Raw genomic sequence first — 72,089 nt, forward strand, 5'->3', positions numbered from 1 at the left:
TATAAATATTGGAATATATAAAACAGAGCCTCCTTGTGCCCAGACCATGTGAATTGAGTCTTCATATCAAATGTTAAACTCTAGTAGGTCGACAGAATAACGGATGAGACCTGTAAAGCTGCAAGTGAAACTAAGAGCTTTTTTTGGCAAATTAACAGAAAAAATTAATACAAAGGTTTAATGTTTACAGAGCTGGTTGAATTGTGTTTCATGCTTGACATTCTGCAATGCTGATGAACTTGCCAATGTATTGCACTGTTGTTTTTATCAAGTCAAAGCACTGAGTGAGGATTTTCTATTCCATGCCCCATTCATACCTTGCTACACAGATTGCACGATGTGTGCTACGCCCAAGTGTCTCTTGGTTTTCCCTTTGGAAAGTTTTCTCAGAAGCTGGCAGCAAGATAATAATGGGTAGATCTTTACTTCTGTAACTTCAGCATCCGCCTATTGCAGCTCGGATGCCTTTCGTATCATTATCCCCAACCAAACAAGACCCGAATCTGGCTTGAATGGTGAGAATAATGATCTCTTGGCTATCTCTGCAAGTTTAAGCAAAAATCCTGTAGCACTCAGCCGATGTGCCGGGGACTTGTAAAAGGAATCTCAGTTCAATTCAGTGTATCAGGAATTATCCACTAAGTCTTGGCATTTTAATTGTATACATTTTACACATCTTGAGCAAGCTTTAACTTAATGGCAAAATGATGTTTTCTCTGTTCAGAGCCCGTTCCCGAGCAGGGAATAATTTGCACACCTGCAGCACAGTGAGATCTCTGTGTAATGAACTGCATGAAACAGACTGTATCCTACTGGAAACTTTTAATTTAGTTTCAGCCTCTTAGGAGAGCAATGTCAAAATTCTGTTTAGCAGATGAGTACAGAGTGTAGTCTAATGTTGTAGATGAAATCATATACCTTGTGAAGATGGGAGAGAGTAATGTGTGAGGATTTTATTCCACCTACTGGATGCGATGCGACTAGTGGTGCAGAGTAGTTCTACCGAAGTCAATGGAATTTTAGTACTATAAAATAAAACTAGGGCTTTAAAAAAAATCCATAGTAGAGTTAAATAGAAAGTACATTAAAGTACATTAAACAGGAAGAATTTGCTGCACACAACAAAATCTGAGAACGAACCAGCATTTCACTGACTGGTTCGCAACCTCATGCTTCTCTTGGTTTCAGTATATTTCTGCTGTGTTTGACTGGATTTTGTTATCCTTTTCTAGTCTAATCATATTTTTTATTAAATATGGCACTTTTGATATTTTTCACAATAAAGAACTTGAGAGATAAAAGGGACCTGGTGTAGTTTAGCTGGCTGAATATTTCAAAATTTCAACCTTGCAGACTTACAGGCTACATTTTCCTGAATGGAAGTTGGAGAGCATATTTTGGTTAAAGGAGGAAGGTTATGCCAATTTAGTGGTATTTGTAATAACTTTTGGAACTGTTGTTTATCAATAATGCAGTCACATTAGGGCTTATGGTTTTGTAATACTCCATGTGGTTTATTAATGAAAAGAACTTGTTAACTTTTATTCTTCTCAAAAAACATGATAACACACAGATGTACAAACCCACATTCATGTGTTGTTTTATTGGTGCGTTACAACATTACATTTCCTTCACATTGAGAAAGCATGAGATTAAAATACATTGATCCACAAAAATGCCTTCCCTACACTAACTTTGCAGTGGTAATTACAGCGTCTACAGATCCCTCCACGAATTTCACTTCATTAACTCTTTCATAATTTTAATTACATTTTAATCAAAGCTTTACATTGTCTATTTTATGACTTTCAATTTAATTATTCCCATTAAAATATGTTATTCTTTACTGCTTTGCAAATTCATCAATTACTCTTGCAATGGAAGTATTTATGCTTCATTACACTTCATATTCCAATCTTTTAACAGTCACTACTCATTTGAGGGCCATATAAGCTTCCCCATCCCAAATAAGATCACTTGTTTGTATCAAAAGCCATTAAAATACTGGGAATGTGTACAGCACAGTTAGGAGGCCCCACTCATTTTTGAGAATAAGCCAGATCTATATAAAAACATGCAAAATGCTCTATGCATCAGTATTAAACTTCTAATTTTGATTTAAGATTTTTTTTTTTTTAACATTTGCATATAACCTGGAAGACTAGGGTTCCTGCTGAAAGAAAAAGCTAATGGCTAAGCCCTATACAATGTAAAGACATGATACCCTTACTCTAGGGCTTTCATTAATCCTCCCATATGAAGAAATAGAAAATTATACTCGGTTACTGAATTTTGTAGGATGGTTTAAAAACTTCACAGAAAGATTAAACCTCCACTAAACTGCGTGGATTTTTAGCATAAGACCTCAATTGCACTAGAGAAGTGTTCTGCCAAATCCAGTGCAAATGCAATGCCAGAATAATTTTGCTTTGCTGATGCTAGTTTTGTGAACTAGCATATATGCATCATCAAAACCACAGTTGTGTTTGGGTAACTGTCTCTATTCTAGAGCTCAGAATACTCTTAACTGTCAGTAAAAACTCTCTCTGATGCAGTCAAACTGGTATCAGTTTTACAAGCAGATCAGGCCTAATTTCTACAGAACCCTCCTGGGTTTATGCCTATTACATCCTGTTCCTTAGTGTCATTTCCTATTTTAAATTATTTCCAAATATCATATCACTTCATACATAGTATGGTTGCATCATCTTGTACACAATTTATTTTTAAAGGGATTCTAATTTAGTTGTTTTCTATAAAAAATTGAGTGTTGCCAATCAGGAAGCAGCTCTTCTCAAAAAATCTACAAAGCTTACCTTTGAGAAAAGTAAATGACAAGCCTTACGTAAAGACACTGAGCTGTTTGAATCACAAAATGCCTAAAAGGCCAATACATATTCCAACAGGAACACATAAATTATAATTATGGCAGCAGTCTCCTCCAGTCTAAAGCACCGTAATAATGGTCATTGATCAACACTATCTTGATCGCTTTAACCAGCAGCTGCGGCTAAGAAATGTTCAGCTGCCAAGATGTGGTCTGGAACATTTGCCTGCATTTTCACAGGATATCTAAGAAAAGAAAATCTGGAATCTGACATTCTGCCATCCAAAGGTACATCATTTCACTGGAATGTGATGTATACTGCATAGTGCATATATAACAAAACAGGATCCTACCAATAATAAATTGAGTCATACACTTAGTCATCTTCTCCATACCAACAGTGTTTTGACTCAGGTGAGTTTCAATTCAGGTACCAAGTCAACCTTTGCAAACAGCACGCTCAAGAACATGAGCTGAAAATGAGAAATGCATCTAGTGGAGAATTGTCTCCAGTAATTCCTCTGGAAATGTTACAGTGCTGGAGATCACCATGAGCATTCATGGCTGTGAGCCCAAAGTCACAAATGAAAATCTTTGCACTTCTTTAGATCACCAGCGCTGCAGTGAGTCACTACACAAGAATGAACACGGCACACCAAGATTCACAGAAAACATTGTGTTTCTTTATCCTCACAGTTTTAGGATTTAAAAAAAATCATTTTAAAGACATCAGCTTATTGAATATCACAGGTGTTCTTTCTTCTTATTTAGATGGTAATTACCATGAGAGCTCTCAAAAATTGCTAATGATGTAATCCCAAGTTTCTAATCCATCCTATAAACATATTGGTTATTGCAAGCTGCTAATTTTAACAGTGTAGAATTTCTTGAACGCCAGCATCATCCTGTAGAACTACTAATGCGTGAGGCTTTGCTCTTACAAACACTGAGCCATTCCTACCCTTCAGTTGCTTGATCACTAGTAGCTCAGAATGACCTTGTCAAAACTTTGCCGTTAATACAAAGTTTTACCAGCATGTGGAGATTTTTATGTTAGAAGGTAACAAGATAAACATATGGATGATGCCCAACTTATCAAATCTATAAAGAAATGGCTGGCCGCAACAGATGGTGAACGTCTGATGAAAAGTGCTGTGTACTCATCACCCATCAAAATCAACGAGTGCTGAAGATGACCAGAACTTTCTAGGAGACACTCAGTACTTCAGAAAATCTGTTTCCAGACCTACCATATACTCAACCACATCTTCTCAAAATCACTCTCTTAACCATTCTCCCCATGGGATTGTTTTTATTAAGGTTCTTTCCCCTTCCCTCAAGTAGTCTGTCTGTTTGCAGTAGACTGAAAACAGATAATTCAGTAAGTCACTATGAACTGAAAATTTGAAAGTATGATGACACTATGGCATTAAAAAGAAAATATTTCATTTTTCTTTATAAAAAGGAAAGAAACAAAATAAAAAGCACATACAGTAAGAACCACTGTGTTAAGAGACCAGTTTGGAGGAAATGTAAGAAGGCTAAAAGTTCATTCTGCACATTTCTCAAAGTCATACAGGACCTTCAGTAATTCCCTCCAGAGGCAGGCCAGTAGCATTATCTGCTGTAGGTATCTCTTCTTTCTTCACAGAGTTCTGATCTAGCAGGCTGACGTAAGATTTATGACAAGCTGTATTACCCAAAGGAGGGTAGTGTTGTCTGTAGCAAATATAAGCAAAAATGAGGCCGATGATCCCTCCAACAAAAGCATCTAGATAAGAAAAGCAACAAAACCAGAAGTATGTTATCATGGAAAGAACAGCCAGTAGTGACAACTGTAATAAATAAAAGACCTTTGGCTAATCTGGAAGTCATTAATCCAGAAAATGTAAACCTCAAATTTTCATAATGAGTTTGGAGCTGAACAACACAATCATGCAGAACACATAGAATCAGTACTTTTTGGGGATGTCTCCAACATTTTGAATACCCCAAATGTAGATGGTTGGCTACGTTTCAAGAGGTGAACATGGGAAATAGAAGGGTTTCCATGGGGTGTTCAACATTCATGATGTTCCAGCTCACCATTGACCAGCCTTTAAGGGTAGACGACCCACACATTTCAGTCACCATGATCTACAATGACCACCACCAGGTTTTTGATTTACAAACAATAAAGAGAACTATGGTGTTTACAGCAGCCAGAGCTCTCCTGCTGACAGGTGCACCTCGGACTATTGCAGCGACTACAGTCTGCTCCTTGTCTCTGCCTGCGTACCCCCAGGAAAGCTGGTAGCTAGAGTACCAGATCTACTTTTGACAGTTTTGTGTTCCAGAAGGCATTCTCCAATGCCAACAGGGAGCAGATAGGATGTAGGATGGAGAATTATCTTCCTTCAGGATCTGGGCCACTGTAGACACAACGATTCATTTCACTTGCAGCTCCTGAAAGGCCCCTGAGAAAGACGGCTGCCAAGAACAATTCCATGCTGGGTGAATTCTTCCTAAAAGCACCTGAAAGGTCAAAGACTAAGCACGCCTGTTAACTGACTTAACATCTTTTGAATATCTTTCTTTGATGTTATTTACTATCCCATACTCCTACCAGAAAATAAGACAAAAATAAAATGAGACCATTGAATGAGATATTTGCAGCTCTCATACATGGGCAATTTCAAGTTTTCCATGGGAACTGCACAGTACCTGAAGGGTAAGAGGATTTGTTCTGTTTTCAGGTTCTCCCTGCTTCTTGCTAATATATTTGCCTGATCTTATATTTCATTTTCAAGCAACCAGAGCAAAACTCCACTGAAAAAACACACGGACTTTGAAAGCATCAGATTTGAACACAGTAATGAAAGTGAGGCAGAATGCACTCGCTAGAATATGACTTTACACCATGTTTTATTTTAACAAGGCTTACTAAGCACCATATCGTCTGTCTATACCTGTGTTTCTGTATTTTACTTTCAATTACAAAGAAACCACAGTGTAATAAAAATAATTAATCATTGAGTTTAACGACAAATAAGGGTTAATCAATGCAAATGTCTAAAATAATTAACTATAGAGTAAATGCCCTAATTTGTCACTGTAGTATATATTAGGACAAAGGCATGTTGTTCACTTTTAAGTGGATAATAAATGGCTTGTAATCATCAGAGCAATGAGATTCTGAAGAGCATTTTCATAGGAAGAGCCAGAGCAAGAAAGCCTGAAAAATTTAAGATTGAGATGGATAAAATTAAGGGATGTGATTATAAGTCACAGTTGTCTGTTGAGGAAGAAGACCAGACTGAATGACCTGGGAGATTCCTTCTAATCTTATGTTCTCTTCTACACACAAAAGGACATAACAAACGTATCACAAACGAATGTAACAGAGACCCAAGTGAGATTTTTAAAAGGTGATTATACCTACACAGTATTTGCAAGCAGATGGAAGCTTATCCTACCTATACTGATATCCCACCCAGCTGACTGATTTTGTACCATTCGGACTGTCTGTCAAACTCTCATGGTACAAAAGGTACCAAGGGCATGAATTTTCACTATAGTGTACTACTACAGTATCAACTTGTAAAATATTTAGTTATTGTGATGTGATTAGTTTTCTATAAATCTGTGTTGGTTGCAATTCTCTGATTACTCTAACAGTGGTTGATTGAATGCTCTTCCAGCTACTTTTTTATTTTGCTTAAAAATGGGGTCAAGCCTATGCTTACTATTTTTAATTATGGAGAAACACCAGATTTCTGCCAGTCCTCTAAAAGTTCTCCAGTATTTCGAGACTTCCTGAAAACCTGCCTATGCAATTTCTTTCTTGCTCACATGCAAATTATGCAACTCTGGGCCTCAGTTTGGGCACCACAGTAATACAAATCACTACATGACTTATGCCAAAGATTTCCTGCTTACTGACCTTGACTGGGAGTACTAAGCAAACACACACGGCTCATGGTAGCCACAACATTATTTTTTTCCCCTTTGCCCATAAAAGAAAAAGAATATTCTTTCAGTCTCAGTATTTGTCTACTTTTTCATACAAAATTTCCGCTTATTTCATGAGTAAATTAACATTTTCAGAGATCTTGGGACTTAAAAGAAGCTAATACGTTCACAATTCATAATGAAATATCTTAAAATTCACCAATACCACCACTAAGATCTTCTAGCCAAACTGGAGCTCATAAAGTGCTCATAATATTAACATTCTGAGCCTACTCAATGGCTTTTTAATGCAAGGATACTCCACCCCATCTTTCAACTACAGTGTGCTAAGTCTTGGACATTATATTGACGGTCCTTGTTCATTCCCCACAGCATAGTTAAGACTCTATCATGAAGGCACCATAAGTAATTTAACACAATCGGTTGCTTCTGCTGAGCATAAAAGATGAGGCCTGAGCTTCTGTGCTGTATATTACAGAGTGAGCTAGTCTCTCCCTTGAGAATGTGGTTCTTTCAAGTAAAAGCATAGGTCATAGGCAGAATAATGTCTGCCAACTCTCTTCTTAGCTTGGGAAGAACCCATTTTTCAGCTCCATCTCCTTTAACTTCAAAGACAAAAACACAGGCAGCTGTAATGGACACAGTCACAACCCCTTGTGTGTAGTTTTCTTCTATCATATATAATATATGCCATAATAATCTGCTTCATAGCACATGTTTCAGTACATAAATAATTTTTGCTCTTGGCAAGAGACAATACACAATGTAAACATGCATTCAAAGCTCCAGAGTAAACCTGTACACTCCCATTCACACTCCTCCTTCTCTCTCTTTAACAGAGAGTTAAAAGCAGCCAAGTATCACACGTTGAACGGGGGGTTTGTAACTGCAGCCCGAAACTAGAGAAAATAATTTTTAATAGGATGTAACAAGATTATGAAATATTTCTCTTCCTTAAGTAGGACCTGACTTTGCAAAGCACAGAAGTGACACCTTGAAAGCAATTACAGTCTTAGCCAAAAAAATTAAGAGAGCAGAAAACACCAAGCTTCGCACCAAGGTTTTCAGAGCTATGTAGCTCGGTATGCAATGTTTCTATACTTCTCAAGGAGGGGCCATGAACCCACCTCATGCCCAATATACTTTTATTTGAATGAAAAACAGCGTATTACATCATGTGCATCAAATGACAAGAAAGTAGACAAATAACTGAGTGCATTCTTGCAACTACTAGCTACAAACAGATGCTTCAGTTTAGTCTAATACACATACAAACGCATTTTAGCACTCACATACCCAACAGGTACCCAGAAAAGCAGTAGGCAAGGACTAAGCCACATGACAGAACTGATGGGCAAGATCCAGCCTACAGCTGGATCCATCAAAAACGGCTATGATGTTGATGTACATTTGCAAAAAATGATGACGTAAAAAACCCACCGATGTAGATTTGTATATAAATATGATGTAGTATTTCGTATATATAAGAACATAAAATGGTAAAAGGCCCCTGCAGCATTTTCAGACATTGAAATGCTCATCATCAATCCAGGAGCAAGGAAAGTCTATAGCACGCTATCATGTTGTATCTCATGTGATCTAATGAAGAAAAAAAAAAAAATAGAAAAAAAAGGTATCTCCGTGGCTCACCTTGCCAGTGATGTTTGTAATCACACATCCGTGACAGGGCAATCATCATGGCACAGTAGAGTGGGAGAATTGCTGCACAAAGCCGCCAGCTCTTCCCCCGGCCGTTCTCCGTGAAGCAGTGTAACTTTCCAGCTAAGTAGAAGGTGGTAAAGCCAAGGCCTGAAAATGCAACTGATAGAGAAAAATACAGAATTACAGTATTTTGTCATTAGCACTGGATGGTATGATCCCTTAAGATCCTCTAAGACCTGGTAGCAGGATCCTTCTGCTGCAGAGAAGTCTTGGACTTTCTAGGGTGATATTAAGAGCTAAGGTAAGTTGAGAAGACCCACCTGCCAAACACTGAGGAAGTTTCATAATTTGAATGGTGATTCGTATGTAACCAAATAAATAATGTTGTTATAACTTAGCATTTTAAAGGGATGTAGCAAACTGCCTCGGTAGAGAGTTTTCTTGGTTTGGTTTTTTAATAAAGCAATCATGGTCTTTAATAAAACACAGTTCTTTGGTGTACATGTGTTCTCTACAGCACTGATGTTGCCTATGGAGCAATGCGAGCAATCAGGCAAGAGAGCAAATCAACTTTCTTCTCATAGATACTCAGCTTTCACACAATCTGCCATGTCTGCAAATACTGTGGTACCTCTAGACATTCATCTACCCCAAAGCAATTGATTTTTTTTCCCTTTAGCAATTTATCTTTTTCCTCCAGGAGAAACATCAGCCATGGAAAGAATCTCACATTTTATTTGCACATTAAGTTAAACATTTAGGCAGTTTTTTAACTTGAGTCACAAAAGCTATTTCATGCTTAACCTTCAGGACATCTCTCCTAATTTTAGAACCTCTTCTAAAAAGTTCAGTTTCAAAGCAGAAAAGGATTCAGTTAGTTTGCACTGCTATTGAATTACATTTAAATGAGATTTTTAGGTTCCATTAACCTGCTTTTATAGAACATGCACTACTGGCAGTGATGACAGAACTCAGGCATCACGTTTCTGTACTGAACTTCTTTTACTCTTGCAGCTGGTCACCTTTCAGAGAGATACCAGATGGTCGTTTGGTTAGTTTGTTTGTTTGTTCAGGTTTGTGTGTTGTTGCTGGTTTTAATATGCTTTTTTTGTTGTTGTTTGAACTTATTTTTTTCCCATAGAAAAATTAGTGTTGTGGCTGAACAGGTAGCTCTGTGAAACACATCTTCTATTTTCTCCACAAACACCATACTCCATTTTGCTACTCGACTGCAGAGATCAAAATAGCACATAAACCACAGGTAGCAAAATTATAAATCTTTATCCAGGCATTTGAAATCCATTTTCTGACTATCCTTATGCTTTTTATCTTTGCGATATCTAAGAACCTGTATAAGAGATAATAGGTCACATTGATAATACAAAATTCTGTTCTAATTCTGCTGTCAGTCAATTTAATGGTAAAATCACCATCAGCGCTGGGTGAGACGCATCTTTTCTCTAATCTCCTGCTAGGGCTTTTCAAACCCCATCTCCTCACATTCCCAAAACCTAGATGTGACAAAGCAATTACTTCGTGTTCTGCTGATGAATCTATGGGATGGTCAATTTTAGCTGACAGTACAATGGAGAGGTTTCATAAGTTTATACCACACAGCCATTTGAATGCAATTACTGAAGATTTGCATTTCATCTTCAAACACACAAGTAAATCATTCCTTTAGACTGGCTGTTGCAGAGCAAGACAGAATGATGATTAGTCTTCAAAACACTGTACCAAATATATTGTTTCCTATAAATTTTTCAACCAGTGCTGATGCCATACTTGTCAGAAGACAGTGGGAGGCAAACTTTAAAAATATAACAAACAATCCTGAATTAATATTTCTTGCAGACTGCGTTACCTTCTTGTGTTCAGACCTTTGAAAGTCATATAAACTTGTTTTGCCTTTCAGACTATATATTGGACAGGAAGAAATAATTTCTTCCGACACTTCTGTGTCACGGTATTCTTGAAATGAATGTGTTTTCCTAAAAGTAGCATGTCTTACACAAACAGGGTGTCAGATGCATAGTCAGAGCACCAGGCTACAGCCACTATGGAAAAAAAAAAAATGCTATGATCCTGACAACATTTCTCAGAAAATTGGAATATCCCCCCTCCCCTCTTCAACCATCCTCTCCAACTCTAAGCACTCAGTATAGACTGACACAGTTAAAACAAAAATAAACATTCCTCCTTCTTCAAGTGTACACTTTCTCTTGTGCCTCTCGCATTTCCTAGGTTAGCAACTGGAATATGAGAAAAGACAACATCGCCATCGCTCTCTTGTGCTCTTCCTGTTGCACTAGATAATTTTTGTAGCGTTGTCTCTTGTATCAAAGATCTGCAGGTCTTTATAGTTGTTTTTGGTTTTGTTTTCTTAATGACTAATAACACATATCAGCACCTGAGTGACAGGGTTGTCCATTCTGCAAGGACAGGATCATCTGCATCATTCCATCTTCCAGTTGAGTAACCAGAGTGAGCAGAACTAAATCTGTTGTGGATATGCAATATCAAGCGCAAGCCTGGAATGAATACTTTCAAATACTTCCTCTCAAAATCTAGTTTCGTTTTTATATTTCCATTTGCCACCCTGGGTTATTATTTTTTAGATCTTTAGAAGAAAATGAACTGAAATCTGAAGACAGGATTTCCAGGCAGAAGACATCAAGTGCTTTGTGGCTTCATTTTCAGGCAATCTACAATGCCTAGCAATTTAGAGGGCTTAAAGAAATATTGCCCAAACTATAGCGTAGGTGTTCAGTTCTCACCAACTCATATTCAGAATTACTAGCATTTCTCAGGCAATTTTACTAGCAATTGTCAGTGTGGTGGACAGTAGCAGCAGATTTAGCTAAATGGGCTCTAGAGCAAACTGTGTGATTTTTTTTTTTTTTTTAATATTTCCCCAGAATGAGTTTTTTTCAGGATCTGCCACATTTCCAGAAGGAGGTGATCACGAATGAATATGGAAATTCAGCAGGATCTATACTTGCACTAGACACTAAGGCACGTTGGATGTGTTCCTCTAAACTAAAGGCCATGAAGAAAAGAGATTCAAAACCACTCCTCCAGGGGAACTTATGCCTCATGTAAGATGAAAAACTAATATAATGATGCTCTAGCTTGTGGCTATGAAACTAATATTCTGCAGAGCAGCTTTACTTTGCAATATGGTAAGATTGACTTCCCTTACCCTGGAGTGTGCGCATCCAGAAAGAGCCGCTTGACCCAATAGTCTCAGCATGTGCAGAGTCAGCAGCAAAGAAAACTGAATTAACAGCGAAATGCTCTGGGATTTGGGAGTACCCATTATAAAAGCCACTATAGATACTAAGACAACTCAATTGCTGTGTACTCTGTGTACGCAACTCTGCTTGATTACTGTATTTTGAAGATGTTGTCTGTCAACAACATGAAGAAAAACAATTCACTCCTCAAGAATCCTGGGCCTATAGGTGACATTTACACCGAAGAATGGGTCAATCAATAGAATACATTTGATCTTTTTTTTCTGCACCAGTTAGAGTCAATACCTGACCTTATCACAAAGAAAATGTAAACACACACATACACACATCTAACATATTTCCTACTGGCTGGTATTATTATTATAAAAATTATCATTCTGCATAAGAAGACAGATTGCAAAGAATCTGCAAAGCAACACTCATCTATGCAAATACTTCTGCTAAGCTGGTTTCCTCCCAGATCACGAGAAATTAATACATTGTTTATATAAAGAAGGCAAGAGCAACATAAAATACCAACCAGCCCTCTTTGGAGACATTGACACAAATGAAAATAAGAAAATCAGTCTGATTTAGTTAAAACAAAGTTAACTCAAGATATATGTTGATGCAAATTCCAGACAGAAATATTTATTTGATTTTAAGTGTTGGAAGAGGAGAAAGGAATTAATCAAAGACATAGTATGAAGAAACGAGGTATTTTAAACAATCTACGTAGCTAACTCAAATTAAAGTCCTGACACTACAAGTTGCCGAACACACGAAAATCCCTCCTGAGACAAGCCACATGTTCTGTCAGGGGTTGATAAAATGCTATAGAAATGTATTGAAAGACAGAAAATGGAATATTTGCGTTGTAGCAGCTCTGTAAGATCTCAGCTGCGGCAAGGTTACCATTATTCCAAGAGCAAGGCAAACACACTGAGGGCACCGTCCCGAAGCTCAGCACCTAAAGATACAAAGGCAAAGGATTTGCAAATCTTTGTGCATTTCCAAGCAGATCTTGAAGGGAGTTGAGATTAATAGTGCATGTTACTCATGTTTTGAGTTCCTTTAAAGGAATCACTGGACTTCACGTGTATTATGGTTTTGCTATATTTATATGGTTTTATTTCAAACTACTATCTACAGAGAATCTTTAATAATGCAGATGCACTCCCCAGATAATATTAATGGTACCTACATAATCTTTCATTCATGGATAAACATTTGTTTGTGAAAAATTAAATCAATTTCAATTCCTTTTTACACTTGTTCTAGCTGTTTTGCCTTTTCATAATGCAGAGCTACTGGTTGTGTAGACCTGCCAGTCAAAGGATTTGTTCGCAGCATGACTATAAACCATCCAGAAACTTACTGCACGTTCTGTCATAGAACCCAAGGCAGCGAGTGGCAGAGTGCAAGCGCGTTGTCTCCCACTGCTCATCGAAGTTAATCCCCTATTCCCATTCTCAGCATGAGACTTTTGAAAGCCAGTTACAGACAGGATCAATCAACTTGAAGTCACCACTTGAAGTTGGTCGTGTTCACAAGGTGTCCTGGGGTTTTCCTCTGCAGATAACACTGCTGATTTTGTTTGCTGAATATGGATTGTTCAGAAGTTCACAGAGCTGGCAGCCAGAAGGGACCAGCCGATCTTTTCATCTGACCTCCTATACATCACACCACTAGATATGATCCAGTGAGCACCAAAATGTCAGTTTGAATAAAGTATTGTTTTCACAGAAATAATCTGAGGATAGAGGAGGAGAATTATCTCACATGCAAGATTTGTAACACCAGCACCTGGTAAAGTTCTTACTGATAAAATCACGATCGATTGTAAACCACCATTGTCATGGGCCGTCCTCAGCTGAGGATCTGATTCAGGAAAACACAATAGGAAGAGAAATATAAACACTGCTACGTAGGCAAAAAATGAGTAATGTTCTCCAACAGCCTTTGTACAAGACGTGCTGCTCCCATTTCAAAATAATCAAGTACATGCAGAATTGATGCAAACACTCTGTTACGAGCATGTATTGAGGTAGAAGCAAAAGGAAGTATTTAAGTATGTTTATTTACTGTTACAGCAATGACATGAGCAAAATACTTCATAGAAAAAAACCAAAAGCCCGGCATATCTTCTGCCCAAGTATTTCATGTATTAAGACCTCATCCTACAATTGGATTGAACCTTGACACCACAGAAAACCTTAAAAGAGATAATTCCCTGTTTCTCCAAAAATAAGACCTACCCTGAAAACAAGCTCCCTAGCATGGTTTTCCAGGATTTTTGAGGATGCTTGAAATATAAGCCCTACTCCAAAAATAAGCCCCAGTTACAGTTCAGGCAGTGATACCTGTAAAAAAGTAAAATCTTTTGGAGCAAAAATTAATATAAGACCCTGTCTTATTTTCGGGGAAACAGGGTTGCAGTCTGTAAAGGTATCAGGTCCAGGCCTTGCAGAGCTGACAAATGAGCAACCAGCAGAGCATAAAAAAAAAAAAAAAAGGAAGAGTCAACAAAACCCAACTGAATAGGTTTTCAGAACTAACTAGATAGCTGTAGACTTCTGTGTGAGGACAAGAAACTGTTGTTTTGACCTTTACAACCTAATGGTTTAGGAATTATCAAGTGTGCCTTTCACCTTGTGACTGCTATTGGAAGGCATGTTTTAAAACTATACAATAATGGTACTTGAAGCTTGTCAAAAACCAGCTTCCTCTTGGGCATTATCATTATTGGAATAAATAGAACTACAATAAAACTACATTAGACTCGATCTTCCAGTTTGTTTCTATCATCCTCTTTAAAAAAAAAAAAAAAAAAAAAAAAAAAAAGCTCACAGAAGAAATAAAGATGGTAACAGCATCTGGAGACACTGCAGACTCCATCCTGACTTACAATTCTCTCCAAACCGGGGATCCAGATGAGTTTGAAAACCCATCTGTACAGACTCAACCGATTACCAAGTTGAAATGCATAAACTGAGAACAAGAATCTGATCTAAAGCACCCCAAATAAATTATTCATTAAAGATGTAATTGCTTCTGTGGGTGCTTTCTGGAAATTAAACTTCCCCAATGAGGATCTTCAGCTTCTCAAGTTTGAATGGAGGTTTTGCGAAGCACACAATACATGTCTTCTTTACACTAAGAAGATTTTGAACTGAAGTAAAAATCCTCAACTTATTTAAGTGGCAACGAATTATGAAACTGCAAAACAACCATTCAAATAGTCTATGTAGCAATCAGAGAAAATAATCCATCTCTTTGTCTGTAATGCTTTATACTTGCAGTGATTACTGTATATTTTCCAAATGCAAACACATATTATTCATCACTGGAATTGCACAGCAGCCTACTGCAATTTTAGCTGGGGCTACTGGTGAATGTTTTCAGTTTCACACTGTTCGAAGACTGAAATATTTATCTTTCCTGAAGGAAAAAGTATGATACCAAATGGCTGAATAAATTTTAATGCTGAAATTCAAATAGGATTTTATAGCAGTACAATTCCCAGAGAATGTTTTGAGCTTATTGTCACAGACAACTTTTTTTTTTTTCCAAGTGGGACAGTCAATCACTTTCCCTTTGGCTTAGCTTTATTAATTTCTTTTCACAAACAAATACAGTTCAGCACAAGCAACATGAAAAGCACATCACAAAATATAAATGTATGCAGGGACTTGGGAAACAAAGGAGATATCGGAGACAGAGACACATTAGAACAAAACCAGACCTACATTATCTGAAAAGCAAGTAACTAGAGTATGAGTCATTAAGTTGTTTTTGCAGGACTGTCGCATTGAATTCTCATGAACCTTTTTTGTTTTTTCTGACATATCTTCTTTTCATGCACCTTTCAAGTTACCTCTTTACACCTGAAATATCTGAAGAGGTCTCGGGGTGCACCTCACTGCTACCAAAAAACGAGAACTAAGCTCTGATTCGTCCAATTAATGACGCCATTTACAAAAAGCCCTAAAAGCGAACCTATTCCATAGCTTGCTTTTCCATTTCTGTTGATGGAAACCTTGAACAAACCCCCTTTCTCTGAGAACACAGTAAAGACAAGCCTAAAAGGGCTCAGATTCTTGAATTATCTTGAAGAGAGGGGGTCAGCACCCATGCACTAATTAAAGTGGCCTTGGCATTAATATGAGCTACAAGAGACTGTCTTGTAAACTCAGCCCCAATCATACAACTGTATCGGACTAGAAAAACATCTTTCTCCGCAAGGTATGGTTTTTAGTCTCCGTGCTTCTCAATTACACATGGTGAAATTAGGTCCAACTGATGAACTTGTACCAGATTTAAACCTAGGAGAGAATGATATCGGGATGCAACTGGTCCTTGAACGTCCTCATGATGGTGCTGCTCTAGTGTGGTCCCTGGCTCATGCCAAGTGTTTACTTGGTTGGTTTGTTTTGTGGAGGGGTTTTTGTGTTTTGCTTGTTTTGGTTTTATTTTGTTAGATCAGATATGCATCCCTTTATGAAATAAAGTCCTGATACTATACCTCTACTTTCCTGAGGAAAAAAAAAATTAAAACTGAGATAAGAGTTGCGAGGTTAATTCAAACAGGCCAGTACTAATTAAACAGCTAGTACCCTGCCAATTATGTATAACCAGAGAATAAATTTCTCTTTCTGCTAGACCTAGCATAAATACAGTATCTAGCCACAAGCTTTAGATCGTCAGGTCGCCAACTCCAATACAAATTATTGTCACTGTGGGATTTATAAGGTATCTAACTTCAAATAATCCCTGTTAAGAGTAATTTTCGTTGACAGTTCAACACTGGAATATACCAAGTCCCACACATTGCATCAGGGTAACTTCTTCCTTCCTGCTTTGCCATACACATGCCATCAGTAGTATCCTTGATAATGCATCCCATCTCACTCAGCTAATTGTCCTTCCATTCGCCACGTCATGTATTTGTATCAATCCTTCGGGGTTGTGCATTTAATTTAAAATTTGTTTGAAGCGAATTGGCACAAGCATACAGATTAGCATGTGAAATACAGTTCAAAGATGTGTTGAAGATAACCTGGATGGATAGAAACTTTTTACAGTGCAGAGTCAGAATGCTTCTGTCAAACACAAAATGTTGCATGGTAGGCAGTGTCAGGGAGTTTGCTGGATTATACCAGTGTTAGTATCGCCTACAAATAATCCCCTTAAATACTAGGGGGAAATACTAGAAACTAGGGAAAGCTCAAGACTCTGCACAGCCAGCCAGAGCAGTAAGGGTTATTATAGAAGATCTCTGCTTCTCTTTTCATGCTGTGAGACCCAGCAGAAAGAAATAGAAAAATGTTATTTACTCCTGCTACTCTGCAAAGTGATGAAGCCTGATCTATCCACCATTTGCAGGAGGAACTTATCATTGGGAATTTTATGTAAAGAAGAGGAGTTTGGGGGGGAAAAGAGGCAAGCGATGTGAAGCTTTTTTCAACCACACATTAAATAGCAAAGTTAACCAGGACATCAAGAGGAGAGGCTGCACAACTACATTACACCATCACTGAAGTCAATGCTGGGCTGCAAACTTGTAAATAACTCTTGAAATAAACTTTTAAATGACTCTCTTGAGAGAATCAGGGACTGGAAAGTGGGTATCTTGATTTCCAGTTCTCTCTAGTCCTCTGAAGATAGCAAAAAAACTTGCTGTCCATTCTGGAGTACACAGTAGAACTGGGATTAATGTCTTTAACCATGCATAGAAAAGGAGAAAATATATTACCATATACTATCTTTAAAAAAAAAAAAAAAAAAACAAAAAAAAAACAAAATGCACAAAACCCCTGTTATTAAATGCTGCCATGTAAAAGACAATGTGGAGAACATATTTGCCAGGGAGGATAAACACCAGTCAGGACCCACTCTTTTACACTGACATGATATCATGGATTAAAAAGTCACTTCTTTTTTTTAAATACAGGAAAAACAGAAAGTCTTTTGGAGGTATGTTTGAGACCTATACATAATCTGAACCTCAAACAGACTAGCAGGAGTTGATTTATTATTAGAGCTGGAAAAGTAAACTATAGAAGTTCATCTCACAAGCCCCTCATGAATTCAAACAGCCTTTGTTATTGAGCACTATGAGGTAAATATGTCAGAGAAGAGGTAAAAGCATTAAACACAACTATTCCTGACTATACTTACAGTTTGAATTAAGAAGTCAATAAACCCCGCAGGAGTTTTTATTTTCATTGCATATCTAAGAAATCCATTCCGTATTTCCCTGGATTCTTCTTTAAGAGGATGAAATATTTCAGAGAAACACTGCCATACAGCTGTTAATTAAGAGATTTATCTTTAAAATAAGGGAGTACAGCAATTACTGCCAAAAACCTGTGGCTTGTAGCTCATCTGTTACTTAAAACATTCACTTTCAACTGAAGGAAATATGATTATCCTCCATGAAATTGCTAGCTAAAGATAACTAACAGTTCAAATTTAGATACCCAAGTATAATTACGTGTCCTGCAGTAATATTTTATATAAATTATTACAGGACAGCAAACAACTCTACTGAAATTCAGTAATTTTTCTTACTTCGAAGCACATAAATAATTTGAATTTTTCAAGCGGATGGCTTTTAAAATGTAAAAATATTCTCATTTTTACAACTGACTAATTACAATTATTTAGCGAAAAGGGGGAAGAGGCATTAGCTGTCTTTTCACTCTAAAGACGTAACATTTTCCAGCCGCCTTTTTTCTTTTTAGTGACTCAGCAAGACACACCACAAATACTACATTCATTTAATTAGTGCTTCATCAAGCAAATCTGGTGGAAGCATGAACTACATAATCAGCTCTGATATCATCAGAAAAGGCAATTCCTCGGGGGTCACAGAACAGTAATGCAGAATACAGTAACACTGAGTGGAACAGTTAATTGTGGAGATAAAAGATAAAATAAAATATTAACTAATCCGCCAGTCAACAGCAAAGGTGCTGCCCAAATAAGCAGTTTAGCCAGGAGGAATGGGACACATCCAAACAAATGCAGACACTGGTATGTGAACCCGTTATCGAGACTATAATTTCTGGACATAAACAGGCATTCCCAGTGTAGGCACATCCAAATTATAGTGCTGGTCCTCAGATTTAACTCCTACCATTACCCACCCAACTGCAGGAGGAATTCTATGGATACAGTGACACTCTGTTCTTCATCCAGACTCCAGTCTCCTTGCCATCCTAAACAATATCAGAAAGTTATACCCTATTCTATTGCTTGATAACATAAATATAATGAATTCTTGCCTTTAGATTTTTTTTGTTATTTATAGCAATGGGTAGTTTCCATTTTTCTAGACAGGATCTTGCTATGTTTATCCACACAAACTGATTTCAAGGGAAACGAGGGAAAGACAGCCAGAGCAGGGAAGACAGAGAAGACAGGCTAATGCAATGAAGGATAAAATCACTAATTGTATGATGGAGAACTTCTGGCATCACTAAGCACCACTCACCAACTCAAATCATAGTTCATCTTAAGTATCTGTGGAAATGCTATGATGTATCTGGTCAACCATTCAGATTTCTGTTTTCTGATTCATTCCCTCAGTAAAATCATCCACGGATTTTTCTTTCCCCACTCCTTGCCCACGAGAAAAATATTTTTAAAAGACATCCTATGCTATTATTGACTGGTTTCATTCATGAGTCCAGCTTACACTGCCTTCCAACGTAACAATTTTCCAAAAGTTTCTGTTTGTTTAAACAGAACGCAGGAATCCCAGTCAGAGAGTTCCAAAAACACTTGGTTCAGATTGAAGTAAGCAAAAACTAAAACTCTCAAGAGAAAAATCACCAGAGAAATAATTTGATCGCAACAAAGCAGTATTAGTTTTGCATAAACATTTTTTTGTGTAGGTTTCGTTAGATGAAACATTGACTTCATTATTTCCTCAGTCCTCTGCAGAAGGGAGGGGAAAAAAAATTACCTACTCATCCGTAATAGCTGATGCTTTCTAGGTAGAACTGACAGTACCAGCAAAATCCAAATGAGGCTTTCTGCAGACATTCTGTGCTTTTCTTTTTGTGGTATAAATAATATGCTTCATTTCCTGCATTTATCTCACCGCTTTCCTCAAGAGACTTTTAATATCTCCTTCTTTTCCAGAAACCTAAATTAATGGTTTCAGAAATCTTTATGACTGATATTCCTGCAATTTGATAAATCAGACAGCCACCTTTGAAGAAAGGTGCCTTACATTTTAACTTTATAATTCAATTTCAAGGTTTTTATTGATTTATTTTTCTTTTGCTTACAGCAGAACTGCAGTTGATACTCTTGTTTTTATTGAAAAAATTCTGGATTGACTCATGGTGACCTCATTAATGTTTATAAATATATAAAGGGTGGGTGTCACGAGGATGGAGCTAGGCTCTTCTCAGTGACAACCAACAGTAAGACAAGGGGTAATGGGTTCAAGCTGGAACACAAGAGGTTCCACTTAAATGTGAGAAGAAACTTCTTCTCAGTGAGGGTGACAGAGCACTGGAACAGGCTGCCCAGGGGGGTTGTGGATTCTCCTTCTCTGGAGACATTCAAAACCCGCCTGGACGCCTTCCTGTGTAACCTCACCTAAGTTTTCCTGCTCTGGCAGGGGGATTGGACTAGATGATCTTTTGAGGTCCCTTCCAATCCCTAACATTCTGTGATTCTGTGATTCTGTGATTCTGTGTTTGTTTGTATTATAAGAACATGCACTTACGAGTCAGTTCTATCACTCTTCCTGCTCAAAAGGGTTCTGAGTCAACCAGCATAATTTGGAGACTGATCACAACCAGCTCTTCTAGAGTGGAAAACACACACCCCAATTCATGAAGGTGACTACTCTGTAGACAGATTTAAAGTCCCCATGGAAACAGAATGGTTGGTTTTAATTCCAAGTAGCTTTAGTCTAGGCAGAACACTCTCATACATATTCTGGTTTACTTTTATTCTGTGCTCCAAGACCACACATAATGTGAAACGCAGTGTACAAGGAGGGACTTCAACAGCGTACGCCTGATCAAAACGAAAATGCAGCCACAGAAAGTCTCACCCTTAGTCTCTACAGACATAGGAAATTACCCTATCAAGATTAGGAGCAACGACTGCTTCTAGCAGTGGTTCCTGATCGAACCTGATAAAAATGCTTCACAGCTGATGGGCCTGGGGGCATATTCACATATAAATATCACCTTCTAGGTCTCAAAACAGAATTTCTGATTACGTTTGATTCTCTATTTTCCTCTTTGCAAAGGAGGATGAAGGGATATCCCTCACGAGGCCAGTGTTTGACCTGAAATTAAAGGGAGAAGAGAGCAAAGAAACATGTTTATGCAGTGAACACAACAGACATGCAGCCAAGCCATGGTTTTGCTTGGGCTATTCGCCTGCTGCTCATACACAGTGCAGTAGCCAAGCTTCTCTTACCTCCCAAGTGCTGCCTAAAACCGCCCACTGTTGAGCTCACCTACGTTAAAGAAAGCTCCACACTGAAGGATTTATTACTAAGGAAGAGACAACACCATGTCTACATTTGGTTTGCTCTTACACAGAAGTGCTATACAAAACCATACTGGATTAATTTCAGAGCGTAACGTCAGAACGAGGCTTCAATGGCAATTTCAAGGGATCTCAATATTTGCCAGTGCCATAATGAGATCTCTGTCTTAAAGATGGTTGGAAATTGATGTGCCCACCTCCTCTGCCTGAGGTGACTACTTAGCCATCCATTTTCAAATTAGTCTGGAGCTTTCTGACCCATTCTGTTCCAGAGAAGAGCTCTCACTGAGGTTCACAGATTAAAATTGATCTTTAGATTTCTGGTGTAACTCAAAATCCTTTTAACTGAAAAGGTCAGTCAGAAGAACAATGGTCTTAGTTTTACATACAGCTAAAGTCTACAACACCACAACAAAGTCTTTTGCAAGCTGTGACATTAAGCATACACCTTAACCTCAGCTTTTTAACCTGAAAAGTTAAAGTTAGGCAAGAGAAAAGGGACAATCAGACTGAAAGATAATTAAGCTTCTTCCCTACACAGAAGAAAGCAAATTGAACAACTATAATAATCAAGAAGCAGCAATAGCTTTGAATAAACAAGTTTTCCCAGTAGCTAAGCTCAGAGGTGTACTCCACTTCTGGAAAATATGCTGGAGGGAAAGGCATGCCTATTCCTAATATCTGTAGGATGCGGGGGCTGACATTGCTCGCAAAGGAAGAAATGGTATTGCCATGACAAAAGCCAGCTGGGATTCCTCTCTCTTTATTAGATGATAGGGCTGAGGCACCTCTGCAGAAGAATTTTTCTTATATATTCTTAAACTTGTCACAACTGAGTGAGCAATTACTGGTGTCATTCATAATGGAATCTGGCTACTTAAAATAGGCAATTACTATTCAGGACTGGTCTGAAGATGTAATTTCATTTATTATGCCAGTAGAAAAGGAAAACCAATTACTTTTTTCCTATTGCTGCTTGTACTTCCTTTTTTGGAGACACTGTTCTTTCTCCAACAAATAAACACAGATTACCTCATATCCAGTACTCTATGTGCATACCCTGCTTTTAATATAAACAGAATCTACCATGTGTAACATCCTCCACTGGCAATGTTTTCTTAAAGCTGTATTAATGTGCACAGTAGGTATTAAGATCCTAATTCCTTGGTCACTGCTCCCATTAACCCCGCTTGCTGATTACTCCTTCAACGCAGTAATGATGACTGTTAATAGATAAGAATTCTCCAGGCAACTCAGTTCTGGCATCGATTTTAACCTGAATAAGATTATGCCCTGGATTGCAAATGGATGTTTACCCTGATTTGCGATGAGTTTATACCTGCAAAGGCTTATCCTGAATAACAAAACTGTGAAAAAAAAAATCAATCCTTCATGATGTTGCAAATGGTTACAAATTTGCAAGTCTGGCCCCTGCTAATGTTAACTACTTTAATAGTGACATATTACTACCTAGGTCATATTTTTATAAAAAGTGCAGTTAATTAAAAATAGAGAGTGAAAGGAACTGTTTCTTTTAAAAGCATTAATTCCTTATAAAGATGGGGTCAACCAATACATAAAAGTTGAGTGTTTAAATATAATTTGTCATCTTGTCTGTGAATACTGTGAGGTAAGTGTATGCTATAGCGTGAAAGGCAAAAAACTTTCTTTTTCACTTCTCTGAAACATATCGAGACCCCTTCATTCATCAAGGAGGTAATTAAAAAACATATGACAAAACAATCACTGTTATTGTCCCCACAACCAAATACTCCAATTACATGCTTCATTTCAGATTTCTGATTAAATGCTCTGATTTCTTCAGCTGTATTCAACAGTAATCGCTACAACTCTCTTTCAGCCAATATAATACAAAGAAACAAAACAAAAGAAAAACACAAACCCACACAACAACACCACCAGCACACACACAAGAAATAAGAGCTTTTGTACAGCACTGTGTTAACATTCACTCCGGAAGCTATTGAAATCAAATTGAGATATTACCACAAAATCATTTCCTCAAATCTTGATTTTTTTCCCTGCAAAAAAGAACCTCTGGAATCAATAAAAAATTCTATTAAAAAAAATAAAAATCAATGGCACAATTTAGCTCAAAGTCAACTTTTCAAATTAATTTAAGCAACTAAATTGCAGATACAAAAATACCTTAAGTATTTTATTCATTTTGCTGCTAGGACAGCACTTTTCTACAGAAAATGTTGGGTTTTATTGATTTTATTCTCATTAATCTATTTCAACATGAAATTGAAAGTTTAATTATCTTTGCAGCCACTGTGTTATTGAATTGACTAATTTTTGTCAAGTTTGGTTTTCAGTCAGTTGATGTGAAGTCCGCAAGCACAAATTGAAGTACAGGCAATTGCATTTAAACATAAGAAACAACATTTTCACTGTGAGGGTGATCAATTGACCAAGAGAAAGGTTGTGGAATCTTCACATTCAGTTGCATGCAAAACTCAACTGGACACCACCCTGAGGAACCTCACCCCCCTGACCCAGCTTTGAGCAGCAGGTTGGGACTTGGTGATTTCCAGAGGTGCCTTCAACCCAGTAACTCTGTGAATCAAAACAGAAGTTGGTACGAACCAAATTAGCAAGTGATTATTCATTTATTCATAGCAGACACGTCAACTTCAAGATGCATATGTGGGTATTCATGACAATCATGGGATCGATCTGCCACTACCTACCAGTACTAAGTACAGCTGTAAGGAGATTAAATTAACCTCTCACCAAGCCATTCTTTTTTTCCTTCAGCACAAAAGTACCAAAAACAGCTTCATGCAACTTCCTCAAAACTCTGACAGCAGTCCTTGCCTGAAAAACACAGCTTAAATAGTTCTGATCAATTCAGAAATAACACATTTAAAAATAGTCGCTAAATAAAGCTGAGGCCAAAACTCTGGCAACTGCAATTTGCTTGCAGATGATTTGAGTAGAATAAGAGCCTAAAGGGAGTTCTATCATGATGAATTAATCACTTCCTCTAAGAAAGCAAACGGGGTCAAAAATTTGGCATTTCATTCACATAGGATTTTTGCTGTTTCTAAATAAAATGTGTTGTGCTACTATTATTTACCCATACTTGCTTCAAAAAGGACTTTATTACTACAATCATGTCAGCATGTAAGATATCTGACTGTCTAGGATTTTTTTTTTTAACCTAAACAACCTATTTTACTGAACAATAGTTGAAGCAAGTCTGCATTGCTGAGTTGCTACTTTTTTCTAAGAAAGCTTCAGTAGATAATTCATTCAGAAATCATTTACATGGTAAGCAGATCAAAATACAATACAATGGGTTTTGCTGCTGTTGCAAAGCTGTATTTACATCAGAACGATCTATCGCTTGTTGAGCTGAGATATGAAATAGGTCTCTGGACACAGCGTCTCTGTACACAATATGGCTTTGGACATTCCTTTAGTAGTTTAATAATAATAAATATATATATATATTTTCTTATGACAGTCTGGATTCATACTTTTAAGCCAAAATCTTCACAGCTAAAAGCTTAGGGAAATTAATTTCAGACAGTAACTGGAACGAGACTTGGATTTTCCATGAGTTTGTGTTTCTAAAACATGCTTTTCTTGATAGCTGTTTTTCCTATCTTTGGAATATCCCTCAGTCTCTACCTCTTCATTCCCTAAACTGCCTGTTAGTCTTCCTTCATCACACACACAAACTATGTTCAACTCTTTCTCCACCTGCAGAAATCTATCTGCAGTCCTGGCAAATCGTGCTTTAAATCAATTACCAGTCAGCATACAAACAGTCTAAAAATATCCAGTAAAGTAGACAGGTGTTCATTCTTTGACTGTAACCTGATTTGGTCAAAGACTCTGTCCATGCACTGCACAATTGTAGCTTCTTCCATAAAGATCCTTCAAAGGATCTGACCTAAAATAATTTCTTGGCAGTAGAAATTAAACTATTTGTAAGCGACAGTCTCTTTTGTTAAATAAATAAGAAAAAGTAAAACTCTACCAGATACCAAGGCCAGCCTTTCAAAGATTTCAGACCTAAGGCATGGAAATCCGCTTCAGTTCCTTTGTTCCACTTCTAAAATTGCCAGATTTTAAATGCATCCTTAAAATTAATTTCCTTGCTTCACATCATAGAGCTCCTTATGGGATTTTCAGAAGACTAGAGCATATATTGTGATAGCATCTATTTTACAGGGAATCTATTTGTCTTCAAACACTTGTTCTACATAGACTGTTCCACAAGTGATACTATCTGACGGGAATCCCACATCTAAGCTTACCCTTATACGGGCAACCTACAGCCTGTACAACATGCACTAATGATTACTCTATATCCCTTGCCAAGAAACGTATAAACAGGCTTTAAAAGAGAATATCAGTGATACTCCGACAGCTCCTAAAGCATCATCTTGGTCTTTGTATCAGCTGACGGTCAGCTCTCTTTGCACCAGTCCCCACAAATAGTGTAAGGACCAAGGGAGACTCTAACTTCTCACCTGCTGCTGCTCATTCCAGCACATCATGCATCCCTCCCTCCTCCTCCTCGTCTTACCTAGTTTTACCATGTAATTCTTTCAGATATGACCAGATGTTTTCCAATGTTTTCAATATTTGGAGAGTTCCACAGTGCAGTAGCCCAAAGAATGATCTCCTGAACTGCTTATTAGCACATTTGGTGAGAAAAACAAGCAAATGCGCTACCAATGATATAAACAAGTACAGAAAATAAGGTTAGCTTGGCAGGAAAAAAAAATATGCAGCAAATTAATAGAACACATAATAAACTATAATATTAAACTATAGCTTAATAGAGGAGAATCACATTGACATGATGAATTCAGAGCAATTTGAAATGAGGCACAAAGCTCAAAAAAGAAATGTCCAATTATGTGTCTCAAGATTAGATCACAGAGAGGTATTTATTCTAGAGGGAACTCTCAAACCATGTAATAATCAGACTAATTTTAAGCTGCAGGAAAATCCTACTACGTATGATGCTTAAAATTAATATAAGAACTTTTTTTAACTTGTCAGGAATCATCTGTATATAGTAATGAACTGATTTACTGTAACTGATACAAGGCTTTTCCATCTTCAGCATCTATGAATCTATGTGTGGACCTGAAAGATGAGGTCTGTTTCCAGACTGAGCTCTGTAAGATTCCGGTATACATGGCTTCCAAAACAGAGAGAGGATAGCAGATATTCCCAAACTTCATATACAAAGTGAAGATTTTTTGCATTTTAAGGGTTCAAGAGTTTAACTGGGCTCCACTGTTCAAAATGGTGAGTGAGAGAGGGGGGAAAACCTGCAGTATTTGATAGAACTAGTTTATATTTCTGACATTACCAGGAGCATAAACTGAAAAGAGAATTTGACCCTTTAGTTCTCCCTCTACTTACAGTCACCTGACTGGTAATACAGCAACATCACAACTACCTTACTGGTCATATTCTTTTCTTCTCCTCTGCCTCTGTGTCATGACCACCACTTCTAGCAGCAGAATTGTAGTGTATCAGCTACAGATTGCTGCAGTTCATTTGTTCTGCTTGTAAAACTGCTGGATTTGAACATGCATTTTTCGCTGCTTCAATTAATGGAGTAAGAACAGGGGGTTTTAAAACCAAAGTCGGCATCAGCTGATAAAGCACTAGTGTGGTTCAAACAAGTCATCATTCTTTGTGAACGGAAGTCCTAACCCACTGTGATGGGTGGCTTGCTGTGCATCTTCCATCCACTCCAGCATCCTTGTGATAGACATCCACCAAGGATCTGGAAGACAGTTTACTATCTTACCAGAGACAGCCAACAAATAAAATTAACTTTTTGTATCTCCCACTCCTGGAAAGTAAAGGTTTAATCTCATATATAATGAAGGAATGGGCATGTTAATCACTTCATGTATTTTAAAACATTTCCCTGTGCTTAGGAAAAGAACTAAATTTTGACCGGTGTGCAACTGAAATCTGGACTTATCACCTCTGAAAGGTATAATGTATGACTGATTTAGGGAGAACACCTACATCTGGTATTGTCACTCTGTGCACCTCTCCCAGAACTCTTTAGAGGTCCCAGGACATTATTCTCCCTTCTTCCTTTGCAACAAATGTAAGCTGCAAGTCATGAACTCTACTCCTACTTCTGCTGCACATCAGGAGGTTGTGTGGAAACTGTGCCCCCAAAAAATTAAAAAAATACAGTTCCCATCATATTTCAAACACAAGAAAAAGTTTCTTCAGAAGCTCACCACAAGGATGGCTGAATTCCTCCGCTCCTTCCTGTGGTCAGCACTTTCAGATGGTGTAACTGGCTTTCAGATGTTTAGAAACTCCCACTCTTCTCAGGGCCACATTTGAGAGAGGCTTGCTTATTATTTGGATAACACGCTGGCAAAGTACATCCAGAACAAACCCTGAAGAGCATGTGTGCTTACTCCACATATCTTGAGAGGTAAGGATGCCATGAGGTATCTCCAAGGCAGGCTGCCTGAAGGCTCTCTGCAAGGTAAGTCCACAGAAGACACACGAAGGACCCAGGCATGAGGAAGAAATGTTCTGTTTATGATCTTCATGAACGACATTCTTCCAGTGAAGTATGTGCGTAGAGAAGCTGCATGGTATCTTCACAGGTAGTAGGTTTAAACAGCATAAAACTGCCAATTGATTTCAAAGCCATGGAAAAATAGACTTACATTTTGGTCAGAACAGCTGCATATAAACCTGGGACTCAGGAACATCTCTGAACTAGCGGAGCCAGGCAGGAGTCTCGATTCCCTACCCCCAAATGTTGGTTCTCTCAAACAAGACATACTGGCAGTTCTACTGGAAAGGAGGCAAAACATGCTCCAAACAACACAGATGGTCCAGGGACTTCTTTAATACTTACTGTGTGAATTCAATGGAGTCATTGAATGTTGGGTTGTGCTCACGTAGATCCTAAACTCAAGTTGCTGTTATCAAAAGTTATCAAGAGGAGTCACTTAACTTCAACAGCCCTTCCAGAAAAGGATGGCACAAGATAGAGCTGGGAGACAGCAGCCTTGCATGGGGTATGCCAGCTCAAAGTACATTTTCAGCAGCCGCTGCAGGTAGAGTTCTGCTCCTCATTCAGAGAAGGCAGTAACACCACCACTGTCTTCATGTGGGTCAACCTCCTGTTCCGATTTGGTACAAAATGCCTCACTTGTTTCAGGCAACTATAGTCTGCATCTATCAGCAAGTCACTCTTTGGTTTTACAAAACAGTTTGTGCTCCATACAATGTTCTTATTTGTATTACATGCACTCCTTTGCACAGGGAGATGAAAGACATGGTAATTTAAGCCAAGAAAAATCATCTGTTCTCTAATAAAGAGAATGCACGCTCCTTCAGGGCAGAAGTTGACTCTAAAAGTGGAAGATAGGTAGTTCGCATAATTTTTATTGAGTACATAAGGTCAGGTCAGACCATCTCGGGGTGTCACTACTGTCACTCGTTATACAGCCCTGCACTACATTCTTACAGCACAACATTCACAGCACCGCAGACTTTCTCGTTAAAGGCCTCGTTTTGCATGGATGAGGTTTTAGGTCCTGCTATAACAAAGCTTTTGATTGACAGCCAGTCCAAGGAATGCTCTAGGAAAAACTGGTTTGAAGATGAAAATGGCTCTTGACTGAAGCTTCTAACCTCTCTTTATGAGCTGTCTGGCAGCTTTTACTTGCGTTTTATTTTCTTCATGTGTTCAAGTGAAGCAGAAAATACCAAACTGTAGTGGGCTACTTGTAACTATCATTCCAAGAGAGGCACTGCAGTTTATGTCAACTCCCATCCTCCCCATTTCCACAGCCACGAAAACAGAAAAAACACACCCCACAAACAGTAACAGAAACAAATAACCTTTTTTATGGTGCAGCTTCATGAATGCCACAACAGAGAAAGGATGACAGAAATCTGAAGAATTGAACTCCTTCATTTTACCTATTAGCAATTTTATGTTGAAAGGATGGAGAAAGGAGCCAAGAAAATATCTTGGACTGAGTTTATGGAAGGAAAGTTTGCAATTACCTACATATTAAGAAGTCGTGAAGGACAGCTTTTAAAAACTGAGATAAGTGAATAATTTTTCACGGGGAGCGGGAGGTCAAGGAGTTATAGTTCATACACGACACAAAACAAAATACTGAAAATGTAGAATTATAGCAAATTTTCCAAACGCAAATTATTATATCAACATCCTTATTGCTTCCTATGTCTGGGAAGGTAGTATAATGTTGTGTTTCCCATAATATTTTTTGCTTTTCACTCCTCAGTCAAGTGGGGGATGAAGTAATAGCAAGAAACTAAATTTATTATCACAACTATAAACTATTCTTGATAAAATAATATTGACAATCCTGGTTACCTAAATAATTTTGCTACACAGAAGGAGCAGAGGTTAGCATTGCAAGACTATCAAATTAAAATTATTTTCTTCTCCATTATAAGACTAAAATATGTACGGATTTTAAGGCTACAAAACATACAGTCTTGTCAGACACTTAGAAAGTTAAGTACTTCAAGCAGCTTTAGAATTGCCTCACTGTAGCATACACTTACCAACAGATAAAAATTTCCACATGTACAATATCTTTTCATTCTTATCACATTGCAATAAAAGGCTTTGTAGTGGGAAATACAGTTAACTCAGCCACATGCACACAGTGTTTCTAATCTGTGCAAACCCAAAAGCACATTGGGTGTCTTCTGCAAGCCACACTTTGCAGCCTTGGAGTAAACTGTTTCCTTTCAGTAAAGGAAAGTGACCAAATACAACACTTGCTGAGGGCTGATCTGTAAAAATTTTTAAGCCTTTGTTGTGATACATTGACAAAATACTTAACCAAGAGGATTGCAATTAAGTGTGACAACCAGATATGAAGACAGACTAGAAATAGCAATAAATACCATTTGTTCTAAACAGCATACAATGTATTCTGCTATTGTCTCTTTAATGTAATTGAAGCTTATAAACAAAACTTGAGACACCCAAGTTGGTTTGTTGTTTTGGACTAGGAAGCTTATATCCACAAATATCTACTAGTCCCTTATCTGTTTCTGGGACTCAAACAAGAAAAAGGTAGCACGATCGCCTTAGAACTTCATTCACCTCATTACACAACTTGTTTGCAATATGTAATTCTGCATGATTAGACGATTTGAAGTTAGTCCTTTTAAAAAAGATCAGAAAAACAAATTCCAGATATATGACATACTGGTACTCAGTTGACAGGTTTTGGAAACAGAACAGCACAAGGCAACAAATAATACTGGACATGAAAAAAATGTTTACAGTAATCAAGTTATTTTGCAGCTGAAAAGAAGTTTTATTAGGCATTTGACATAAAACACTCTAGAAGTCAGGAAGGAACCTTTTTAAATATCTGAGTTAGCACAACTAATTAAATCAGACATATTAGTTTTCATAAAGCCAAACATCTGTCAGGATACAGCATAAGCTAGGAGGAACTGATCGAACTGCCAGACCTAGGTTGAGGACCACCTCCAAGCCAAGTGGAGCGACAAGTGACCACGCTCTCTTAGAAGCAGACAAGAAACCACAGAAACTCCAAACTGTGCCAAATTTACCTCGGTTCCCTGGCCACCTGCTCCTCTAAATAAGGTACTATCGATAGACCTTTTCTGCATCACATGCTGCCTCTGCGCTGTCACGCTGACGGAAAAGTCAGGACGTTCTGCCTATTCTCCTCTGCCTGCTCGAGCTGGGAACAGGGCTGCCATTTATTCCTGCCTGTGCCCAGGCAAAGCAGTCCAGTGGCAGGAAACATCTGAACGCGAAAGAATAAGAACCCCTCAGAATCAAGAGCGTCCCTTCTTTAGCCACAGCCAGCAGTGGGTACTGTAAGAAAACAGGGACTGAAAGGATCTTCCTTCTACTGACATATCACAACAGCTTCTAGTGCCATAGAGACTTCTTGAACCTTTGTACCCAATTAATTAAGATGAACAGCACCCAAATGATGCACCATGATCTCTGCATATTCCTTTCCACCCCTTCCACCTGCAAGCATACAACCTCCCATGAAGAAATCTTAATGATAAAAGCAGTTGAACTTTGCGACTTGAACTTTGGTTTAATGCATCTAGTACTTGAAAGACATTAAATAGATTTTGTGAAAACTATACAGGTCAAACATGCCTTGTCACATTACATACTTCAATGGAATATAACAAAATAAATATTTACTATACGGACAAAGGTTTCATACAGAGGTCTGCATTAAGGAACAGACACCCCCCTCCACACCAGACTGTTTTCTTTAACTTTAAATAGTGCTTCACTCTACTGATAGTCCTGCTATGGCCCCTCCATAGTCCAGGCCCCTCCAGCAAAAATCAGGTTCATGATCTAGCGAAAAAAGAGCAATTCTGAAACACAGACAGGACAGCTTTTTACCAAAGAGGCACTGCATTTAAGTGAACTTACAGGAAGAGTGGATACTCGGGAAGCTTTTTCTGCCTTCAGACACCAGATCTGGATCACCTGTGCAGTGCATTTCAGAGTTCATTACTCCATCTGGAAAGCAGCGGTAAAAGAAATCGGGACGCGGTCTACAAAAAACACCATGGATATCAAAAATATAAAAGCTGTAGTAACAAATAAACCTCAAAGCGATTATTACATTCACTGCTTATTACAGACTTCATCCCCTCCTGCCTTAACACAGCAATAGAAAATAAAGAATTATTTAGGTTGGAAAATCTAATATAACCCTTAAGATCACATGGTCCAACAGTAAATCTAACACTGAAGTCCACCACTAAATTCCTTCAATTCAAGGTCACTTTTTTTGCAGGCAGGCTCTTTCAGAGAAGTTTCAAGAGCCGCATGCAAGTGGGAGTTGTCTCAGAAAACAAACTCGCAGGGTTACTCTTGCCCAGAGCAATCAATCTCACACAGCATCTCCAGTGACAGAGCAACGTAGCGTAGCAACTCCACAAAATTGTACAAGTCTTGCCAACACATCTAGCTGAGAACAGGACCACAACTTAGGCTACAAGATTGGCACCAAAACCACCAAATTCTAAACCCAACCTTGATGCTGACTCTCTAACTGCATTGACCAAACCTCTGAGTTTCTTTTGGCCCTGCTCTGAGCTGAATGATAGCACGTGGGTTTGACTGGTGTCGTCTTGATCCTGAGCTAATAAACCAGGCAGAGAAACAAGGCGAACGACCACAGATTCAGAGACAAGCTGACAGAGCAACTAGTTGGGTTGGAGCGCAGACAAAATGAGCTCATGTCTGCCTGAAGAAGATGGCACAGACATTCTTAATTATATTTCAGAAGCACTCTTAGAAGTGCCAAGTACCATTATTGTCAGGGCATCAGTACTGTAGCACAGAGGCTTCATCAGAAACCAAGCACAAATACAGCTTCCTCGATGCTGCAAAACAAGTGAACAACAAAAGCAGCGTTGAACTCTATTATCTAGAGTATTAATTCAAGGCAAATATATATTTTTCAGCTGAAATTATTTAAAATTTTTATTAATAGCCAAAAAATAACTAAAAAAATATTTTCCAAAGACTTATATTTGCTAGTATTTGTCTGAGCCCTTGATTCAAATTTATGCTTCCCTAAAAAAATGGCCTACCTAGGAGTCCACTTATTGCTTAGCTCCAGAGTTTGTCCTGCTGTGGATCTTAGTTTTACCTGGAAATATCAGATTCAGTAATAGGCTTCCCACAAAATGCAGGCAGTGGATTATATAGAGACTCAACCGATTCCTATTTAATCAGAGTAGTGGCACTGGCATCTTAAACTCCCACATGCTGTGACTCTTCCCTTCTGTGTTGCCAATTTAATGAACTGATTTCACCTCACAACTTTCCTTTCAAACTCCTCGTTTATCTGGATCCGTCAACCAGTCAAACAAATAACAAAACACAAGGGCATAGGTTCCTCCCACCGTTGGATGTCACATAATGAAGTTGTACGACACCTGCACCAAGGAAAGGAGAGCTTCACAGGGACCCGTTCTAATTCAATGTGCTTTGGAGCAGCAGTTCTCTTTTTATTAAGATGTATTTTATTTATCAATCAGTCTGCCTTCATTTCTCCTAACAGTTAAAGCAATCATTTATAACATGACAAGACTTACCTTCCCACTATTAATTTAATAGTATTTGTGCAGACGCCATTCAGAGCTAGAGCCAAGGAAACAGCTACAAAACAGAATGAACAAACAGAACAATAACAACCTAAATACCAAGCTATAAATTGCAGCATTACACCATTTGATTTATAGACTGAAACCTTAACTGGACTGAAAACTGAATGATCTTTGCAACCTATTATTTTTCCTTATTGCCCAGACTAAGGACAAACCCCAGAGCACCATAATAATCACATCACTTTGTTCTGCTTTTACTCTTGAGAAATCTTATTTCCTCATGCAAAGCCCGTTCTCCTACCAAGCCCTTTGCAAAGGCATAAATTATCAAAGGGAAACAATTATTAGAGGAGCAAGTACTATGTTTATTAGTTTTGCAATTTACTAAATGAAAATCTTACACTCTTCGGGTCGAGGAGAATTCCTGTATAGAATAGACACAGCAGATATATATACACGTGTATATATGTATGTATACATATGTATGAAGCAATTAAACAGTCCACTTTCAGGCTAAACAATTTCCTTTTGGCTAAAACTACAATGGGATGACTTTTTTATTTTTCTTTCAAAAGGATGTGAATGTTTTGACTAAACATCTTGACATTTTCCCCTTACATTTGCTCTAAGGATTAACCAGTTTTCCTAATAAAACTGGAGTAATAAACAGGAACTGTCATACTAGATATGACTGAATCATCTCTTTTATTTGTACTTGCATGCCGAGTCCCTAGGCTTTCCAAAGAACCTTATCAAAAGCCTGTGGAGATCTCTGCCTTGATTTCAGTGGCACTTGGATCCAGTGTATACAGCCCTTTTAGATTAAAACTGATTTAATGTTGCAACCTACAACACAGCTCTCTGGTACAATACAAAAGCCACTCAACTTTATTTCCCATCAGAAAAAAAAAATTATCAGGCAAATCTCTGATTTGCAGCTGAGCAGTTACAGCAATATAACATTTGATTACAACAGCTATATGAACTATTTTCTCCTTGGACTGGTGCCCCAGATGCTGCACTTCAGCAGCACTCATCCTGACTCCATAAAATCTTTGCCTCAGGATATTACAGATCATGAAAATATGTGTGTTGTACGATCTACTTTTCTTTAAGTTAAAAAAGAAAAAAAAAGGAGGTCCTCCATCAAAGCAAAAACAAGGCTTTTCCTCAGACTATAGCAATAGCTGCTACAAAAAATAAAAGAACAATTCAAACCTAAAGACACAGTGCATGCTGGTTTTGCCTGGGATAGAGTGAATTTTTTCCGTAGTAGCTAGTATGAGGCTGTGTTTTGGATTTGCGCTGAGAACGGTGTCGATAACCCAGGGATGTTTTGGTTACGGCTGAGTGGGGCTTACCCAGAGCCAAGGGCTTTGCTGCTGCTCACAGCACCCACCAGCGAGTGGGCTGGGGGGGACGAGAAGTTGGGAGGGGACAGGGCTGGGACAGCTGAGCCCAGCTGACCAAAGGGATATCCCACATCGGATGATGTCATGCTCAGCATATAAAGCTGGGAGAAAAAGACATGGGGGATGTTTGGAGTGATGGCATTTGTCTTCCCCAGTAACCATTACACGTGATGGAGCCCGGCGTTCCTGGGGATGGCTGAACACTCACCTGCAATGGGAAGTAGTGAAGGAATCCTTTGTTCTGCTTGGCTTGGGGGAGCGGCGTTTGCTTTACTTACAAACCTGTCTTTACCTCAACCCACAAGTTTTCTCACTTTTACTCTTCTGATTCTCTCCCCCATCCCACCGAGGCGGAATGAGCTAGAGGCTGTGTGGGGTTTGGCTGTGGCCGGGGTTAAACCACGACACAGTGATGTTGTTCAAAAAAGTCTTCCACTTTCAACATTTATGTTCACAGTGACCACTTAATTCCATGCTCTCTTTTTTCCTCCTCAGTTATTTACAGGGATTGCGTGGTGAACTGAAATTTTCCACAAAGTCAAATGCATATGACCAGCAGTGTCACAGCACTACATTCTCCTTTTTAAAGAAGTGGGAGATGTAGATACACCTGCTTTCCAAGACATGCAGTAAAATTTACACTTTTCATCAAGCCCTGCCTTGATTGTTCATAGCATCCCTGCCTGAGCCACACTTTCACTGTTGCATATCCCTTACGATGGCGTTCCAAGTATCCAATGACAGTGTGAACATAAGCTGGTAAACAAATTGCATTTGCTCTCATTTTGTTCCCTTCAGGAAAGATTCATGCTGATCATCAAAAGTCATATAATCTAGTCAGTAAAGAGATGTCGGCACTTCCAGGGCAAGGATTAAGGGCTCCTACATTAGGAAACTAACTACCCCTTGCCCTAGATGCACTGAATCACCTTCTTTATATTAATGGCTATATGAGGGGCAAAGCATTTTCACACCCTTTCAACCTTTGATTTCTTCTATGTATGATGCCTAAAGAAATTCAGCTTTTGGAGGACTTGCTGATCACTCATTATGAACATTAAGTGCCAGATCTCAGCAAATCAGCAAAGCTCCACCAGAATTAATGAGTCTTACAGTACACTTGAACATAAATAAATCACAGGAAGTTCCACACTTAGTGCACATACTGAACAGGAATACCCTGCAGAACAAATCAAGGCTGGGGTTTCTTTAAAGTCTGGGTAGCAAGGAGAATACTGGGGAAGCTGCCAAGTTTTCTCCTGGACATTATAGAAGGAATCATAACAGAAGGCAAGAACAGCAAAGCAAATGAATGTCTCTTTAGAACAAAAAGGTGAGAATAAGTGATGGCGAAACTAATCCAAAGCTCCTTTCCTTCTTAAACAATAGAAAGCGAATCTCAGAACTGTGACTGTGCGTATTTTATGAATCAGATTTATTTCTACTGAATGGACTTGTCAGTAAAATATCACTAAAAGACATTCCAGAACTTACTACAAATGACTGGCAGCAGCCAAAACAAAACTAGGATCTTTTCACACTTGTGTTAAAGCAACTGGAGAAAGACGAATCTATGGGAACCCAGCCTTGTCTAAAAAAAAGAATTTCAAATGCAGATAAATACTGCCATTTGCATCCTGTCTAGCTAAGGCAAGGCTGAGTATCAGTTTGACCTTACGATCTAAGGGCCAGTAAATTAAAGTGTAAATTAGCCAGTAAAACAGAATTTCAGAATTAGATATATTTCAAACAGACTGCCAACAACAACATTCGCAGTTCTTAGTGCTTCAAAGCATCCTGTGCCAGCGAAAGTTCTTTAGTCAGTTTTGGTCTCTGGCAGGATCTGGGCATATATCACTAAAAGATTTCAAAAGACAGGCACAGCTAGGATTAGCTGGAACAGTTTAAGACTTACCCCTCCCATTGTCTACCTCTTCCTCTGCTTAAAGTTGCTGCCTACAACTGCAACTAGACCTCACCCGTAACACAGCCATAGCAGTTCACAGTCCGGGATTAAGTGCACATTTAACTCCACTGGCAGTTTAAGATGAAACATCAGCTTGTGATTAGAAAAGCCGAGCCATGAGCACGGATTTTGCAATGGGGAACAGTAAACTGCAGGAGAAGGTCAGAGAAAACAACGAGAGGAGTAATTTCCTACACTGAGCAGCTGAGTCTCACAGGACTTGCCAGTCAAACCCTTGATTTAGAATAACTGCAGGTATAAATATGAGGTAAGTAACAGATGGGCTGTGACAGAAAAATATATACCTGAACAGTCACTCAGATGGTCTTGTCCTCGCTGATCAATTCTGGCCCTTGCTAGCTAGATTGTGGAATTCAGACACATCATTTGTACATTTAGAAACATACATAAAAGCAAAGGCTTTTGTGAGATGGCTTGCAACTATAACTGCACTGAAAACTACTGTAATGGACTGTAACAGAGACAGGTTTTCTTCAAGGCTTAGACTACAATTGGAATCAATCTCTGAGAGCTATCACACGTTTTCCATCTTGAAGTATGACATACATTACCTAAGAAAGCCTCTTTAATTTCAGTCTTGTCTGTTCGCCGGATTATTTTCACCACAAAAATGACTGCTAGTGGTGTAAGGAATGAAATCGCCTGTAAGAGACAACAAATATCATGTGTGAGAGCACCAATTTCTTTTCAGTCCAACTGATTAATAATTAGTTACAGTTAGCTCCATTTAAACTAGAAGACTGAATGATCTTTATCAAACTCCTGACCTTAAGCAAAGTAGGATGATTTGTCTCTGCAGCTACAGGGCAACGAATACATTAAAACTGTAATATAACTGTGGGTTATAATTGATTTGTATTTGCCTGGAGCTATATTTAAAATGTCAGCTTCATAAATGAAAAAGCAACAGTCTATAAGGTCCACAAAATTCATACACGGATGCATACAGATCTTGTACATTTTTTCCACTCTCAGCATTGCTCCAGAAGGCAGCTCACCCAGGCTGTGCTCAGTAAGACCCTGCTCAACATAACAGACTCCAGCACCAACTTCCTGACATTTTAAAATGCTCGTTTACTTTTTGTTTTCTTTTTTAACTGTCATTCCTGAACGCATTGAGAAGATAGTGTCTTTATGATTCTTCCATTTGCAAGTGTTTGGATGTGGAATGAACTGCTTGATTTTTCAAAAAGAGAAAAACACCACCTGAACACCTATGAGTCTACTCATGGATTAAGCAGAACCATATTTTTTTATTGTCAGTGCTGTAGGACAGGATTCCTTCTACAAGGAACCTGAAATGGCACATGCACATACTTGATTTCCATAAACAGCATCTCCATTATCACAAAGCAATTAGGATATTGGTTAATGATTCACTGGAAATGTACCGGTTAGCTGAAAAGCATCCTACTTTGTGCAGTGTTCATTTACAGCAGTCTGTCCTTCCAGAGCAGGTATTTATTATCTTTCTGCAGACAGACCTACCAGTTTCTCCCAAGCACAACACCAGGGAGTTTTTCATTAGTAGTTTGCTGTGGAAACTATGATTTTGTTCCCAACTGGTCCTTCCGTCATCCCTTCTGTCTCAGACCTTCATTTGCAGAGGGAAAAGGCAACTTGTAGGCAAGGTAGTCCATTTATGTTTCTTGCTGGTTCCTGTCTAAGTCAATTCCTTTCTGGAGTCTACAAACCTCTTCACAATCACATTTCAAAAGCATCTATTCTCTTGAAGAAAAGTGCAAATGACTTTTTTTAAACATGGCAAAAATTAAACTCTATATGGCACAAAGGACACCAGGGCTTAAGTAAGATTATGCTGTCTTTACTGAGGCTGACTAGTGACTTACTCCTTAAACAGCCCCACTGAAATAAGAAACAGACACAGTGATTCAGGACAGAAGTGTGATGACAAAAGACGAGTGACTCTCTTTTTATCACGCATATTAATCTCAGTCCTCATGTTATGCTTTTAGAATATCTAAGTAGGTAACAACAGCAAAATGCACTGTATTTCTTATTTTGGTAGTGCATCTTGGACCAGATTCCCCTCATCTGCATCTGCAAAAGATTAAAACAGGCTCTGGACTCTGCTGCCCTTTTTTACATTTAGAAAGGCAGGCACCAGGTCTTGTGCAAAAAGATGCATCATTTCCACTTGAATCTCACACGCACTGTAGACAAATGGGAGTTTTAAGTTAGGATGCCAGTGCTGTGTTACTGCTCTAAAAATACTCCCTTCTCTCCATCCTCAGCAATAGTTTAATTTCTGCTTTCAGAGACAAATAGTGAAATAAAACTAGTTAAAGCAAAACCTAGAACTATTAGTTTCATTCTGCAAAGTAAGGACTGCCACCAGGAAAGAAAAGAAGAAAGATATCTGCATTCCATTGTGGAAGAACCTGTAGAAATATAGCCAGGCTGACAGGCTTATAGTGGTGGTTTAATGGAGTTAGAAATCTTTTGAACAAGGAGGAGCAGCAGAAAATATCAACAAAAAACAGAATTCAAGTAGCAGCTTGTTCCAAACAACTTCACAATCAATCTTCAGAAATCTGGTAAAACAGCAGATTTCTTCATATTTCACAAGCGTATGGGTTTTTGAGAGAGATGAAGAACTATTCGTGTTTGCAGTACATTGCTGTTCCTTACACAAGAGCATTAGCGGGTAGGTGCTCTTCATTCTGCAGCAAAATGCACATATAAAGAAAGTTTGGCTTGCTAAACACTCCTTTTTCTTTATTTTGCAAAAAGATTCTGTATGGCTCGTATCTGTAACAGATTTGGCAACAGCCTAATGAGCAATACTCCCCTCAGACGCATCTCACTAATGTTTTCTTTTTCAGCAGTGAAATATTCCAACATTGCTTTGCTTTTGTGAAACACGGACAAAATCTCTCTCATTCATTATTCATCCTGGCAAGCCAGAGATATGCTAAAGTTACAGAGACTCCCACATATGCATTCAAGAGAAGCTGACAATACCTTACACTTTCCAAGACAAGGAATATGCGCTGACAGATACACAGAACAAGGCTCAGATCTTTTCAGTCCTTTATGGCTTGCTTGCTACACATGCAGAGGTCAGCTCTGTCTAGTTTGGATGTGGATCTGGACTATTCAAAGCATTTCTCTTGAATTCAAAGCTCTCAGCGTATAAAATTATCCAGTAGCTCATAAACTCTGTTTTCTGGTAAGCCTTGGCCTATATGTTTCAGTATCAGAGTACAACACTAGTGGCAAGATATTCTTTACATAATGAAAGCTTGTGATCAATGCTGGAGTGGGATTTGTCTTCTTTTTAATTAAAGAAATAAGAAAATACACTTAGAAATTATCTAATTTTAGAAGCTGTTCACTGAGTTACTGAGATGTCAACGTTCAAAAGTGGTTTCACCACTGCAGCAAACCCCTGTACAGTGATTCACTACTGGTTCTTGAACTCTTATAAACACAGATCAGAGAAATCGTGTAGCAACATAATGCTCGACACAAGGAAAAATGGCAGAATTAAACTCGGATTCTTTCCTAGCACAACAATTTAACGTTTGGTTTTGTGAGCTTTTGTTGTTGGTTTTGGTTGGTTAGTTTTGTTGGGGGGGGTGGGGATTTTTGTTTGTGTGTTGGGTTTTTGTTTGTTAGTTTGGTTTGTTTTTAACACAGCTGTCTTCCATTTCAGGAAAAACCTATATTTTCACCCATTCAGGCTGAAAAAGTCATTAACAGACCTACTTCTTAATGCAAAATACAATATGTTGGTGAATGTAAAACTAGGCCTTCAGCCTCTGTCTAGAAGGCTAGGATATATTATCATCTCATAAATAGGAAGCACCTTCTTTGAAGTTGTTCCTTACTTATTTTAAAAGTTTCCATAACTGAAGACGCGAGCCTTTATTTAAAAAAAAAAAAAAAAAGCAAATTACATAGATGATTTCCCTTTATTCTGAATTCAAATCTTACTCTCAAACGTAAAACCCTGGCTTCACTGAAGATACAGAAAAAGATGCTTTCACATAAGGGTACTAGGATCTGACCTCATCTGCCATGCCCATTCCTGCAAAGTCACCACTCGGACTGATGGAAGCTTTTGCAAAAACCAATTTACTTGTTTCAATAGCCTGAGCTATACCCATAATTTTTCTTAGCATTTGTGTAGCGGTCTGTCTTACTGAACTCTTATAGTTTTATATGTAGATTATTACAATTGTTAATTGTTGCTAGTGTAGGCTATCAAAACCATGAATTTTGATAACCGGATAAACCACTAAAATCCAACAGCCAGTCTGTTTGTCAACGTGAGTTGTGCTGGGGAGAGCCAGAAGAACAGTGACAGCAGAAAAGCTCTATGGTATATTTAGTATGCTTGTTGGCAGAAGCTAAAACAAAGGTTTTGTCTACATGGGAAAAAAGTATTGAGAGGCAAATATCTCAGTGCCTAACATATGCAAAACAAATTGGATTTCAAAATTTAAGCACTTAATCTAATAAGAGCATGGCAAGGTTTTGTCAGGTCACCCAACCAGCTAATTCAAAAAGCTTCTCTAATCATTTCTCTAGCATGCCTCTAAGTTAACACTAGCTTAACTCTTAAACTGTAAAATCAACATTCATAAATTCAGTCACTTGGTAATGCTGCTTTTTAGAAACTCCCCACGATTTCCTACATTTTGCTATTTTGGACATCCCTGGTTTGGAAAACAACTGTCATTAGAATTAAAGGAACATCCTACACTTTCCTACTGCTTATCAAATGAAAGTGTACTTAGTTTACAGCCATCAAATGACCAATAAACCTTTAGTACTTACAAACATAAGACGCGTAGGTATGTTGTCTGACTGCACCAAAGGATTTTTATACAGCCAAATCTCTTCAGGCTGGATAACCCGCTGGAATGGATCCAAAAATTCTGTAAAACTGAAAATAACTATTAAAAATAATTTTTTTTCACAGTTTAACATGGTGACCATAAAATCCAGAAGAGTCCTGCTGATTTAAAGCTTCCCCTAAAGTTAAATATGGGTATAGCACCCATGAATTACCCTTGTAATGCATTGCTATTGTACCTCACTGCTTTTTAGTAATACAACCTTCATAAATACCCCTTTAGGAAAATTATTTCAAATTTATATATTCTACAACTTTATAAAAGTTCCATAAACTTCTCGGTGTGGAATAAATTGTAATTTTATATTTTGTGGGAAAAGTGTGCAAAGAATGTTGCGGGATTAGAAAAATCACGTAGCAGACATTTTATACTGAAGAAGTTATATACCAGATATCAAATACAAAATGCATCTTTCAAGTGTCAAGATGCAGACTCTGCAGTATGACAGTTGTATTTGCAGGATCAGAAAGCAGAAAGAAAGAAGCAGCCCAAACAATTCATTCTGCTGATAGAAAGAACAGATAACTTTAGAGAATATCTCTAAAAGAGACTTACTCCTAAAACAGCATGGGCTCATAGAAACACTTTTTTTTTTTTAATTTCAGATTGCTAGTATTGTGATTTGGTTGTCAAGCTTAAGAAGAATATAGTTCTCCCAGAAATTTTGCATTCTACCAGAACCAAGACTGACTGCTTTAATTTCATTCTCATGTCATTTAGCTCTCTTCAAAAAACAGCCAAACAAAAAAAGCAGCAAACCAACCAACAAACACCTACAATTTTGTAATTATGTTATTTTGAAATGAAGAGCATCAAATAAGATGTTGATGTTACATTGTCATAAAGTAAACTATTAGTGTGGGTAGCTTTTGTCCAGCACTGAAGCAGGAATTGTGATCTTTGACTGTACTAAGTTTCAAAAGCTTTTTAGGACTACATAAATTGTCTCCCTTCATTTAAACCATACTCCTTTTTTCCACAGTCCTTCACTGTCCTTTAACGCTGAAGTCATATCAGACGTCCTGGGAAGTTTTGCATTTACATTACTCATTTCAGGGCTGGTTTGCTGGGACTGACAGAATGGCTGCTGAGAGGAGACACAGGGACCAGTTTTCTGCCCACGGAGCCAGAACACAGGTGTAATGGCCCAAAGCTTTTTTCACTGTAAATCTCCCAAAGCCAAGGGCTTTAAACCTCTCCAAACCCAGGCTTTATACAAATAACAGCTACAACAATTGACTTTGTAAATAGAAAAAGCTCAAAGTAACTTCTAAAGCAGAGTAAAATTAAACTATACATATGCAACTCCCCCCTGTGAAGATGAGTCCTCAAATCCAGCCAAGTCAGCAGCTTCCTAAACAACAACAAGTCTTCTGGTTCCTGGGAAATCCTTCTTTTCATCCCCCCTGAGGACTGACCAGCTGATCTTTATTTTCTCACCATAGTCTATGACCTGTGCATCAGCTACAATCTCCCACATCCCCAGCACACACAATGACTGCCCCCCTTCACCTGGGCACACTCAGATTCCCACTAGACAGAAGGTACAAAACTCTTTGGCTGCTCCAAAGAGCCTAAAGGAAAACAACAAAATCTGAGGACCAAACAAGCCAAACAGAGTCTTGTCACTTGTGCTGATAGTTATGTTTTCCTTACTGACCTCCATGGACAACTAGGTTCTTCTAGAAACTTAAAAGAGCCTGGTATTGCAAAGAGAATATTTACTATTATAGCCAGCTTCTTCAAATCCAGTCTGACCCTTCTCTTCAAAGAAGGTGCAAGGTGAATTTCAGAAGTGTCAAAACACTTTGTTTCAGTGTTTTCAAAACAAAAACCTACATCTTTTTAAGTTTAAAAAACAATGGTTTGTGCAAGACATGAAAGAGGGAAATATTTCTAAACAAGACCATTTCGAGGAAATAAAATATCTCATATGAAAAAATCATCTTACAATTTTTCTTTTCAACTAGAAAAATAAAGGTTGATTTCTAGACAATGCAAATTTCCAAACGTCAGCTGAGAGTCCTAAAGTATATTATTTTTATTTTCAGTCTTTAAAGATATTGATGGCAGCTAGAAGCAACGAACTGCTGGTTGAAACGGTTCCATTGCCAAGTAAAGTCACAGGCCTGGGTATGATATGACATCCAACATGTGTCATCTGAGAGAGCTGAACAGCAAAGTTCACAGCTATATTGTCCAAGACTTCACATTTGTTATGAAGATTTATACAAGACCCGTGGCCAGGACGTACTTCACTGTTGTCATCTAAACATAAATAAATAGATAAGCGTGTGCATCTCTGGGCATACAAGAAGTTAAAAACACCAGCTGAGTTTCAATGACTATTAATACATCTTTCAGCCAGTCACATCATTTCTGACATGCTCCCCCAGGTATCTGCTGGTTTGGTACTGTTTTGAGAAGTTCTCAAAGCACTAGTGGGACTGATGGACATGCCAAGGAAAGCCTCGAAGCACAGAAGTGTTCTTTGACATATCTAGGTCTTGAAGCATTTCCACTAACTGCAAAAAAAACCAAATACACAAACATTTCTGCTTCAAGGTCAACTCAGTATATCTGTGCACTTCTGGAAAATGTGTCACATTAGACCAGAGATTAAATTAACTTGACATGAGCAGAGGCCATGAGAATTAAAGGCTTGGGGCTCTTCTTTTGTTTCCCCTCTCGTTGTAAAGTAAGAAAACTAAGATTAAAGTATAGTTGTTTAAATCTGAGAAAGTAAAGAAAAATGAAATTCATAACCCTCACAAGAATCATATTATGACACTGCAAATACATGCTAAGTCATAAGATTGAATCCTTTAAGAGCAACATAACACATATGCTAAAGATGTGGAGCTATGATAAATAACATAAATAGTATCTGATTCCAATTGAGGACTGATTTTCTGGTTAGAATATACTCACTATCTTTGTACTCTTCTAAAGAAAGATTCATTTCAACAAAACTATCGACGATGCTAATAAATATTATAATTATTATTTTCCTTAATAACAGCAGGTTTGTATACACTACATATTAAATCTGATTACGTATCCATTTCCTCCTCTGACTTGTGTTCTGTTAAAATATGCTGAAACATAATGCGAAAAAAAACCTGCTGAAACTGTGTAAAATAATATCGAAATCACTACTGAAGGAAAAAAATAGACATAGAAGGCAGCAGATCTTTTCTGTGTGAACAACACAGAACCACAAAGTAAACAGTTAAAGAAAAGTGACTATATAAAAGAAATCACTTTTTTTTCAACCTTCAGAAAGAGCTCAGCTGCTAATTAAATTTTTATGCCAAGAATCATAAGAGAACAATTCTCTTCTTTTTTGAAGCATCACCGATGGGCGACTGGGTATGAGATTTAACTAGCTTGAAGGCAATTCCCTTTGTACTCTATTAAACAATCATGAGGACATACTGGTTTCTAAGCTGCCTGACACTTTCTTCGTCCTAACCTAAAGTACAGTCTATTACTATTCATAAGCCAGCACAAGCTTGTTTAAATGACTAGATGTTATTAGAAATTAATGTAATCCTTGGATAAAGAAAACTGGTTTCTAGACATCTTCTGTTATGGCTGAAAATACAGCTTAATCATCTAACGTCCCCCATAGAAGGTGAGCAACTTAGGAAGCTTACCTCGTATTAGTACATGAAAATTTAGTATTACCTTTTTGGCCTCAGATTTTCTGCATGTTTACATATTAATCCCCCATTTTTAACAGTTTAACAAGCAAGATTTTGAGCACTTCAGCCTGATAACATATATTTAAAGCATAAAAGGACTTGCATTAACTTCAAGAGGTTTAACTGGGACTTTCAAAGCAACCTAAGGGAAAGAGGGGCCCTAATTCCAAAAAAACCGTCAGTGAAGAACAGGTGCCCAAGTGCCAGAGGTTGCACTGGACATTCCAACATTACTGCTTAGAACACTACGCTAAATAAAAATGTTGTTCATTTCCAAGGACACAGCATTTCCAAGTGCTTCATTACCATTTAACAGAATATAGCCCTTTAAGATAATTTCTATGCAAGCACCACATCACAGACTGATCAAGGTAAAAGTACAGAGTAGTTTTGTAATAATATGGACTAATAACATTTTTTAATGAAACCACTCACTAGTAGTGAGTGAATCAAACATTGTATAAGTGTCTTCACAGAGTCTTTGACCTGCCCTTCCACCATGGTCTTCACCTCCCATAAGATCAGGATATCAGTTAGCACCTCACCTTTTTGTTTCGAACACTGCAAAGTCTGTAAGGCAGAAATCTTTACGTTTTAGAGTAGCAAAGTATGTTCCCAATCTAGCAACAGGACCGGGGCAGGAATAGGACAGATGGGCCTAACATTAGGATTGTATTGTTGCATCCTGTTAGCACAAGATACAAACTACCAGCAGGGAAACCATGACGAGCATCCACCTTAGAAGCACCTGCTAGCATTACAAGGACTGCTGCTGGCCAACAGCTCCGTTTGCAGAGAGTAACAGCAGGAAAATCACACCGGACAAGACACGGGGAGCTTTTGTCCTGGCAGTCCTGGGGACATAGATATCTGTTCCATGAGAGTCCATAGCACATTGGAAGGTTAGAGATTGCTTCCTGGTTTTGAGCATCAACTAAAGGATGTACGAGGGGCTTTTGTCCCGTTTTTTTGGGGGAGGGTTGGGGTTTTTTTCCTTCTGCCTTGTGTTTGAAGAATCACTCTTCTTCATAGATGCAGGTAAGTGTTGTCCCAAGTAACAAGTGACAATAACTAAGAAAGGAGAGAACAGAGAAGTACATATGGCATGACAAAGCACCATATGAGAATGGACATGAACTGGTGATTGTGATACTCAGTCTTTCATACCAGACACCTAATGACCAAGCCTCCTTCTTCCTAAGCATCACCTGTTGGTAAACAAATCTGATCCTAAAATGGCTTCATATGCAATTCCTCATTTGAACAAGTAATGAAGAAACAACAGCAAAGCCACAGATATTCATGAACCTCTCTTAGAAATCACTTCTGAAGGCTTGTGAAATAAAAAGTTTGGCTCTGACTACCATTCCCAGACTGCAAAACTCTGCGAGAGCAAACTCACCGCTGCCTCTCCCACAGACGCAGATTAGCTGTGACTGTGCTATAGGAACTCCATTCTGCACTTTCTTACATGGATATTTCCTTGAGTATTCCCCAAACCAGGTCTCAAATCTAGTAGTAAAAGCTTTTATAGTGTACTTGCCATGTTAAATTGTGCAATCGGTTGTCCTGACACCAAAACTGCATAGTCGTGAGCAGCGTCGGTGAGGCTGAAGCTGGTAGGGCTCTGTGTAAGTTGGCCTAATTACAGGGTATATACACAATACATAACTCAGTGAGAGATTCTCACATACCCGATTTGCAGCCCCAACATTTTGGATGAAGAGCCATAAAGCAGAACACATCATAGGGCACAACAGCTGTGGAGGTAAGAAAATTATATTCCAAAAGTCAGAATTTGCTTTAGGGGTTTCCAACAAGTGACCTGTGCTAAAGAGAGGAGCCCAGTGTTTACCTTGGCTGGGTCCATTGCACTGAACACAGCTTATTCGCATCGCCTTTGCTCACGTTTGAATCCAAGATTTAACTTATCCATTCTGAAACATACTAATAGTGGGAAAAGCATTCACATCACATTATTTGGTATACCTGAATAGAATAACTTATTGCCATGCCATGAGGAAACCTGGTCTTGTTTATTCCCTATAGGTAATATTAAGGGAAAAAAAAAATAACTTTTAGTAGTTATTTTAGGAAATCCTGCAAAGACAAGCAAAATACAAAAAGCTTGAAATGGTCTGTGGCTGGAATGCAAAATTAACAGACTGAAGCAGACAGGATAGTGATGAGGTGAGATAAGAAACAATGCCTGTGGTTTATCACTGTCATTCTGCTCACTACATGAATGTTGGAGGAGTTAAGTTTCTGAAATGCTGCTGCCTGTGCATATTATTGTGATGACATTGCTCAGAGGTTAGCATAAGGAGCGAGATCTGAGCCAGGTAATTTCGATAGTGCATTGCGAAACCCACAGTTCCTCAGCTATCAAGTAGGGAACTATGTAATGGGGTGCAAAAAAATATGACCCACGCCCAATTATTAATGATGAACTGCAATTTCACCAAGGCAGAAGCTGACATGAATTAAAAATATAACTTCAATGCTCTAGTTTTGAAAGAAAGAGAAACTTTCCCTACAGTTAAGGCACAACACAAGATATCAACAGATTTCATGTTTTCTGCCACTGTTTACAAGGCAAGGTAGGGCAAATCTTCCCTGCCAGCAGTGTCAACATCAGTATCAAAGCAAGACTCCTAGTGCTGTGGTTTGTGCAGTTACTGCTGACAAAAGCAACAGCTTTAGCTTCTCCATGAAATCAAAAGTAAAGAGTTAAACTCTAAAATACATTAGAATTTATATTGCAGTAGGTATTGATTGCATAAGAAGCACATGCGTGAGAACAGAAATTAATGTTTTATCGGTTCTTCATAGGCTTTGATGGAAATGAGTTGTTATAACCATCATCTGGTAACTGCACTAAAACCAGTTCATTAAGTAATTTACATTCACACTTGGAGATACAGAGGCATCTGTATCAATATATTATCTCTACCTTTTTAACAGCTAAAAACTTATATTTCCCAATACAAGGCCATGCAGTGTATACACCTACTGCTTCTGATTAACAAGCTATAATCCTAATATAGAGCTTTATTGGGTTTGAGTGTCCTGAGGGATACAGGGTAGTTATTATTCATCAGGAACACCCTACAAAGATAATTCAGAAGCTGCTTTTATTGCTACAGAAATGAGAAGATCTGATGCCTCTCTTCATTTGCAATAACCTTATTTGTAGGCAAGTATTTACAAAGACTGAGAAGAGTGCTGGCAGAAAGTAAATGCTAAAGAAAAATGTTGCAAGAGGCTTCTTTCATTCAGTCCCTATCCAGTGCCCAATACAGCTCTGGGAATTTAGGTATTTTTGAGAAGCTAGAAATAAAAGCCTTCATACCTTTTCCTGATAACATTTGATTTTCTAATCTGAATGTATACAGCTTCATCCACTTTTAATTCTGTGGGTGCAGCTTTATGTAGCTTTATGACAAAAGTCAATGGCATCATATCCCGGGACTGATAAGGACAAAGGGTGAGGGGAATATTTTTGGGTTTTTACTTGATGTTCCTGGCAAGTAGAAAACTGGTTGTCAGGGGTGAGTTTGTCTTCAGATGAGTCAATATCACTTGATATAAAAGATTTCTGAATATTTAAAATTAGCTAGCAATTGCAGTGCTATATTGAATTAGCACATATGCCCACATTAGCCCCTCAGATATACGACAACCCATTTTGATTAAGAAGGATTTGAAAATAAATTCTGATGCAGTTTTAAAAATATACATATTATCGTGGCTGTCATATTTCCCAGATGTGCTGAAGGATAAGAGTTTCCAGTATATTTCTTCAGTCTTACTAGCAGGTTTCCCAGATTTGCCTCATTTACACACTGATTTAACAGATCTGTATCTGGGTAGGACTTCTCCCAAAGATAACAACCACCCTCTTTACTCTCAGCCTTGTAGCTGGAATTGCACCCTGGTCAGGGTGACCTGTGCTATTACTGAGCCAACAAAGTCAACCATGATACCAAGACAGGTTCTTCAACCAGAATGTGTCTAACTAGATGATGGAGTCTGTGCCAGTCAGTGTCTCTGATTATTGAGGCACTGGACCCTTCTCTGATACAACATCTGGCGCTGTATTTATTATATAAAGACATAATCAGCTATGCCTAAGACTAGGCTCAAGTCTGCTCCAACACATGACTTGAGGCATGTGTACCCACACTGAATATACATACAAACAGAAACAGGTTAAAACCAGACCCAGCCCCTCTGCTCAGATTTTCTCTTCTTTGGTTCAAATTCAAGAAACAACATGAATCAAATGAATCAGCAATGAGACAATGGCTGGGGAGTCTGGACTCTGTTAAAATCTATATTGAACTAACAATATAGATTCACAACAGGAGTCCTGCGGCTTATGAAATAATATATAAATTATATGTAAATGGTCTTAGAATACCTAATATGAAATAGTGAACCAGCAATATTTTCACAATGCTGAAAAAAAAAAAAAGAAGAGCCTGGAGTTTTAGAACCTAATGTTAATTTCCTTAGTACTTCAATTACACCTCTACTGCTTTCTCAATCCCTGGCATTTGAAATCTCTCTGGGTAAAAGATTTCCTTCCTCTGACATTATTTCAGTCATACTAAACCTAAGACGAAAGGGAGAGGATTATCTGAGCATGCATGAACAGCACAAGAACAAGTAATTAACACAGCCAGCCAGTTGTTCTTGTGCGCCTGAAAGAATCCAAGAGCTTCCAATCCATCCATTCTCCTTGTTCACGGGCTAAGCACTTCAAATGCAAGTAGCACTAAATATCACTGAGTATCATTATTGCCAGTACGAAGTGACTGAATCTAGAAAACTCCCATTTAATGGGAATAAAAAATGGGTATCTAGGAATTAAACTACTTAACTTGCTTAGATACAATCTTTTTGCCATCATTTCTTCTTTACAGAAGTGGAATATTTAGAAATGAGCAAACTGAGAGGAAGAAAAAAGGAACGGTCAGTCATGCTGCATTGCAGCTTTGAACAGAAGAGCAGGAGACAAGAGTGGCTATACTGAAACCGGAAAAAAACCACTGCGAAATGAGTCAAATCGAAATATTTTGGCTGGGCTTTTCTATTTTGTAAACTTTCTTTGACCTAATATTGAAATTGATCTTTGCATCTCTTGCTTTCTGGTCAGCGGAAGATAAAATAAACTGTTTTGTAAGAAAAACATATTTGGTTTGGCATTTAGCTGCTCCGGAGGTGAAAAGGCCGTTCAGTTCTTGCGCTCCCTGCCCACATGGAGCGCTGGCGGAGCACTTGGAGCTCAAGGCAAACAGGTCAGAGCTGCTGCTTGTTATGCCAGTGTACAATAGTGCAGGCAAGTTGGTCTGCAAGCAGCTGCACTGCTGTAACACAGATCATCCACAGCGGTACTCTTACAAAAATAATAGATACCAAAAAATGGAAGCTATTGGCTACTGTTTTCTTCGCATTTATTATTATTATCTCTCATTTTAGTTAATAAAAGGCATGAGTTATGGTATTAATTGTTGCCTCTATGCTCTATTTTTATTAAATATACCCTACAATGTAAGCTATCTTGTAAAAGCCATTTCTCTGTGTGTGTGCGTGTATCTGTGTGTAAGGAAATCATCACTATATGAACACTGATGTTGTACGTTATTCTGAAGTGAAAAACAGAATTAAAATTCCAGGCTTAAATCACCTAAGCACACATCCGAATAATGAATCGAAACACACTACAGACAGTCAAAATTTAGCTTCTATTGTTTTTTAATGCTTGGTTTTATTATATCTCAAACTGTTTCAGACAAATAACTCTCAACAATTCCTTGGACAACTATCCTAACTTCATAGCAATTGGATAGAGCTGAGTATTCTGATAAAGTTTCTTCTGTTTTCATACCTGTGTGCCATACTGCTGCTGACTATAGGTTTACTGCTGAAATGAAAGCCAGGGCTTCAACTCAAAAAGATGCTTCGTTTCTCTTAGTGACCAAAGCATTATTTTTAGTCTGGAATATGTTTCTTACGTGAATGTTTATGATTTGTATCCCATTCGCTATGCACCACTATTCCCTTTAAACATATGATGGACAGAGAGAGACATGACCTTGACAGAGGACCTGGATGGCAGCGAAATCTGTCCCCATATAATGCTGTACCTGAGGGGTACAGGCTGAATAAAAGTGAGGATGAAGTAGTAGCAAACAAATTGCCCACAGCTATAGCTAAGTGCCAGAACACATTCTAAGAATGTTTTTTCAGACCAAAAACTCAGGAGCTGGTAAGGAAGTGAGGGAGGGGAGAAATACTATGGGCCAATCTAGAATTTGAGAGTTTCTTTATGTGAAATTAAAACATTAATTTTTGGTCAAGCAGGAACATATCATTTTAACCCAAAATGAAATGAAATATTTTGTTTAGTCATCTGTTAAACTCATTTAAATTTAAAAAAAAAGGATTTTAAAATACATATTTTAACATTTAAAAAAGCAATTTTAAAATGCAAATTTTAAAATAAAACACTTCAGTATTGATAAAGAAACACTATTTTGGCCAAGTTATTTACTAAATGACATACAAATTTACAAGTTATTTTGTTCCAGTTTTTCCTCCGCAATTACTGTATGCAATGACTTCATTATTCTCCGGGAAAAAGAGACCTGCCTAATGATATTCACAGTCAAATCCAACTAGATTAAAATCACTCAATCCAAAAACACTTGTGTGAATAACTACATGTTCCAGAGCATTAATAATGATTAAAAAAAAAATAAAGATACAGTAATGGGGAACACGAACATCACTGTTAGCATTTTGTGGCATACACTTAAGTCCAACGGCAATAGTTACACTCCTGTAAACACCTCGGACACTGGATGAATGAAATTATTAATGGCCTCTCTGCAGGATATGAGAGCACAGTCAGGCTATTAGATCTGTTCTCCCATTAGCGAAAATTGGCAGCTAATGAAAATATAACACTTTGTATCAAATGATACTCTCCTCTGTTGTTTTCCATTTGCAAGGCTTAACAACACTTGGCGGGGTGCCACAAATCCTTCAGAGTTAAAGTATTTCTGAGCTGACATTTACACTTCCATTATCAATTCTCTTGAAGGGGTGAAACTTTTCACTCAAAATAGAGTAAAAATGTTGAACTACAAGACTTCCGAGTGAAACATTTCACCTAATCTAGGATTTCATTTTCCCCACAATCTTGTCAACGCAGAGTATTCAGAACACGGTATCTGACATGGCACTGCCCTCCAGCCAGAAAGGATCATCAGCTCCTGCTCAGTCTTTACTAAAGCATTCTCCAAGTGACTTCAAATTGGTGACACGGTTTCCTTTTCTGCCCATCCACGTGAACCAAAAATCCCTTACGAGCAATTTTACTTTAATGTCTTTCAGCTTTTCCCCCGCACACTAGAACACTCTCAGGCACCATAAACCTCAGTCCGCTATGTTGATTCGTGCCAGCTTACAAAGCCACATAGTCTGTCCCCTTGCAACCATGCAGCAAAGCAAAACTTGATGTAAAATACTCCCAAGATACTTCAGTGTAACTTGCTTTTTAAAGTTTCCATTGGTGGAGATTCTACACATGCCTCAGGCAATCACAGCGCTCAAACATACTTACAATCAAGCTGTATTTCCCCACACTCAGAGTGAGATTCCCTTGCTACATACAAGTTTAAAAACATTTTATTTCTGTACAATTCCTGAAGGACACGAAGAGCAGTTTGCGTTCTTCATACATCTTTACAGCAGCTGCTTACATGTGGAGATCACTGCCATGTCTCCTCAGATTTCTAGATTAAACAGCTCTATTATTCCCCCCTTTTCTCAGAAAAGTCGTTTTCTATAGTCCTCTTACCATCTTTCTCACTTCTCCCCTATTCTCTGAAGTTCACCCACACAAGTAATCTTAATCTGCCACTTACTATGAAAACATCTGTTGTAAACCCTGTCACTCTAGCCTACAGTAAAACCATTCCCACATATTGCATTTTTATATATGCAATTTTAATTAAAATTCAGTGGTATTTTAACAAGGAAAGCATTTAGCCAATTGACAGTAAAAGCTAAAAGTGTTTTTTAATGTAGAGAAATAAAAAAATGCAATACACAGTGACTGTAGCAATTCAATTTACAACAAATAAACATTCTTAATCTCATTTTTTGCAAAATCATATTGATCAGTCACAGAGTTTCTTGCATAGCAATAACTCACGGTCCAGCGATCACGAATTTACCATTTACAAGGCAAGGGAAAAACATGAGTGGAAAGCATCTTAAAACCCATGTAGTTATGAAAAGTTTCTTTTAAGTACCACATCTGATGACGAGTTTGTCTCTTCTATGAAGACAATCTAATTGAATCATCTGTAAAGCAGTTATTCCGATTCAGAAACCAGTGAAGCTGTCCTTAATCATTCGAGTTCCTTAATCATGTAAGTCCCTGATGTTCATTAGCGGATTACAACCAATACTTTAATGAGGGACATATGTATTCGTCTTTAGGTTTCTCTCTTTGTCCACTAATACTTGCCAACATAGATACAGCACTCAAACCCCCTGTTCAGTATCAGTACAGTGCTTACTACAGAAAAAAGTGACAATACCCACTAAATGTAATCCTTAATCCACTTTTAGCATCAATAGTTCTGCCAATTATTTCTAAGTACCCGCTTTTCAAAGTCACCAACAGGCTGTGAAGCTATAAAGATCTTGGTCTACTGTGTCAGGTATGAGTGCATTCTCAGCAAGAAGACCGTACCTTTTATTAAAGTCTTTGCCATGAGAAACATAGTTGTGCCACAGCAAGACTGTGTTTAGATCTAAGTATAAAAATCAATTTTTATAATGGAAATTTTCCTTACAGAAAGCCCATCAGTCTTAGTAGCATTCTCACTATAAAACATCCTCAATCAGGGCTGGGAGCAAATAAATAGAAAGTGCCCAAGTCAGTGAGTAAATAGGATTCAACAGGAGGAGACACAAAGTCACCATTTACTCCTCAAAAATCTGGAGCAGATGCTTTGGCATTTACAACAACATCCTTTTTTAGCATGTATTCAGCTGCAAGTATAGCCAAGGACATCAACTGTAAATTCCATCCTATTAACAGGACAATTAGAATTCCTGTGGTTAAATCCCCTGTTTTTTCACCCCCTGGGACTCAGGGAAGACAAATGAAATAACCTTAGATCCACCACCTAAAAGTATTGCACCAAAGTCTGCACTAAAAAGACAGGTATGCTTTCTCCTGAATAGCTGTTACCAAAGTCAGTAAAATTATACCCTAGTTTCAATAAATAAGAAAACAATGGAAACAGAAGCTTCAGCTCAGTGGAACACTAAGTACCAAGTGTCTCTGTTACCTTGGTGATATTTCATAGATATTAGGATGGGCACACGGTCATTTTGTTCTGCGCTTCATATTACACTAGAAATAATAGGTATTTATGGCCTTCTGTTTTTACAGTAACCTCTCAAGGATGTAGAGCTGAGCAAAGTTAAAATTCAGGTTACTTTGTGATATATCGGCTGCATTCAGTGCGTTACAGCAGCTCTGTGGCATTCTAATTCTTCCATCACTTCAAAGGTATCACAGACTCTGCTGAGCACTGAACAAGTCTGTCGCTTCCAACCGGAGCTCAATATGCAACCTTTGATATCTGTTCTCAGATCCTGAGCACCAGAAAGGCACAGGTCTTTTTTATAACACATCTTTCCCTTAACGGTTCATTAACCCTACTCAGTGAACTACACTTCAACCTGGGCCATAAAACTAAATCTTTCCCCCATTTTATAATAGTATTGTCTAAATTATGGCTTACAATACAGTTCCTATTTTTTAAACAGGTTAGTAATCAAACATGTCGATGTTCTCACTTTCTATTATCATTTCTATCAGTGCAACTAACACTGAAAAAAGCTCGGAGGCACATTCCATGTTCAATGGGTTTGGCTACTGTCCACGCACCATGACAAAGAATTTGTCAATTAAATTAACAAAGGGCAAGAAAAATAAGTATTACTCTCCCTTTCTTGATGAGAAATTAGGGTACAGAGAAATGAACTTCAAGACTTTTAAGATGATCAGAAGCCAAACATCAGGTTCCAAACAAAGTTAGAATTATGACATATTCAAATCCAGAATGTAGGTCATGAAAAGATTAAGAAGCTCATGTGGCCAAATACCTGAAAAATTCAGCTAGAGAGCCTAGGCTGAAAAGGTGCATTGAAACTTGGTCTAACTGATTTGTGTAATTTGGCAGCACTTGTGTCATCATGGGGAAATAAATCTTAATGCCTCAGACTAGTGATTTCTTCTCAGTATCATTTTGTTTATATTACCTACAGATCTCTGACTGCTCATGATTCTCAGCTCAGTCTATCTTCCAAAAATCCAGTAGATATGACAGAGAAAAGGCAAGTGCAAACAGTGAGAAAAGAGTAAAGCAGAACTTCAGCATTGTGGAATTTCCTCAGCTAATTGATTTTCTGTCTGTGTTAACAACACAACACATAGTATCATTTATGAGGGCAACATATGCAGAGTATCCAGAAGATTGCCACCCATGGCAAAGAAAGCTACTTGAAAGAGCTTTCCACGCTAAATCATTTCATGCATATTCATAGCTTGATTAAAATCTTAATATTGTAAACTCGTAAGAAACCCAACGTGCACAGGATGAACTTTTATTTACTTAAACCAGAGTCTGAACATGGCACACGCACACAGATGTCAGCACTAGTCAATACTGCACACTCATATGTATGTTGTATATACATACGTTAGTCTGCAGACAAACATTTATACCCAAGGGAGGCTGCTAATGAGACTGTGCTGTAGGGAAGATCTCTCGTTACTCTGAATGACGTTTATATTTTAATCACATCACACTCACTGAAGAGCTCAAGGTTTGATGAAGCAATCCTTGAAAGACTGTCTTTGTAATCAACTAGACAGCTCTAGAAACATCAGTGATATGCTGTTGACAAGTCATTGGGCTAAATATACTATAACACACACAAATTCTTCCATCTTCCTACCAATACAATGATGTGATCTTCTAAAACTTCTGAAACTGATGAAAAAGTTCTCCTTGTAGGAGCTATCTGAAACAGAACAACATTTATTTTGCTAAGAAACTAAGACGTCCCTGCTGGCAATTACAGGCTCACCCTGAGCCACAACTCAGTGAATTCTTTTTAGGACAGATGAAGAACATTGTTTTAAAGGCATCGCTCCTGTGTAAAAATATCAGACTTGCTCACAAGTCTTTTTACAGTTGCCCTACCTGCATAAAAACAAGTCAGTCAAAATAATTTGCTTTCATCAAGCATTCAGTAAGTCACAAATGCCTACATGGAGCAGATGAAAGACTGGCCATATTTAACCTGTTTTAGCATTAACCAGACATCTTAAAATGCTCCAGGTCACAGGAATTAAGTACAAAATGAAGAAAATGAAGATGCGAGTCCCTCATTTAATCATTCTTCAAATTAGTGTCTGATTTTTTTTTCTATAAACTAAGCACATGCTCAAAGTTGTGATATTAAACAACAGACGGTTTCTACTTCTGAGACCTTTCATGAAAAAATTCACTTTAAAAAAATCCACTTCTGTATTCACAGATATTTCTTAATAAATAAAAAAACTACACAAACAAAATATATAGTGAGAATTTATTTAGATCAAGTTTAAGTGAAAAATATTTGAAACTGCATAATGTAGTAACAACGAAATGGACAAATTATAGCATGAGAATTTTCTTTGCCTACCTACTGCAGCAAATCATCTATGCTCATTAGGATCAGTTCAGCTCAATCAAAAGCTGTAAGGCTAAATACTTTGAAAACTAAAAATTAATTTGTCAATGTTAAGGAACTGGGGAAAACTGTAGGGCAGAAAAGAAATCTCACTGTTATTCCTGCAGCTTGTAAGTTGTGGTTTGAGAGCTATTGCTGAAGGTACTCAAAGAACATCTATCTACCTTCCGAGTAAAGTGTGCACCAAGCATGGGTTTGACTGCAGTCTCTCGTGTTTGGGTTTTGGTTTGGTTGTTTGGTTTTGGGTAGTTTTTGTTCGGGTTTTTTGTTTGTTTGTTTTAAACTCCTGCTTCTGAATTTCCAGCAGCTGAAGTTCTTCTAAAAAATCTCTCCTAACTAATCCTTCTTTCAATTGTAGTAAATCCCAAGGGCTAAAATGCCCTGCAGCAGAGATCTTCGTAAGCATACAGAAGCTTGAGTTGCTTAATTTCAATCCCTAAACCTGTCTTTAATTGCTAAGTGAACACCTAGCAATTGCTAAGAACACAACATAGAGAACTGAGTCAGCTCTTACCATTATCTTCACTGTCTGTCTGTTGAATTCATCCAAACCAATACACAACCAGCAAAAATGTGTATTACTTGGAATGGTGCGTGTTTTCATGACGGCAGAGAACTTAAAAAACAAGTATAGATTTTTGCCCTCAGTGGAAAGACTAAAGTTGATAATTATGGCACGTGGGGGAAAAAGGGTTGCCAGGCCTAAGTATAGAAAATATGGTTGTCGTTGCTGTAAAATACATTCAAACTGGCAATAAATTCAATTTTAGCAATCAACATAAGTTTTCACACCTTCATTTTTACGAAATGACATTTATCACCAAGCAAAACTACAACGTCGAATATGAATCTTTTTTCTTTTGCATTTTATGGTACAAAATATGCCAGTATATTACTCTGAGTTACACTAATCAGTAGGATGAAGCTAAGAAGACATCTGGGAGGCACAGATGGTTCACGATTGGCAAATAACTATGGAACCATTATCTTCAAGGTGAGATTTCTAACACTACAAAGGTTGGTTGTGACCCAAAGTCATCAACACCTTTTCAGAATGAACTAATTCTCTTAGATATTTGTCCACCAGGACCCGGGTCTATGTCACAGCTGGCATTCACAATAGAGATGATCTCAGACTTTGCTTCAACTCATTGATGTTAATGACATTCCTTTCCAAGGGAGGTGGGAACATTACAAGACTTTTCCTTCCTAGAAACAGCTTCTGCAGTGGAGCTCACATCTCTGCTGCCCCAGTCCCAGGGCTTCAAAATTCACCAGTAATTGGTCATACTGGAAGAGATATTGCAATGAACTCAACACTCTGTAAAAATCATTGTCCTGGCTTTTTACAAAACCACAGAAGATACAGTATTTAAACTTCTATGACACAAAAGTTCCAGAATATGAGTAACTGCCTCTTTGGAAAGACAGAGAAATACCGAATGATATTTCAATAACAAATTATTACTTTGGTGTTAAGATTATCTGAATATAAAAGCTGGAGATTATATTTTCACAGCCACTACAAACAAAGTGCAGTTCTTCAGAAAACTGAACACCAACCTGGATGTGAATTCTGAATACTACATATTTGCTACTTTTAGATGTCCATGAGTGTTCCAAGTGACCTCTTACAATATCAGAATTATTCCCCAGAATTCCAAGAAGAAAGAAGCTGAGCTATGTGAAAAAGTGGAAAGTGCTTGTGTAGTCATTTTCCATTTGGCACTACGGTGGCTCTACCTGCAGCCACTCCTCAGCTGATTTTAGAGCCACAGCATTGAGAATAGTGAAAATGACAGAATGTTTTAGAGAGGAAATGAGCACAGAAGACAAGGATAACCTAGAGATTACTACTTATAATGGAGCATGATCTACATATCATGGTAATAAGCTGTATGAGGAGACGTCTTACTGGATGGTGTAAGTAGTGTATTACACCTGCAATTGTCTTTGCTCAGCCTGTAATTCCATGTATTCCAGAAAAGAGTTCTATTGAAAGGAACAGGTCTGCTTTCAAAGTAAGGTGCAACTGAACTGAAAGATATCACAGGTACCTTCCAGGTTTTTGAAGGTATCAAAGTTTATCCTAAAAGGAAGAGGATGACACTTACAAAGCATGTTGCAAATCAAAAGATTTGCATCAATCTTCAAGAGAAATGAGCACGAAGGAAAAACTCAAATCCCAGTAAATTAGGCAAGTTATTCATTAACCATGAGAAGTACAGAAAGGAATCACATCAAAGCATTCTGGAATCACCAGCTGTAAGTTAGTATCACCAGCTAGCAGATGCCCTGAACTATTCCTGCCTGCACCTGTGAACAGAATCCATCGTTGAGCAGACAAACAAGTGAACAGTAGCAGAACGTGATCTCGTTTCTGTGATACTTTTGAGATCAAAAAGCTTGTTAATACTCATCTTTAAACAACAGGCAACCGAAACACAAACTTCCGTGAAGAGCGTAACTTTTGATTGTTCAAACGCATGGAGAACACGAACTACCAGAAAAAAGAAACAGGTAAAACCCTAAGAAAGGGCCAAGCCTGCCTAAAGTATACGGTGCAAAATATGTGTTTTCTCCTAAAGAAGGCAAAGAGTGCTCCCGCAGCGATGGCTGCACATCTTTCAGCGATCAGATTTTCGTGACTTTCCTTCCTGCATCCCAGTGGGTGGATGTGCACCCCCAGCCCGGCCACGCTCCATCAGCGCTCCCGCTCAGCGCCAGGCTCCTGCTCAGCTGGGAGCAGCAGCGCTGCCGCCCTCCCGCTCGGGTCCCTGCCCCGAGCTCACCCACTGCGGGCTCCCGCTGCTGCCGCCACCTCCTGACGTGCATTTACAGCCTTGGCAGATGAGACCTCGCAGCATAAGCTATAATCGCCCACAAGGAAACAACAGGAGGGGTTTTTTTTGTTGTTGTTTAGTAGGGTTTTGCACACTTCTCTCACAAACAGTAGTTTCTCCGACAAAAACATCCCGCAGGTCTTCTGCAAATCCCAAGGCAGAGGGGGCTCCCCGCTGCTCCTGTAACCACTCACCCCAGGGAAAAATTCCTCCCCGCACCCCGGAACGGCGGCAGCTCCCCCTCGCTCGGGGCTCCCGATGGGGCCAGCGGCAGCCTGGGGGGTTCCCCCGCAGAGGGGTCCGGCTTGTCGCCGGTGGGCGCCCCTCCCGCTGGGGCTGCGGGGCGGTTAACGGCCGCCAGCCCGCGCCGAGGGGCGGACAACCCCGCATCCCCACCCGCATCCCCACCCCGCATCCCCACCCCGCACTCCCCTGGCCCGGAGATCCGGCACCGCGCCCGGGTGGACGGGAAGGACTCAGGCGCAAGAGCGGCCCTGGGCGAAGGAGGAAAGTTGAGGCAGTCCCGGAGGTACCGAGGTACCCGCTGGTGCCGTTCCGGGAGGAGTTGCCTCCCCCGTCCCCCTCGCCCTCCCGCTGCCCGGCGGGTACTCACACGAAGACCCCGAAGAGCACGACCCGTATGCCGATCTCGATCGCCAGCTCCCGCATGGTGGGTCCCGGCGGGCTCCGGCAGCCCCGCGGCGCCGCCTCTCATTCCCCGCGCCGGGCGGGGGCACCCGGGGCGACTCGGCCGCCTCACGCCGCCCGCCGGCAGCCCGCCCCGCCGCCCCGAGGGAGGGCGGCCGCGGCGCAGAGCCCCGCCAGGGCCAGCCCGGGCCCCTCCATCCCCTCACGGAGGCACCGCGTCCCGTCGGCGGCGCGGCCGCGCTGTGCGGGAGCGAGGAGCGGCGCTGCCACCAGGCTGGCACGGCGGAGCCCAGCGCCGGCACCAGGGGGAGGGACCCGGTGACTAACGCGGTGTCTCCCGGCACGGGGGCCGGGGGATCCTGGGGGTTTCCCCTCCCCTCCCCGCCCCCGCGGCGCTGGCGAGGCGCTGCTGTCCCGCCCGGTTCCCCGGGGCGGCTCCGCGCCACCCGCCCCCGCTCCTGCCGGGATGGAGCGGCCCTTCTGGGCGGCCCCCCGGGCTTTTGCCCCTGCCTAGCGCTAGCGAGGGGTCCGTGGCGCCCTTTGGTGCACGAAGGGACGGAGAGAGCGTTTCTCCTGCCTCATTTAGTGCAACAGTCCCCCATCCTTAGCTGGAATGAAATGAAGCCATTGCCCGTGAGTGCAAAGGGCTGACGCTGCCTCCCCGGAGCTCGCTCATGGCACAGCCCGCAACATGCTGCATTTCGGACCTCCTGGGTTCGGTACAGCTCGGGTGAGGAGCTGGGCTGGCGTTCCTGTGTTCGCCTCTGATCCGTAGTGAAACACCGCGCTCCCAAAACGATGGAGAGAAAAAAGATCAGGGGGGAAGCGCCACTAGACACTGTTCAAAGACAGATTGCTGGTAGTTTGTGCAAGGGGCAATTACATCCCAGACCACCCATGCTGACCCTGAGCTTGGCACATTTACTTTCTCTTTGCATAAAGGATTAACAGTGTTTGAATACTTTCTGCAGTATGTATATGACAGGCTTTGCACTCATTTAGGCATTCATGTCGTATTTAACCCTACTTATTGCTAATGCAAATAACCCAGCATATCACTTCTGCTTCACTTGGTCAGATTCTGCCCGGCATGTGGTGTTACAACCTAAATGTGTGTTTAGTTCGGTGTCTGTTCATTCCTAGAGGTGGGTCCAGCTCAACAAACAGGCAGAGGAGGTGGTTATGTGGGACTGCAGATTGCTGGGGTGTCAGAAAGGCAGCAAAACAATCATGGCCTTGGTTTCCTCCTGTGATTCCTCCAATCTGTCCTCCATTCCTGCCAATCACAAGCTCTGAGCCACCCTAATCCTTGTATTGCCTTAGCCTAGTTTTGCACAGAGTTCATTTAACTTCCTCTCTGCATGGAGGGATTGAATGCTGAACATCTTTATTGCAAGAGAAGTCCAGCCTTCAGCCATGAAGTGCAGCAAACTAATTCACATTTAAATGCGTTTAGTTATCTGCTTTCTTGTGGCCTTTGAAGGCATGTCCTTCAGGAAAGTGTTCGTAGCTATTAATACTGTACATAGTTACAAAACAACCATCACTATTGCAGTAGGGATCCAAATCACTTTACTACATAATTATTGCTAGAGAATTAATGCTAGAGGGGGTTTATTAAACCAGTTGCTTAATATATCCACTATGCATCAAATGGAAGCTTTGAACTCTGACTTAACTACCATGTAGTAAAAGTGGATCACGTTTGTGGAAGAACAGAGGCATAAGCTTCCGTACTAACCTCATCCTCAGATTAACTACACCAGCACTAGATTTGTTGCAAGGAGGGTGACCGAAGCCCAGAAAATGGCATTGGAGAGCACTTTAAATGTTTGCATTACTTAAAGGACATCTTTCTCCCTTCTATGCCTTATTTCACTAATTCACTAATAGAGCTTGGTCAACTATTTATAGTCTGGATTTTAAAACATGTGAGTCTGTTTCAGGAAACAAAACTAAGTTGTGACATCTCCATATTAAGCTGCTGGTGATGGTAAAGTACACGTCCCCTTTCCCACTCAATTACCTTGTCTTTTATTGTCAAATATTTGTACTTCCTCTAGTTTATGCCCTTAGTGACTGATCACGTATGTATGTTGTTTCTAGGTGTGCACAAGAACAAATCTTTGTTTTCACGAATAGTCCTTCCTTACAGAAATAGCCTCATAATTTGTGTGAACCAAGCCAGTCCTGAAACGAGGAGCTGCAGGGTCTATCAGATAATGCTGGTGGTCTGTACTGCAGCAATGGGTTCCACACAAGCTGTAAAGGAGGCAGGTGACAGAAGTGGGTAAGATGTGTTTGCCCTACTTGAGCATCTAGATGTATATACTGTTAAAAGGGGAAACAGTCACGCATCTTTTCCTCTTTCCATTTTTGTCTCAGAGTTGCATATACCTGTTCAATTGTGTTGTCTTAGTCTGTGGATCCTTCAGTCCCTTTGACTTTGCGACAGTACCTTTGCTACTATCCTGCTACAGAAGAGGTGATATTCCTCACAGACTGGAATCATTCAACTGTTATCAGCAGAGCTAATAAACAATACTAGTTATAAATTAGAAACCAAACAAAATTCATCCTGCTGCAGCTATCTGCTTGCAGTGTTCTGATTCTCCATTATGTATTAGCTGATGATGATTTATGAAGCATAAATACTTCAGATTGATTTTTTTGAAAGCTAGACCCAGCTTGCAGCTGGCTGCTAAACAAAACCTAGTTTGAATTTTAAACCAAATATGAATTATTGGGATAATTGGCAAGGAACAGATTTAAGGCTACATTGTGCCATTAAGCTACAACCATGCAGTAGGAGCCGTGCAGAGTCATTGCACTGCAGCCGATGCTCAGAGTAAACCACAATGACCCTGGGAACAACCCAATTTCCTATTCATCCCATCCCTACAACAGGCACAGCAGATGCTCCCAATGCTATTTATTTTCTTAGGTGTGACCACAAAGGAGAGAGAACTGATCTCACTCCGATGGAGGTAGCTATCAAACCCTTTAGGTGGCTGGCCAGGGTTCTCAGTGGTTTTTTTCACACAAGGATTACTCTCTATTTGTACAGACTCCAGTTGAGGAGCCAAAAGGAGAAAACTACTTGAATCTTCTCCTCAGTACTTGGAGGAAAGGCTGAGCCACCTGCAGCCTGCTTTTAGTCCACGGAGAGATGTTCACGGGCAGAAACACCTGCATAGCTGATACTGTTTTTCCAGAGGTCACAGCTCTTTGCCAATGCAGCAAGAAATGCGAGTGCTTATCACCTGCCTTGGGGCAAAATCTTGCAGCTCACAGTAAACCGAGTTTAAAAAAGACTGATACTTCCATCAAAAAGCTGTGGAAAATAACAAACTTGCAGCAAAAGGGATGTGACGAAAACCCAAGCGGTAGTAACAACTGAAACTGCAGCAGCTGTTTTTTCTGTCTCCTAAGGGCTTGTGACTCTTCTGGGATCTTAAGGACAAAAAAAACTCACTAGAAATAATGTTGTCTGGCCCATTTTTAGGTCTTGTGGTTGTGGAAGCTCTTAAGTCCATGGAATTTCATGGGCTGACAATGGCTCTTCTTCCTTGTAAACAATTCTTAAAAACATTACACGAAAGTCAGACTAATACTTTTAAACAACCTCTGTTTTTCATATCCCTGCAAAAATGTATAAGATTGAAAGTCATATTTAAGCCCCACTGAAACTGACAGGAATTTTTCCATTGGTTCAGGGTGTTAAAAACTCTCGTATCTCCAAAATGAAACATAGCAAAATTATCCTGAAAATTTCCTTTAATTGCGCTTTCTCAAGAAGTTCCACTTAAAACCAAATTTCAGAAAATAGCTCATTCTTATCATTAATAGAAAACAAAGGTTGTTTACTACTAGGACTTCACATTTGTTCATTCTTGAATCACTTAATGTAGTGATTATGTTCACTCTGTTTTGAAACTTTCTTCGGTAAAGTACATTTTTCTGTCGTTCTTTTAATGCTTTGAATTAGTGTCTCATCTATGAATATAAATGCAAATACTTTGGTGTATTTTTTACAGAATTGCATAAATTAAATTATAATGTCAGAAATTAAAATAAATTTCAAATAGAAGAGCCATTTAGATCCCCAAAGTGTGTCTGCCCAAGTTCATCTAATTGATTCCAGGTGACATAATTAACCACGTGAAACTCTTCCATTAAGTTGAACTGGTGCGACCAGTTCACATAAGTCAGTGAACAAATGCCAGTGTTTTTTTCTTTTTCTTCCCTGAACTTTTTCCAAGATGTTGTAGTTGTGTAGCCCTTTTCTGTCTGTTATTCACTTTTTTAGATTACTTAGCCTAAACCAAAATGATGGGGAATGAAGAGAACAAGAAATTTGGAAGACGTATAAGTGCATAATTTATTTCTGAGAAAATCTCCAGGTATATGTATGAGTACCTCATGGAAAACTCTTAAATCTGCGTAAGTCATTTCTTAATTACTAGAGCTCATTCCAGAAACAACTAGCCTATATTTTCTGTTATTAATTTCTAGGGTAAAAAGCACATCTACAGAACGCTTTAGCTGGTTGCCCAGAGAAAGATTATGTGACAGGTTTGTACTACATTGAGTGGGTCAGTTCTACACAAATGCTTCAGAACCATGTTACTTAACAGTGAAAAATGGCCGTTATTTTGTATTATTACCAAATTACAGTTATTATCAATAATTACTATTATTGCTAATGAAATTAGGATTCCTTGAGGTCTAAAAGATGGCCCACACAAGAAAGCCAAACCTAGAACGTTAAGATACCGCACAGAGAAATTTGTGTCAAATACCCAAAACAAGCATGCTGTCTAGGGACCAAACACCCTCTCTCTTACCCTTTGTAACTTTACTGAGGCTTTTTACTGATTAAATGCCTCACTGTTGAAGCCATTAAATCACTGGTTATTATTACTTTATATAAAAAGTGGAGTATCTGAGAGGAGAGAACTTTGGTTTATGTTTCTTCACGATGACCCCACTACTGCTGAAGTCAGCAGTAAGTGAACTTTCGGGAAGAGCCTTTCAGAAAGTAAGAATTATGCCTGCAGTATATAACAATAATATCTTACACAAGTACTAGGTAGGATTTACTACATAGCTCAACTTTAGTGCTAACGGTTTTTTGTAGGACGAAGGAGACAGAGTATTGATTCTTTGTAAACCCATGTAAGGAGTTTGGAATGAGCTCTGAAACCAGGCAAGGGTCTCACCGCAGCACATATACGTGAAATAATTTTGTGTGTTTTAAGAATGATCCAGGTGATGTTGACTAAAGCTTGACAATTTTTGTCAAGTGTTCATCGTCCTGCTGCAAAATCAGGTACAGCTTGGCAACCAACTTTCACTTTGGAGTTTTTTACCTCCAGATTTGTCACAGGACATAAAACTGATGTGGGTTCAAATCCATCCAAGTCATACACTAAGACATGTCCACATGAACAAGAATTCTAGTTTCCCATTGCCAAAGTCTGTAAAACAACAACCACGTGATTAAGCAAAAACTGTTGGCCAAACGATCACTAAGATCAAGCCTGGCGTGACAGTTTAATAGCTTTTTATTCTACAGCAGTTACAATCCATTAAAAAAAAATCTACTTATTCTTTCAAAGACATGAATTAAAGGCTATTTAACTCTTATACTGTCTTTATTTCTGTCAGTATATTTTTCTTTTGCCTTTTACTGCTTCTTTTAATCTTCCTCATGTCTACTTGACTAATTAAGTCCAGGTCACTATGGGGAAAAGCTATTTCTGTTCCTCTTCTGCACACCACACGTCCGGATTCCACTCACCAAGTTACCCTGATGTTACTGCTTTGTGCTGATTGAGGTTTGGAGCAATCAGGACTGAAGTACAGGCAGAGCTCTCTTCTAGGGGACTGGCAGCCAAGAACTTGAACTTTAAACTGTCTTTTGCCCATTTATGTCAGTCAAGAATTTTAGCTTTCTGAATTGGTTGGACATCTTGGAGTAGTGGAACGCTGCCAGCACAAAATGGTTTAAATAGTTTAATTTGGGAGATTTTGTCTATTACATGTTATTAGTCTATTACAGCTTACCTTGTTAATTTTGAAAAGTTAATTTTGGATGAGATGTAAAAACTTAATTTGCATCAACAAAACCTGTTTCTAGGACTTAGCAATCTTTACCAAGTATAAGACAAATGTCTTAGGGTGCCAGGGGTTCAGAAATCAGTATATGTCAATGAAGAGGTAGACTTTATTCTAGTTCTGACCTTCAACAACATCACAAAGATTGACTAGAGGAAGAAGTATTCTGGCCATTAGAGAAACCTAAGTAGCACTGCTGGTCTTTGGAGAGTTTGATCTACACTGCACACCTGGAGGCAATGCACAGCCCTTGGCTGAAGATTTACCACCAAAGTAATCCCAAAGTCATGGAGGGCTTTGGTAAGGAAACCAGAGTCAAGACCGAGAACATTTTACTTATTCTGTACATGTCTACACAGATGCATATGGCCACTGGGAAGTTCCTATAATCAGTGGACTTTTCTGCTATTCCACATATACTGCTGATGATTTCTTTCCTAAGTGTCTATTGACAAGACAAAAGAAACCTCAGAGGACAAAGCTCACAGGTATTAGAAACCTCCATCAGCATGATGTAACCCTGCACATCTTAATTGCTCTAGATATCCTATTTAAACATTTATAAAAGCAAATTGTTAACATTTCTGTTTAGTCACTATACAAGTGCCTACAATTGGCTCACGATTGTGCCTAATTAAACAGTTTTTCTAAACATTAATGCAACAGTGTATCTCAGTAGTTGCCATTTCATGAAATTGTGTCAAGTATAGGGTCTGAAAATTTATTAGCCTTGAATGTATGTGCTTGGAGCCATCTCGTGGCCCAGAACTACACTGCAATACATGAATTATTGCCTGCAGGGGGGTAGGGGCAAACCTGGCCCATGCCCCCCGCACCCCGAGCAGCCCACTCTGCCAGGGCAGCCGGCCCTGCGGACTCCACTGCAGCTGCTTTCGCTGGAATTTGTCTACTGAACCCTGGCTTACATGTTTCTAAATATGTCATTTATAACTGCTTCACCACAAAGGGCAGGGACAAATTTTCAGCCGGTGCACTATTGCACCTACTAATCAGCATCTTGGTGAAATTTGATAAGCCTAAGTAATTAAATTAATGTACACATGAAACTGATACCTATTACTTATGAGCCAATAGACATTTGCAGCAGTGTAGCTTTAATACTCAATATACTGTGTATATTGTTGTGGGGTTACAGTTGTGAAAGTATTAATGTTCCCATAGTAAACTTGTGATAAATTCAAGTCTTTCACATTTAGAACATTTAGTATTCTTGTGCAGCATTTAACAGGAGACTGTGACTTAAAGCAGACATCTGCTATCTTTAAGTAACACTTAATGCCAAGAATGGTATTATTGCTTTCCATGGAATGGATGTGTAATCACTTTTTTCTATTGTTTTGTGGGGGGTTTTGCTTGTAAACATAGTAGAAACTTGGCTACACTTGCCGCAGTCATTTCAAATGACACTTGACCCAAAAGGGAACATAATGAAGCAGGACAATAAAATATAAGAGGTAAATGGAAGAACAAGCACAACATGAGTAGTGCAAAACATAATAAAATGGCCACTTGGATTGGACAGAAGTTACAATACAATCACTCCAAAGTTTGAATATGGCCTGATGGTTCAGTAATCAGTAACAATAAAAGACCATTTGTTCAGGTTTCATTTGGATTTTTTCAAACTACTAGCCATTTCATCTGGATTTTGTGTAATAAATAAGTCCAAATATTAAAGAAACTCAGAGCAGTATTTTGTTCTAACCTAATGCTATTGGAAATAGCCCTGGGAACAGCAAAATGTGATGAGACAGTGTATTAATACAGCTTCAGCCTGCATTGCCCTTTAAGTATGCCATTTGTTGCACAGCCTTAGGAACCAGGCACTGCATCGGCACACTGGAGTGCACAGGGATCTGCATGCCCAGTGCTGGGAGAACACCATGTTCTGGTGTCTCTGCTCGCTGCGCTGCCGAGAGCTTCAAAAACAATGCGTCAGGGGTTTCCCAGCAGAAATCATGTTTTATTGCCGTTCTGTGGTCTTCCTCAGCCACCAATCATCTCAGTGATATGCAGGCGGAGAAACGCGATTTTCTGCTAGATGAGAATGAGACCGGTTTCTAAGTTGCAGCTGTGAGCTACTGGAAAACTGATTTCTAAACCTGGGATTAGGAAACACCAGGAGCTTCATTCCTTTTTAAATTCTGTGATGTTGTGAGACTAGGTGCATTCACCCACGTTGCTGCAAAAGGAGCAATTTACTTTATCCTCTCATCAATGTCTTACCTCATTGAATGCTGAACTGTCCAGTCAATAACTGCAGAAGCAGAAGCAGCACTCTTAATTCCATGGCTAACCAGGATACATCACTGGTGTTTTGTCAGACACATAACGCAGGTCAGAGGAGAGCAGAAACATCCTGATTTAGCACCAGTTTCCATGAATGCCACTGAATCAAACTGAAATTAGATTTGAACACTTTATGCTACTTGTGACTGAGGTGGCAAAACTTTGTTCCTCAGCTTGAACCCTGGAATTCATGCTTCATAGCACTTACTTAGTCATAATTTATGTGGTGTTTAAATACAGAAGTCATTGCTGTCAGGCCCACCTAGCATAGCGATTTCTGTCGAATGAAGATTGGCAGCTTAATTTTTATCATTTCCAATATGTACTAAAGGAGGTATTTTACCAGTAGTCAACAAGAGGAAGGACAGAGCAAGCGTCAAGAGCATTACCTTTTAGATGCCTAGAAAATGTATTCATAGTTTCATTATCTTCTGCAAGGTAGACTGGGAAAGCCTGAGAGATCTTGGTGCTTATTTCTACCTGAGCCATACTGCGACTGCCTCAGTACTTTCTTTCATTTTCTTTGCCTTCTATATTATCTGTATTTAAAAAATTAACAGCTCTGCAACATGAGCAGGCTAAGGAGCCAACTGGGTGTGAATGTGCGTGTTACTGCTAAATTTGCACATCTTGCTGTAGTTCCTCAAAGTGGAGACTACTAATTAATTAAACACAGTGGCTGAAAACCAGCTTGCAACATAAAGCAGCCTGTGTTCTGAGCCAGTTTGATCAGCAGCCATTAATGCTACCCAGCAGGGAAAGTATACATTATTTACATGGTAATCCTATAGTTCCAAACATCAGCAGCTCCATGAGCTGGCAAATCTAAACGCACTTCCTAGGTAAGCCAGAGATTGGTTGCCATATGTAACTGGAAAATGATAACAGTTGTTGATAATGATGAGGTAAAATGATAGACAGCTGATTTAAATTAGCTGCACTGAGCTGGGTGTCATCCCAGGTGATAGCAATGTGGATGCTTGCCATACGTAATCAATATTTAGGTTTCATTTCATGAAGCAACTGTGTCTCCTCTTAGAAGTAGAAATAAGCAATTTGGTTGCTGGGCAATTTTCCCTGGGAAAGCCAAAGGCAAATGTTAAATATTTATTTGGCTTTTTAAACATATTTTGAACTTATGTATTGATTTGTAAATCGTGATAATGGAGCAAACTAAAGAAAAATCAGTTCATACATATTTTACTTTCTATGGTTACAGACCGATTTTAATCAACTAGTTTTAAAGAATAGGCTTTTATACTGTTTGATGGTAGAAAGCAAGCTAGTTAACACTATGCTATACCAATACTGCTGTGTGCAAATATTCAACTGTAGAACCACTTCGGGCAAAAGGATCTTTCTGCTGTGCAAGGACCCACAAAAGAATCCTGTTGTGGATTCAACCACAAATCACATGGTTTTGAAAAAGGTATCGATTCAAACTAATTGAAATTGTAGGATTCCTACAGAATTCTGTATTCATTGAAATTAGTTCTGTGTATTTATCATAATCAGTGTGGTACCACAGGAGTACTAATGTTAGCTACTTATTGCTGGTTTTTAGGAAAGAACCTAATATTTCTCTGAATGTTTAGTCTTTGTGAACAAAAAAGAACAGAGCATCTTTGTTAGCGATGCAGCCCGCAAATATAACAGGCTTTCTGTTAAAGTTTCCAAGGCTTTTAGGGGAAGGCTTGACATGTTCTGTGCTCTTAATCTGTTCTAGAGGGAATATTTAACTCAACTTCATCAGAAATTGGGTACAAGAAAGCAAAGGTACTTACTCAAGTTAAGTTAGAGGTTTTTCACTGGGCTGGCATTGTAAAGTTGCAGATATATACATTGGTTAAAATGCTTTAAAATATTCTTTAGAAATTCATTGAATCAAGCACACTGGAAAATTCCTGTGTAAGCAATAAAGCTCTTTTTTTCTTCCATTAGGTTGACTTCACTGATTATGCTGAGAGATATATTTTCCTTTTCCTACTGATTTTCTTTATTTAAGAGAGGACTAAGAATGAAAGAGATTTGCTACTTTTATAGAAAGATAAGAAAAAACAGTGTCTTCAAGTGCCTATTTAGACAACTTCTACTCTTTGGTCCCCAGTGTTGTTTATGATAATGTTTTAATGTGGTAAGTAATCAGCTGTGCTAAATTTGTGTTGCATATGGCAAAGAAAGAATAAATGAACACATCAGACTGCTTTCTAATTATTAAAATTCTTAAAAGAATTTCCCTTTCTCAGGATCCTCAATCTTCTCATTTTATCTTCCAATCTTGCAATTTTCTCACTACTTGACGATTAGTACTCATATAATCTTTTCTTGTTTTCTGCTAGTAAAAAATACTGAGTAGTTTCTAAACAGTGGATATTACATATTCATTACTTATATATACCAACATAAAAGGTAACTTTAGTAATAATGAAAAATGCACATTATTTGTTTAGGTGGTTCCAAAACTGTGGATCCTCATTTTTGCCAACCTTCCTGAAATTTGCACATAGTTTTTTTGGATATTGGCACTCTATCTTAGTTTCTGACACTCAGGTGGAATAAGTTGAATAACTGAATGAATCTTTGGAGTCAAATGATAAGTTCAGTTACCCTTTCTTTCAGTTCTTTGTGATTTTTTGGATTCTCTTTTTCCACATCTCTTCTGATTCTTCCCTTTTCTTCTTCCCCATATTTTTGGTTTCTTTTTCTCCTTCAAACAGTTACACCTTTTCCCAGCCCCAGAAAATCAAAACACACTTACTAGACCACAGTATAGGCCTTGATGGAGAAAGGGGATAAACTCCTAGCTGATGTTTTAACACTGGTATTAACACAGTTAATAGGAGCGATCCTTTTCATGCCAAAGAACTGAAGTTGAGAGAAGTTTAGATTTATAGGGGTTCGAAAATATCAAAGCATTCTCACATCAATATAATCCAAATATAACCTTGATTTCTCATTATTTCTGAAGCGAC

At 38.8% G+C, this 72,089-nt stretch overlaps 1 protein-coding gene across 1 annotated transcript; it reads right to left on the reverse strand.

The window, feature by feature from the left end:
- Positions 1–4,398: 4,398 nt before the first annotated feature.
- Positions 4,399–47,256, reverse strand: PLPP4 (phospholipid phosphatase 4). The gene is made up of 8 exons (XM_065638985.1): positions 47,217–47,256; positions 47,056–47,121; positions 41,575–41,693; positions 37,320–37,410; positions 33,358–33,421; positions 31,679–31,803; positions 8,429–8,599; positions 4,399–4,598 (listed from the first exon to the last, which is right to left on the reverse strand). Exons 1-8 carry the CDS (start codon positions 47,254–47,256, stop codon positions 4,399–4,401), a joined length of 876 nt encoding a protein of 291 aa, XP_065495057.1.
- Positions 47,257–72,089: the final 24,833 nt, after the last annotated feature.

The sequence above is a fragment of the Caloenas nicobarica genome, chromosome 7, assembly GCF_036013445.1.
Source record: "Caloenas nicobarica isolate bCalNic1 chromosome 7, bCalNic1.hap1, whole genome shotgun sequence".
Lineage (NCBI taxonomy): Eukaryota > Metazoa > Chordata > Aves > Columbiformes > Columbidae > Caloenas > Caloenas nicobarica.

Coding starts and splice junctions, on each gene's coding strand:
- PLPP4 (XM_065638985.1), bottom strand. CDS start 47,256: ATGCGAATAAGCTGTGTTCAGTGCAATGGACCCAGCCAAG. Junction 33,422..37,319: donor AATTAAAGAGGCTTTCTTAG/GTAATGTATGTC, acceptor TCTGTTTTGTAG/CTGTTTCCTTGGCTCTAGCT. Junction 4,599..8,428: donor TTACAAACATCACTGGCAAG/GTGAGCCACGGA, acceptor TTTCTTATCTAG/ATGCTTTTGTTGGAGGGATC.